The 52,839-nt window shown below is 38.9% G+C and overlaps 3 protein-coding genes and 1 long non-coding RNA gene across 8 annotated transcripts; 3 read left to right on the plus strand and 1 right to left on the minus strand.

The window, feature by feature from the left end:
* The first annotated feature begins 19 nt into the window (after window positions 1-19).
* On the plus strand, window positions 20-11,625 carry LOC130550812 (uncharacterized). The gene is made up of 3 exons (XR_008962496.1): window positions 20-1,412; window positions 2,189-2,262; window positions 6,103-11,625. It is a non-coding gene; the product is annotated as an uncharacterized LOC130550812 (long non-coding RNA).
* Window positions 11,626-11,723: 98 nt separating this feature from the next.
* LOC130550810 (NACHT, LRR and PYD domains-containing protein 12-like) lies at window positions 11,724-28,416 on the minus strand. 4 transcript variants are annotated; one of them, XM_057328303.1, is made up of 14 exons: window positions 28,331-28,416; window positions 24,525-24,643; window positions 23,726-23,830; window positions 23,381-23,488; window positions 22,472-22,576; window positions 18,284-18,321; window positions 16,356-18,144; window positions 15,692-15,865; window positions 15,415-15,588; window positions 14,889-15,062; window positions 14,602-14,763; window positions 13,885-14,058; window positions 13,490-13,663; window positions 11,724-12,896 (listed from the first exon to the last, which is right to left on the minus strand). In XM_057328303.1, the coding sequence occupies exons 2-14, from the start codon at window positions 24,596-24,598 to the stop codon at window positions 12,854-12,856; spliced, it is 3,294 nt and encodes a 1,097-aa protein (XP_057184286.1). In that variant the 5' UTR covers window positions 24,599-24,643; window positions 28,331-28,416; the 3' UTR covers window positions 11,724-12,853. The 4 variants fall into 4 exon arrangements, with proteins under 4 accessions (XP_057184286.1, XP_057184285.1, XP_057184284.1 ...); XM_057328302.1 differs by lacking the exon at window positions 28,331-28,416 and adding an exon at window positions 25,904-26,016; XM_057328301.1 differs by lacking the exon at window positions 28,331-28,416 and adding an exon at window positions 25,184-25,503.
* Window positions 28,405-30,873, plus strand: LOC130550811 (structural maintenance of chromosomes protein 5-like). Its single transcript, XM_057328305.1, has 7 exons — window positions 28,405-28,586; window positions 29,327-29,387; window positions 29,675-29,725; window positions 29,799-29,843; window positions 29,922-29,986; window positions 30,087-30,231; window positions 30,394-30,873. The coding sequence occupies exons 3-7, from the start codon at window positions 29,717-29,719 to the stop codon at window positions 30,682-30,684; spliced, it is 555 nt and encodes a 184-aa protein (XP_057184288.1). The 5' UTR covers window positions 28,405-28,586; window positions 29,327-29,387; window positions 29,675-29,716; the 3' UTR covers window positions 30,685-30,873.
* A 1,615-nt stretch (window positions 30,874-32,488) lies between these two features.
* Window positions 32,489-48,057, plus strand: lsm14aa (LSM14A mRNA processing body assembly factor a). 2 transcript variants are annotated; one of them, XM_057328310.1, is made up of 10 exons: window positions 32,489-32,725; window positions 33,464-33,627; window positions 33,816-33,960; window positions 40,398-40,577; window positions 40,956-41,036; window positions 43,648-43,827; window positions 43,951-44,113; window positions 46,366-46,404; window positions 46,551-46,776; window positions 46,920-48,057. In XM_057328310.1, the coding sequence occupies exons 1-10, from the start codon at window positions 32,605-32,607 to the stop codon at window positions 46,941-46,943; spliced, it is 1,323 nt and encodes a 440-aa protein (XP_057184293.1). In that variant the 5' UTR covers window positions 32,489-32,604; the 3' UTR covers window positions 46,944-48,057. The 2 variants fall into 2 exon arrangements, with proteins under 2 accessions (XP_057184293.1, XP_057184294.1); XM_057328311.1 differs by lacking the exon at window positions 40,956-41,036.
* Window positions 48,058-52,839: the final 4,782 nt, after the last annotated feature.

Here is a 52,839-nt window from a genome sequence, read left to right on the forward strand (position 1 = left end):
GCTCCTTCTTGGTTCGGTTTTTCACGCAGCTCTTGCTGTTTGCCTTTTGGGTCTTTGCTTGTGTTGACTTTTGTGAATAAATATTGTTTTGAGGAGTACCCCGGCATTTGAGTCTTTCTATTGCCTGACAGTGACAGGGTTGAGTAGTTGAAAAATTGATTGAATTGAATGAATTAATTTGCTAAGTATCAATTAAAAAAAGTTACGTTTGTTTCAATGAAATCATGCAGGGTGAGAACGGTCATAAGAGTAGCCTACAGTTTTTGAAATTGAGATTTTCACATCATCTGAAAGCTGAATAAATAAGCTTTCCATTGATGTCTGGTTTGTTAGGCTAGGACAGTATTTGGAGATACAAGTATTTAAAACTCTGGAATCTGAGGGTGCAAAAAATCTAAATATTGAGAAAATGGCCTTTAAAGTTGAAAATCAGAGGTGCTGTAGGCCGTTGCTAAGAAACAGGTTTGTTTTAACGCTCTCTATTGGCTTACTGTAATGATGTTGTGGAGAGTAGATGAAGCCGAAAAGCTGAAATTCTTATCTTTACATAGATAAATAACTTAAGTAGGTAATTCCCAAAGAGCGGGCAGCAGCGAGCAAAGTTTGTAGGCGTGTTTATGGCTATTTTTTGAAAATGAAGTTTTTATATATTTACGGTAGGAAATTTACCAGATATCCTCATGGAAAATGATCTTTACTTAATATCCTAATGATCTTTGGCATAAAAGAAAAATCAATAATTTTGACCCACAAATATTCCCGTGCTATGGTTTTGTGCTCCATGGTAACAATTTAAGATTTTTTATTTTATACACTGAAAAAAATACCCATAAAAATAGTAATATTTCAGCAGCTGGGGTGCCAGAAAAAATACAACAAAATAAAATTTTTATGAAGTAAAATGACATGTTTTTCCTGTTATTTTACACCCAACTTGTAAATTTGCAGTCTATTTCTTTTTCAAAAATAAAACAGTAAAATTCCTGTTTTTACAGCGTACAATTACTTTTCTGACACGGTTGAATGCTTGAAAAAATAATTTACTTGCGAAGGATTAATTTTAATTAATTAATCCATTTTATTTAAAAGAAATGTAAAACGTCTTACACAGCCACGTAAACCACAAAAAAAATGTAATAATTATTTTTTCCTTAATAACCAGCTCCATATTAATCAACAGATTATAGCAAAATGTCAGCAGTGAATCATGTTTATTTGGATGTTTGCAACTGAGAAGGTTAAGACCACTGAGGTCAGAAGGGAAAAAGCACCATTTTTGTCTTGTGTTGACTAATACGAGAATTGTATTCTTGAGGGTTTGTTTTAATGAGTGAATTGTTTCTTTCTGTTTAAGGCCTCTAGTCTTCCCATGTCAATTATAATCGTTGGAGTGGGGCCGGCTGAGTTTGATGGTACGTAAGATAAGAGATGTGAGATGGGTTTCTGTGTGGTGTTGAGCAGACCCAGATCAAGAGAAAAAACATGTTGTATCCATCTACCCATGAGACCATCGGATGATTTCTGGAGTGTCATTAGCATCTCATGTGCTCAAAGAGCTTTGAAATTTCCTTCGGTTGATCAATTCCTTAACAAAAATTGTACCTTTCCTTTCATCTGTGAAGAGTGTTTACTTTCACCATTTTCCACTGCCATTATTTTTTAAGTTCATTCTTAAATTTGTGATATTTATAAAAGTATATTATATACTTTTTAATATGGATTTTTCCAAGGAGCTGGACTCTTGCTCTGGGTCTTGTCACATGGTCTGGATTCAACCACTTCTGACTATGTTCCATGTGTCATGTTTTGTTTTGTGCATGTTTTGTCCTTTTTTTCTCATGAATCATTAAATCATTATTTCACTCCCTGATTACCCTCCAGATCTGGTTTTGTTTTGTGAAAGGTAGGGTAAGACAGTCCATCAGACATATACAATCCAAACAAAAGATGAAAATTCAGACATGTTAAGACTTAGACAGTGAACAGTATAAATGTCATTCACATGAAATCGTATTTAATATACGATTAAACCTCATTTATATGCAGGTTTAGTTATCTCAAACCAGTCTGTATTTGCTCTCTGAACTCTTTTCATATCTGCTACATTGTATTAGACTTCATGTGAAATCCAGAAAAAGTTTCAGCTCTAAATTATGGTTTTACTGTGTCATTTTCTTCCATATCACAGAGATGATTGAACTGGACGGAGATGAAGTCAGGATATCATCCAGGGGACACTTTGCAGAGAGAGACATTGTACAGGTGTGATATTCTGTTCCCTAATGTGTCCTATCTGTGGAAATGAAATATTACAGTAATATAAGGTTCCTTTCAACTTAACGTCTATGTACCGTATCTGTGATATATTATAGATTACCAAAGAAGATAGTTTTGTCTCGTCCTTTGGCGTTTATAAACGTAACAGTAAAAACATTAAAAACAGTTATGCTTATAGGCAATGTTCCAGCACTAAATAAAATGTATATGGATTTCTAAATCATCACACTTAAACATTACTCATGTAATATGTGATAGAACCATTAAAGGAGTAGTTCACTATAAAATTGAAATTTCATGAAATTCTGTCAAACAAATTGAGGCTTATGAGGAAAGCTTTCCAGGGTTCTTCTCAATGTAATGGACTTCACCATATGCACGGCATTTCACCCCAAATGCATGGCATTATGACTATACCAGTGGTTCTCAAACTTTTCAGATGAAGTGCCACCTTTAATAAAATTAGTTGTTCCACCTAAGAATTAACCTAAAATACCAACTGATGAAAATCATATGAATAAACACTCAAATTAATAGTAAAGCTGTGAATCTACTCTTGCCTCATGATTAGATACACCTTGTCCGCCAATTCCAATGTATTATTAATAATACAAACACTTTTTGTAAACTAAAGAACATGTTTTTTCATGTTTTTCAAGTTAGTCAGCAGTAATAGTGGCCACAAAACACTTTACTGTAGTGCACTGTAAACAGGGCTCGGTAAATTACTCTTATGGGGGATTTATTAGCTTTGTGGGGACTTGCAGAAAGACTACAATGCTATAATAATGACAGACAATGTGGAAAGAACATTTAACACCGAAAATAAATTAATACATAACCATCAAGAGAGCAGCAGCTGTATTTAACAAACAGTTCCCTTTCTGTCGGTCTCTCGACGTTGTGTCGAACCGACAGGTGGGGTTCGTCCTTGAGAACCTATCGCTTCCGACTACTTTAGAAAAGGCCAATGAAATTGGCGAATGAAATTTGCATGCCGGACTTCGCCCCCGGATATCCGGGTATAAAAGGGAGACGGCGTGCTGCATTCAATCACCTTTTGTTCTTCGGAGTCTTCGCTCATGATTTACAGACTTCGCTACAAGATAGCAACTAAAGACTGCCGGTTTCTACGACGTGGTGCAGCGGACTGTCCCTTCCTGTGGCGACTTCCCCTGGGCGTCTCGGCGGTTCCAGAGGTGTTTGAGACTAAAAGAGCAAATTTCTCCAGCGTGGCATGTCCCACTGTTCACGTGGGTGCGATACCCTCATCGAGGAGGGGGACGGACACGATGTCTGCCTCAGGTGTTTGGGTCTCCAGCACGCTGAGGCAGCCTTCATGGACACATCTTGCCCACACTGTTGCGATCATGGGTGGCTGCCTTCTCTCGAGAACCAGCCACCACCTCGCATGCTTCCCGGGCCGTGACGAGAATGGCTAAGGCCATACCGTCCGCCAAGGCGAGCAGCGAGGGTGATATGGGGGCCACTGCGAGCGTAAATCCGTCAGCCAAGCGCTCGCAGACCGCTCGCACCCCATCTCGCTCGTCTGACTGTTCCCAAGAAGGCGGTGCCACACCGTCTGGATCCTCATTCACGCACTCGGAAACGATGCGTGAAGATGATGAGATGTCGATCGCAGCATCGGAGGGCGATTTGCTGGAATCCGATCCCGACGATTCCTTGCAGCTCCCCCCCAAGGGGGGTCGAGCTCAGGAAGAAGCGGATTTCGAGATGTCAGCCATGCTTTCCCGGGCCGCCGTGAGCATTGGGCTGCAGTGCACTGAAGAACTGACGAAGACGTGGAACGCCCCCTTTTCGGCTCGTACACGTCAAACCAGTTCCATCTCCCTTTCTTCCCTCGATGGTGGAGCAGCTAGAGGCTTCGTTGACGTACCCCAGGTGGAATGTGCAGTCGCGGTGCACCTGTGCCCGCAGACGGCGGCCACCTGGAGAGGTCGACCGAAACTCCCGTCCAAGGCGTGTAGGACTTCGGCATCTCTGGTGTCGAAGGCCTACACTGCTGTGGGCCAAGCTGCCTCCTCTCTCCACGCCATGGCCATCCTGCAGGTCCACCAGGCCAAGGCATTGAAAGAGATCCACGAGGGTAAGACTGAACCAGGGTTAATGTAGGAACTCTGCACCGCCACCGACCTCGCCCTACGGGTGACCAAGGTGACCGCGCGGGCACTGGGTCTGGCGATGTCCACACTTGTGGTCCAGGAGAGGCATCTCTGGCTCAACCTGGCGCAGATGAGCGACGCCGAAAAGTCCGCTTTCTCGACGCGCCCATCGCGCAAGGTGGGCTGTTTGGCGACACTGTCGTCCTCGTCCTTTGGCGACACTGTCGTACATTTCAGTCCTCAGCACTCTCAAATCGACGGTGCGTGGAGCTGCATTGCCAGGCAGGCAAACCAGCAGAGCCAGTCTCTTCCCCGGGGGTCCTCCCTCGGCGAGAGATCCGCACTGCCAGCCATCGAACCACCCCCCGTGGGGTCGATGAAGCAGATCGTACCCCTACTCCCCCTGTCTTGGTCCCTGGGAGCTTGGCTCGAGCTTCCCATACTGTCACGGTGGCTTCGGGAAACGATCCGGGCGGCTTCTCGCTGTTAGAGAAACGAGGCCACCGCCTGTGAGGGCAGAAGGCAGGGGTCTTCCCACCTTTCAAGAAAAGCTCTGGGACCCCCTACATACCCACTGGAGGTTACAATTTTGCGGCAGCGCTCACGGCTGACACGCCCAGGCCAGTCACCATCGCTTCGCTAGAGATTGTGACACGGCACAGCATCGTGGCGTTTTCCATAGGAACCCTATCTGTCGGTTCGACACAACGTCGAGAGACCGACAGAAAGGGAACGTCTTGGTTACGGATGTAACCTCAGTTCCCTGATGGAGGGAACGAGATGTTGTGTCCCTCATGCCACAACGCGTGCTGCCCACTGCAGCAGACGTGAGAGGTTCTCAGGCTCCTCAAAACAAAGGTGAATGAATGCAGCACGCCGTCTCCCTTTTGTACCCGGATATCCGTGGGAGTCCGGCATGCAAATTTCATTCGCCAATTTCATTGGCCTTTTCTAAAATAGTCGGAAGCGAAAGGTTCTCAAGGATGAACCCCATCTGTCGGTTTGACACAACTTCTCGTTCCCTCCATCAGTGAACTGAGGTTACATCCATAACCAAGACGATATCTAGAGACTCACACTTTACTGCAGTGGCTCTTGACAAGGCGGGGCATCAAAACTAAATCGCAACACGCGCTTTATTGATTTAATCTCGAGTAGATGCAGTTGCGTGTTGAATTAGTGCTTTACAGCATTAAAGTCACTATGCAATTAAAAATGATAATACTAATTTTCTTACACATAAAATTGCACATAGGCTATATGAGATGCATTCATTATTTATCGATGATGTTTTAAAATTTTAAAATTGTATTTAAAACACTAAGCCCCGGTTTCACAGACAAGGCTTAAGATTAGTCCCAGACTAAAATTAATTTTGAGATGTCTTAACTGAAAATAACTGGCCCTGACGTATCTTAAAATATGTCAGTGCCATTGTTTTGTTTCAAGATGGACATCAGTAATGTTCTTTTCTACGGCATTTTAATAAAAGCGACTTAAATAACCTAAATTAACGAAGGCATAGTCCTGGTTTACGCTAAGCCTTGTCTATGAAACCGGGACTAAATGAATATATAAAGTTTTTAATTTTCTGTCATGTCACGTACCACCAGGGGTCTTGTCGAGCGCACCACTGCTCTGTACACATTGAAAGTGTCCTGTCCTGTAATGTTGTAACATTCCTTCTTCCTCTTTTTTATAGTTTGTACCTTTCCGAGACTACATCGATCGCAGGGGTAATCACATTCTCAGCATGGCCCGCCTGGCGAAGGACGTCCTGGCAGAAATCCCAGATCAGTTTCTGCAGTACGTGAGGAGCAGAGGCATCAAACCGCAGGCAGCGCCCAACTGCACCACCTCCAAACCTCCGTCGACACTCGTTCCCTCCGTCCACTCGCTCCAAACGCAGATCTGAGCAATCGCACAATGCGTCCTCCATTCGTGTCACTGCCGTTCTCAGGATCACACACGGTTTTTCCGAGAGAATCCTACAGGGTGTCTCTCTGGTATCCTTTGAGAAGTCTTCACCAGGTACCATCTTTCTTCAGCCGTGCTGAGCTTTCAGAAGGTGTTTCGGACTGTTTTAAACTATCGAGTGGCCTCTTCAGTCAAACAAGACTTCAGTGTCTCACATACTGTACATGATGTTGTTTTGTCTGGCGACCTTCAAGCAAACGTTTACAATCGTACCATTTTTTACATGGATGGATGTTTTTGTATCTCATGAGAACATAAGCAACCTAAACGCTGAGCTGCTTAACATTGGAATTATCGCTCATTTTCTTACATGATGTAAATAGTGTGAGATTCTATGGAGCGCATGAATACATTCTGGGTGCGAAAGTGGGAGAGGAATGCGTTTCTATAAACGCTGTGGTGCGAGGCCTTGGTTTACATCTTGTTGTAAAGTGTTCACTTCATGTTACTTTTCAAGTATTCTTGGTTGCTCGACTGCCTCAAATTGTAAAGAATTTGTGCTCAGCTTTCACATAACAAGCACAACACAGAGACTTGACAGAAAAAGCCTTTACAACGAATAATTCACACAAAGTAAACATTTGGCCATCATTTTCTCACCTCGGTGTCTTTGACAACCCATATGATTTATGAATTTTTGACTTATATATTGTTATATTAGGATTTTGTTGAGCAACTTATGTTGTTTTTCTACGGATAAAAGAACGTCATATGGGTTTGAAATGATGTAAGGGGGAGTAAATACGACCAAATTGTTATTTTTGTGTAAGCTATTCCTTTAAACACAGAACTGTAGCTGCTCTCAGTAGCCTATCTGTATCTAAGCACAGAAATGCAAGCACAGACGTAGCACATGATGTAAGCATGCTGGGTACCACACGATTTGTTTGTGTTTGTCATTGTTAATCTTGCATGCAGTTGGAGCCAGATTTGTTAATTGGGTCATTCTACAAATGTGGTGACAAAAGTTATTACTCGCACTTAGGTGACAAGACATCAAACTGCATGTTAACAATTTCGATAGAAAATAATATATTTAACAATATATATGGTTAACATGCTAAATAATCTATTTAAATAAAGGAATGTTTGTTAATATTTTAGTAAACAATGTGTAATAGTATGAACGATCTATAATATTTACAATTATTATGATTTTATAAGTCGCTTGCATGAAAATATGCATGTCACTCATAATGCGTTTTATAATTTCAAAAAGTTGTTATAAAACTCGAAATAGGTCGAAATGATTTTCAACAATATTTTATGATGATGGTACTACTGCAGTACAAAACATGAAAATACAAAAATGACTCATAATTTAATTTAACACTAATAATATAATAACATTTGATACTAATACAATTTAATACTAATTTGTTTCTTAAAATTTAAGAAAAGAAAAGGATTTTATTTTTTAGATTATTTATACAATTATTTGTAGAATGACCTAATTAAATGGCATCAAAGGATATTTTGTGTGAGACCAAACAAAAATATATATAATAAATAAATATATTTTTTACAATTCAACTCATTGGGTCGCATTCATGAAACATTCGTAAATATACGAGTAAACGTTTTTATGATTTGTGCGTAAAACGGACCTTCCCGAAAACTGTCCTCCGGATTCACAAATACTTCGTAAACGATTTGATAGTAAAACATGTGTATGTTAATGAATTCCAATCATTCGTAAATAAGGCGTGCATGCACGCTCATTCATAATCCCCGTCTATGATTTACAGTTACGCAAATTACGTATCTAGGAATGCTGTGGAATCCTTCGAATTCCATTCTCTGGTTTGGCACATTATATTGCGTAAATGCATAAAAGAATAATAAGCTATGTACAGGTTTGTTAAAATCGCCATACGGAGGCTCGGAGATGAAGTATTTTGTATGCAAAACCCGGAAACGAGTTAGCATTTTAGGACTTCCGGTTCCATCGCTCCTAATTCTATGGGTTTTTTTAATGGGTTTTTGGTAAATCGTCCGAAATAAGGTCGGTTAACAAAACCTCTAAATATTTTCACATTTTATTTCTATGACATAAAACACACCAACTATAACCCACTTGTGATTTTTTAAAGCCTTATTGTGTATTAAAAATGGCGGTTGCTAACAAGTTGCTAAAAGCAACTACTTTCTTTGGCGGGGACGTCATCGTGCATATAAAGTTCACAAATAATGCAACATGGACACAAATCTCTTAAAACGTAGATGCGGATTCATTCACGGAGTAATTACTTACCAGGGAACACATTTTTAATAAAGTTTGAAAGAGTTGTTGGAGGCTTGGTGTTGGGGACAATGATATCGAGCGACCTTAAGTAGTCTGTTTATCATCGTGTTAGCTTTGCACTTCTGCCGATTGTATTCAAAAGTAACAAATGTGGTGTTAATTTGTAAAGATTATCTTGATAGAAAAAACGCGTAAACATCATAAACCTTTGTTAATCACAGAGCTTATTTTTTGCGATCTTCCAAAAGTCTATGGGGAAAATGCATAGGCTTACGGTCGAGGGAACCAGCTTACTTAGCGCTTACTTCCGGGTTAGCCTACAAAAATACTCATCTAGTCATCTCTGAGGTACTGGATTGACGAGGTCTGCTAAAAATGGAAAAAAAAAAGACAGGGCAAAGGAACTCGTGAAATATCATTATGATACAAAATGCATTTTTATGCATCTGAAAATTTACGTCAGAACGACGTTATGTATGATTTACACAAAAATGTGTCCTTCTCGTGTTTCATGAATGAGGCCCATTTTCTGTTGATAGTTCAGATGTCCTGAACCAAACATATACTGTCCATCATTTAAACGCAAATATAACGTACAGACAGCACTCAACATGATCCACGAGTGTTATGAGCACACATCAGAAGCCTTCAGATATTTCAGCAAGAAAACATTGGAGTGAACCCTCAGTCTTGCAGCCCTCAGAGTGCCGACTTCATTTATTTAACATGACAGCGTATCAACCTCCAACTTACACCCACACTCGCTCACATCCATACCGAATTATCTTTATAAATCATGCAGAAAACATGCATCAAATTTTAACCTCGCATGGGATAGAAATGTTTCTCGAGTCTTTCCATATGTGATGAGTGAATACTGCAGTCTTCCTCACTTATGCCCAAATCAAACACAAACTATTACAAAGGTAGAATATTACTTTTGTAGAATATTTTAAGAAAATTCATATCTTGACCTTGTGCTAGTGACATTTAAATTTCATCTTATACATTTTTCAATGAAACACGTGCAGCTAATATAGATTATAATATATAATTATAATAATACTGTAAATTGTTATATTATATTATGTTATGTTATATTATATATTTATGTTTCATGTTGACCTAAAAGGGAAAGTTCCCCCACCCCAAAAAAATCTATCATCAATTACGCATCCTTATGTCATTCCAAACCTGTATGACTTTCTGTTTAGTGTTGTGCAGGCTTTTAACAACATGAGGTTCAATAAATGATGACAGATTTATTGTTTGGGTTGAACTAAAGAATGAAGTTTTAAGTCCAATAAAGTCCAGTTTTTGTTTTTTAGATAGAAGATTTACATACTATTTGACTGCATGGCTACTAAATTGTTTACAAGTAACAGATATTGTGCATTTTAGCTCAGGTGTGACACCTCATATGTAAATTAACTGGTGACAGGTGACAATGTTGCTTAGTAGTCATTCTTAGGGCCAGTTTACGTGCACTATATAACTCATTACGCGTCTCAGAAGTTTGTTAAACTGTGATTAAAGGAGCCATGACATGACTTTTCATTTTATTTTGTCTCCTGTGGTAAAATTATAATATTACTAAAGTTTTTGTGCCGAAGAAACAGGTTAGTTTTAATCCTGTTTAAATACAGTCCGATTTCTGTTTCCCCTTTAAGAGTACGTTTACAAGACAACAATGGAGTAGAAAATGGAAAGGCTTTTCCTTTGCATTTTATAAAAGTTTCACGTACACACGACACTGCTGTCAAAAGGATCTGTGTTTACTTGGGTCCGCAGAAACGAGTAAAAATACTGAATTGCGCATGCCAGCCCAGTGGATGGAGATGTCACTTTGTAAAGAAACACTACGTGCCTGCGCACATACGAAAATGCACAAGTTTGTAACCGCCCACTTCTATGATTGACAGCTGTTGCTGAGACATGCTGGTGGATAACCGCAGTTTCTCTTGTACATACAGCTATTCAAACTTTCTTTTTAAGCACGTTATGTGTTAATTCATGTCACAGACACTTCAACAAATACACAGGTACAACGTTTTTACGATGAAGGAAAACATAAATTTGAATTTGAAAAAAAAATACTTCAAAAACCACAGTTAGCACAGATTATTATGTATAATATCATTAGGTAAAAAGAAGGTGTTGTTATCTTGCTGTAGGCAGGTTATATAAAAAACGAACCTACCTTGTATCCAGCCATTTTGCTTTTCTTTTTTTTTCAAGGGAACAATTACATAAATGCTTGTGTTATTGAAGAGGAGGATGTTTTAAGATTTTAAACTTGCAGGATGTATTTATGATACCAAGACCTCTTATATGTCAAAAGATTAAAGAAAATTTGATCCCTCATGTCATGACCGTTTTAAGATGTTTTATACTGTAATCTCACAGGTACTGCGAATGGAAAGTTTACTTCTCAAAATGTTGGCCAACTTTGTGCAAAACTGCTCAAGTAAACTAGCAGTTTACAAACATTCATATAGCATGAACACGGATATTGTTTACCTTTGTTAATGATGAATTCACAGTTTAACTGCATCATGTTTGCCTGCAGCATGTGCAGTATTTTGAAAAGAATTTGTTGTTTGTTTGCTTATAAAGTATACACTTTGCCTTATATTATTTACTTCAAATTTACTATATTGAATTGTAGCATTATACATCTTTTTAAAGCACTTTTTGTGTGCATTATGTCTAAAATGATTATAATGTTTGTGAAGTGAATGGCCTGTTATCATGCATGCAGGTGCTGTTATATCAGTGTAGTTTGGCATTGAATGCATTCAAATAACCTGTAGCACTTTTTTAATTCATGGGAATTAAACATTTACAAGTTTATTATGTTTCTTGAGATCAATCACTGACTTTGAGGCACATCAAAATGACCCGACAAAGTTTAAGTGTAATTTCATATTTGTTTATCACAGAAACTAGTATTTATGCTATATTTATAATATGATTACCTACCAGGTTAAATCAACAACGATTTGCATTCTATGAAGCGTGCTGTAATGACAATTTATGACATGATGCCTCTTTCATTTTATTAATAAACATTAAAATGAAACACTTGCTAACACAAAGTCTTTGTTTTTGAGTGCAGTTTATTGATTTGGTGAATCTGAGATTATGTAGCGTGTCACAAGGAACACATTACTTATATGTAACATATATGTTACACTACATTAAGTGACGTAATGAACCCTTTTCAAAGAAGGAAAACTATGTCAGTAGTGTAACATCATTGTATAATAATGTTTTTAGTGTTACTGATAACATCCAACATTTATATATATTAGTTTTCTTATATTTTTACATTATATTTTTTATACTTTTATTCACTTTTCTTTTTTCGTATTTTGGTACTTTGTTCCTTTGAGGCAACACAAATGCAGATATTAATATAATACATATTATTATATGTTCTAATAAAAAAGAATTACCTTTACACAGTAAAAGCCCAACGGTATCATAATACATAGAAAGTTAAAACACCAAACTACATTGTGAAACAACTTTTCATTACAGCTCAGAGAAAACATCATGACAAAACTGATAAAATACTGTAATATCTTTGCACTGACAGCATTGAACTATACTGTACCGCCCTCTGCTGTTTACAGTGAGATTTACATCATTTTTATTGAATCATACAACACTGGTCTGAAAGCGAAAATATCAATAAATCAGTATGGGAAAGAAAAGTACAGCATTTGACTCGACAAAGCCTTGTCTGGAGGTTTAAAACACATTTTAATGTAGTTTAATATTATTTTGAAAGTTTACTTATGCAGTTTAATACTTGCACGGTATAAATAGAGATGTCATGTTTGTGTGTTTGAATGGATGTATGTTGCTACGTTTTTTAAATGTGGTTGCTAGGCAGTTACTACAGAGTGTTCAGACTAATTGATTGGTTGTAGCAACTTCTCTCAAAACTCACATGTCTGACTAATTCAGCAAACCTGTTATTCCTCATTTTTCACACGTGAATAGCAGCTCATAACTCATGTTGGGAAACTTTCGATTCAATCTAGCTCACAAGTCACGCACATAATTACGTAGGCTACACCATGACAAATGTTCCAAACCTTTTACCAAACTCCAGTTTCCGTGATGGCTGTTCCATGCATGTTTGAATAATTTATATGATGAAAAACATCACGATGGGGTGCTAGGAGAATATCAGTCCATTTTTTTCTGTTATTCGCCTATATTAACTCTCATCATCATCATCACAGTGGATGTCTGGATACAATCTGTGAGGTAGAGAGTAACTTTTGCAAGCATTTATTCATATATTAAATGGAAAAACAATGTCAAGATTTCATTTTGCTAAGAAAATAAATAATATACTTATTTTATAATAAAGAAAATAAGGGCCATTTTAAGGTCAGTGTAGATTTTAAAGATATATTATATTATATTTTATCTTTTGGTTGTTGTAATGAGAGAAAAAAACATTATCATTGCTGTAACAGTGAAGAAGAAGAAAATATTTATACAGTCATTTATACATTCTTTGTATTTTTATAACATGGTAACAATGTTACTTAATTCATGCTGATCATTAGTTAAAAAGTCTGTGTCCGGACGAAATTATATTTGTGCTAAATAATTTCCCCCATTTCAGAGATTAATATTATACAGCATTTTTTTCGAGCGAGCAGTCATAAAATATAACAATCTCATTCTGTCTGAATGATAGTTGAAAACAACGTTCAGAATTGACATGTGTACAAACAAACCAGCAATTATTATTCTTTTTCATATTATCATCTGTCTTTAAGGCATGTTTACAGTGCAGGTTTGATACGTTTACTGGCAATTGAGTCAAACATAATGTACTTACGCCAGAGTTTCTAGTTTACACTTCGGATCTTCTAGCAGATCTGTTAGTAGTTTAGCCCCTGAATCGGATAGTTTGTTTCCTCTGAGATCCAGTTCTCTTAGCTGTGAGTAGTTTGATCTTATAGCTGATGCCAGGAAAGCACAGCCCTGTTCCGTAACACTACAGTATGTTAAACTGCAAGAGATGCCATTATTAAATGAAGAAAAGAACTGTATGCATGGTTTCAGTTAGTCTGTATACTGTATAGAATTGATCAATACGTTATAAATAACTTCTAAATAAGTATCAATGACTCATCTGTCAAAATGGTTATTTATAAATAATTATATTATATAATTATTACATTAATTCTAAATATATTTTTATTCACTATGCCTTCAAGGAAACAATATTACCTTAGTGACTGGAGACTTGATAGAAGATTACATAATCCCACGGCAAAATGCTTCAATCCAAAATCCATTATCGCATTAGCATTTAGGTTCAATTCCCTCAGTTTAGAGCATTTGGAAGGGTCTGCATAAGCCATCGTATGACAGCTCCTTTCTGTGAGATTGCAATTATTCAGCCTTAACCAAGCACAAAAGACAAATCTTTTAAAATATCATCGTCATCAGTTAAACATTCAAATTGAATTTTTGTCATATGTGACCCTGGATAACAAAACCAGTCTTTATTATTAGTCACATTTTTAGAAAAAGCCAAAAAAACACTGTATGGGTCAAAATTATCGATTTTTCTTTTATGACAAAAATCATTAGGATATTAAGTAAAGATCACGTTCCATGAAGATATTTTGTAAATTTCAAACCGTAAATATATAACAACTTTATTTTTGGGAATGGATGGCCTGCAACAGTGCCTCTGATTAACAACTTCAAAGGCAATTTTCTCAATTATTTTATTTTTTGCACCCTCAGTTTCCAGAGTTTTAAACGGTTGTATCTCCGCCAGATATTGTCCTATCCTAACAACCCATACATCAATAGAAACCTTAATTTTTCAGATTTCAGAAGATGTAAAAATCTCAATTTCGAAAAATTGACCCATAAGACTAGTTTTGTTGTCCAGGGTCACATATGACATGCATAAAGAAACTGGAGGCCTGTTACCATAGTTTATCTAGATTAACAAACACTGGAAGCAGGTCTGTCACTCCTGTGTCTGTAAGGTCATTCAGACTAAGGTCCAGCACTCTCAAATGTGATGGGTTCGACTCTAAAGCAGATGCCAGTTTTGAACATCCGGCGGCTGTAATTTCACAATCTGAGAGGCTGAGAAATGTAAAGCCATACAAATGTGAACTACTGACCCTTCAGCGTCATGATATTGGCAGGTAAATTGTGTGTTCTTCATCACACAGCTCTGTAGTGTGTGTTTATTTGTCTACTTCTGTTACCTCAGTGTCTCGAGCTTACAGAGAGGGTTCTTCAGACCAGCACAAAGCAGTTTTACTCCTGAATCCTCAAGACAATTCAAGCTCAAGTCCAGATGTTTCAAGCTAGAACAGGTTGACTGAAGTGCTTCGGCCAATGCTGCACAGCTTTTCCTGGTCAGTTCACAACCCATAAACCTACAAAGTTGTTTCAGTTTATGAACACGTAATAATAGTACAGTTTTAAACAAACTCTGAGGACATTATTTATTCCAAAATCTTTTTTTCACAAATGTATTAATATTAATATGATATTCATGTTTTAAACTGCATACATAGTTATACTAAGTAATTTAATTTAAAAAATCAATATAAAATCATAATTAGTATTATAGTTAGGTGGTGGATTAACAAAAAGTAATGAAAATGTAATGAAAGAATTACAAAGATTATTTTATATCTTGAATAAATTAAGACGAAAACTACATAGAATATTATTTAGCACTTGACATCATTGTAAAGAAGGCCTTACTGTTTAGAGCCCACCTACCTGAGTGTTTCCAGTTTACAGCTTACGTTTGCCAGCACATCAGAAAGCATTTTTACACCTGTATCATGAGGCTGGTTGTGTGTTAAATCAAGTTCTTTTAAGTGAGATGGGTTTGACCTCAGAGCTGAGGCTAGAGAGGCACAGCCGTCCTCACCTATGCTACAATTAAAAAGTCTACATGCACAGAGAAGAAAAATGACAAGTGAATTTACGGAAAGCAAATGCAATAGTTACTTCTACCCCGTGGTCCAATGGCATGAATTTGAGATGTTCCTACCTCAAAACCTCTAGTTTACACTGAGGATTCCCCAGTCCAACAACAAGATGGTATATTCCTGTATCATTAAGATTGCTGGAACTTAAATCGAGCTCTCTCATACATGAGCCACTTAAGCTGAGAACAGAGCTCAGCCCTTTCCAGACTTTCTCTGTCACATTACACAATCTCAGCCTGATGGAGAAAAGCCACACAAAATGTTTAATACTTGTTCAACATTGAGTGACACTCAAAACTCTAAGGTTCATTGAATGGCTGAAACATACTCTACGCAGGTTCATGAATGAATTGCAATGCAAGCCTAATTTTATGCGTTGTTGCATTTAAAGATGTAAGGATACATATTACATGCTTAGCTTTGTTATGATGGGAACTATTCTAGTGTGAACTTCAACAATCAATTTTTACATTCAGGTCAACTGCCTTCATGGGATTATCTAGCTCTCTGCCTGAATAATAACACTAGGTTTAATTGCAAAGACAAATCAAAGTAACTTTATTGCTCCCTTGAGCAGTCCATCATCACCTTAGCTATGGAAGATTGCATGCTAGGTTGAGAGAACCGGACCACGCACTTGCAATGTGTCAGCCAAGCTTTCACATCAACATCTGCATACCTGCGTTAAGTGTTTTTTGGTTCCAAACAACTCCGTGAGATACTTACAGAGTTAATCGGGATGCTTTGATCACTGGCAGGAGTCTCAACAGTCCCTCATCTGAGATCCATCTCGGATCAATACATTTAGTCAAGTTAAACACATCCAGTTCCTCAGCAGATATCAGCAGAGTGTAGGCCAAAGCAGAGCAGTGTGATGGAGAGAGCTTTTCACCTCTAAAGCCACCCGACTTTAGGTATTCCTGCACTTCCTCTACCAGGGAATCATCCTTTAGTTCACTGAGAAAGTGAAAGAGACTTATTGCTTTTTCTGCCGAAAGTTGGAACCTGATTTTTTCCTTGATGTACCGAAGAGTTTTTTTGCTGCCCTCGGGGTCACTCCATGTCTCAGTTAGCAGTGGTTGTAGAAGAGTCTGATTGGACACAAGGGAAAGTCCCAGCAAAAAACGGAGTAAAAGGTCTAAGTGTCCATTATCACTTGCTAGAGCCTTATCCACAGCAAACTTCAAGAACTCATGCATTGAAGGTTTTTTAAAAGCACTTTCGAATTTTGCATTTGTCTTATGACTGAGGACATTTTGCTGACTGTTGACGAACATAAGGAAGGCGTAAAAGGCAGCTAAAAACTCCTGGATACTAGCGTGGAAGAAGCTGAACATCCTCTCCTGGTGTAGTCCTGCCTCTTCTCGGAAGATCTGTGTGCAAAGTCCAGAAAACACTGAGGCGAGGTTGGGATCAACACCACATTCCCTAAGATCATCCTCGTAGAACAATAAATTACCCTTTTCAAGCTGTTGAAAGGCCAGTTTGCCAAGCAACAAAGTGCTCTGGCTATCCCAGTTGAAATCTGCCTTGCAATTCACATCGTATTTGTGACTCATTTGCTTGGTCTGGAAAATCAGGAAGTGTGCGTACATTTGCGTGAGTGTCTTGGGCATTTCTCTACTCTTGAACTCACCAAATATCCCTTCAAGAACTGTAGCTGATATCCAACAGAACACCGGGATGTGGCACATGACGTGAAGGATTCTTGATGACTTCAAGTGCAAGATGATCCTATGGCACATGTCTGGATCGCTTATCCTTTTGGCAAAGTACTCCTCCTTTTGGGAGTCATTGAAGCCTCTTACCTCGGTCAGTTGGTCAATAAGGTCAGGTGGTATTTGACCGATCGCAGCTGGTCGTGAGGTTATCCATAGCTGAGAAGAAGGAAGCAAGTTCTTGCAGATGAGGTTTGTCAGTAGAGCACCAATTGAGACCGCTTCTGTCACACTGGAGCAACTCTTGTTCTTCTGGAAATCCAGAGGAAATCGACATTCGTCAAGTCCATCGAAGATGAAAACTGACCTGTATTTGCCTGAGTTCAACACGTTTGCTTCTATTTTGAGATCGTAGAAATGCTGGAGAATCTGGATCAGAGTAACTTTCTCTTTCTTAAATCTATTCAGCTCACGAAATGGAAGTGGAAATATCATGTGAATGTCCTGGTTGGCTTTATCCTCAGCCCAGTCCAGGGTGAACTTCTGCACGGACACAGTTTTCCCAATGCCAGCGATTCCCTTTGTTAGCACAGTTTGTATTGGTTTAGACCCAGCAGAACCTTTAAAGACACCATTCACTGGGATTGGTGTGTCCCATGTGCTCGGATGATTAGATACTGTCTCAATCTGTCTGATTTCATGTTCTGCGTTGACACTACTTCCAGCGTCGGTGATGTAGAGCTCAGTGTAGATGTTGTTGAGCAGAGCAGGGCTCCTGTGCTCTTCATTTCCCTCAAATATACATTGATATCTGTTCTTCAATGTCTGCTTAAATGAAATAATCCAGATCAAGTCCTCTGTAAAGTTCAATATTGGGCAGAGGTTTTTAGAATGAAGGTAGATATAATTAAAAATATTAAATTCTGTTTTTTGGGTTATGCGATAATGCTGCTGTAGATATAAATCTATATAAATATGTTAATTTTGCAGACTTACCATTTGAAATCTTTGAACTCAGTTCCTTTTGCTGAGTTCTGAAAGATAAATACAGATGAGAATATAAACTTTGTATGAAAAAGTTCAAAGAATATTTTCAATAATCTTCACAGAACAACAGTTCACAGTGATAATGGGCCGTCAGACACCAAAAAGCACTAATACAGCACTCCGTACAACTTGTGAACTTTATTCCAAGTCCCCAGAAATCATATAAAAACCTGATATGTGAGGAGTGGACACGCAAAGAAACCTGATGCATGGTGCAATATTTGAATTTTGTCCATTCTGAAGCTTGACAGTCTTTGTCCCTACTAATTTTTATTAGCCTACATGAACTGAATAGTGGTACTGTTATATATATCGTATAACATTCTGTCACGATCCCCATCCGTGTTTCCCCTTTGTTTGTGAACTTTTCTGTTACTTCCTGTCTATGTCATGTGTTTTGTTGTTCGTTGTAGTTTTTGGTGTTAATTAGTCTTCCCCAGGTGTGCCTTGTCATCTTGTTAAGTTCTCTGTATTTAAGCCCTTGTGTTTCAGTTGTCTAGTGTCAGTCGTTGTTTGATGTTGCTTTCGTGTTCCTGTGGTTTGAGTACGTTGGTTCCTTGTTTCTTTATTCTTTCATTGTTTTGTACTTTGTGGTTTTTTTTACTTTTAGTAAACAAAAACACAACGAACTACAAAACACATGACATAGACAGGAAGTAACAGAAAAGTTCACAAACACGGACTGGGATAGTGACACATTCTATGCATACCTTATACCATCAAGATGTGGTTCACAGCTAAAGCTGATCGGCACAGAATTTCTCACAGGGTGATTTTTGCATAGATGTCTGGACACTAATAGAAATATGCGAATCAGTCAAATCAGTTTTTGGACTAGTAATACAATCCTACTTGCATTTCATGTATTTTATCACGGCATTATGATTACACTGTTAAAGCTGCAATCCCATTTTGGTTAAAAATAAACAGATTCACAATGGTAAATTTATAAAAATGATATATAGCCTAATTTGGGCTGTCTGATTGTATTTATCAGAAAATGTAAAGATAAGTATGTGTAACCCGTGTAACTTTCACACTAAGGTTTGTCTAAGTGCTCCCTTTGACGAACTTAGACAATTCTCGATTTAGAGTTTGATCGTACAGCCCTGACGTTTATCATAAAGCCGGGGTTACACCAAATAAAGTGGCGAGCCAGCCAGGAGAGTTTGGGTTAATCATTATCTGTATTGATAACTACTCTAGTGAACGTTTTTTTCCTGAATCAGGTTTCCTTTATTGTTCTAACAGTGAGATACATTTGTCTAAAATTCATTGTTTGCCCCAAGACTAAATATGGATCTTTGTAACCGGTTTGATATTTGTGGGCAAAACTGTCTGTATGTTACAGGGGTAGAAAAAACTTGTAGCACTGAGGATATCATAGGTCTTTTTGAAGTGCATGGGGAAATTGCAAAAGTAGTTAGAGTCCCTGATGAGCCAGAGCAGCCTACTGGTAGAGCTCTCATTCAGTATGCATCTGAGAGTTCAATTCTGAAAATCAAACCTGATAGTATAGAAGACGTGCCAAGTCCAAATGACCCTGATGTGACATGGCATGTGAGAACAGTTTGTAATGTATGCCAAGAGGGATTAGGCAGGGAACTGGCACTAAGATATTTAGATGAACTGAACGCTATCCCGGAAGGTGGCAGAGCAGTATTCCTACTTGCTCTGCAGGAAGAGCTTCAGCATGTCCAGCTTCATTCAAGTGACTTGCCAGCTGCTAAGGCAGGTCCACATACTACTGTTCACAGTCCTACCTCAAGTCCTGAACTCAACCCCACTGAGTCGATTCAAACTACAGTTCAAAATGTTTTTCCCTTATCTGCATCACCGAGCCCTGTGCACATTGACGGAAGCATGCTTAATCCCCTTCAGATTCGAAAGGTTGTTGTGGAGCATGTCATCCGAAGTGAGTCTGCTCATTCACCTGTGAGGCAGAGCCGTAGCACATTCTCGGGCAGGATCCCCAAGCCAAATGGGGAGGTTGATTATGAGACTCGGCGTACTCAAGTTGATCTCCTTCTTTCTGACCCTTCCTCATCAGATTCTCAGAAAGTGAGGGTAATCTTGGAGTCTGCTTAGCCCAGCAGCCAACATTGCCAAACCCTTGGGTGTTAATTCTTCACCTAGTTCTTACCTTAACCAAATTGAATCCGCCTTTGGTGGTAGTAGAAGATGGAGAAGAGCTCTTTGCAACCTTCCTTAACTTAAATAAAAATTCTGGAGAAAAAACATCCACATACCTGCAAAGCCTACACACTCTTCTTACCCGAGCAATTTCTAGAGGCCCCTCGAAAGTGGACCGTAGAGACGGCCAATGTCGAGGGAGGAAAGTACGCGTCCTTCAGGTCGATTGCCATGAACCAGTCCTGACATCTGACAGACGTCAGGATGCGCTTCTGTGTGATCCTCCTGAACAGCAGCTTGTGTAGGTGCTTGTTCAGGGCATGCAAATCTCGGATGGGGTACAGCCCCATGAAATACGGGCTGTAAAACCCGTTGAACATCTCAGCTGGTAGGACGGGCTCGATCACTCCCTTTGCCAGAAGGGTGGCAACCTCGGCCCAAAGCACGGGCGCATCTCCACCTCTGACTGAGGTAGAGAGGATGCCCCGAAACTTGGGAGGGCGTCTGGGGAACTGGATCGTGTAGTCGAGACGGATCGTCCTCTCTAGCCAGCCTGACGGCCTGGGAAGCTGCCAAGCTCCCAGGAACTGAGACAGGGGGACTAGGGGTTTGATCTGCTTCATCGCCTTCACAGGGGTGGTTCGATGGCCAGCAATACGGATCCCTTGCCGGGGGAGGGCCCCCGGGGAGGAGATCGGCTCTGCTGTTTTTCCTGCCTGGCGATTGCGCAGCTCAATGCACTGTCTGACTGAGAGTGCTGAGGGCTGGTGTTTATACTCAACGTTGTGCTTCACCATGGCGCAACGTCGAGTTGCCGATCGACGTATCCTCTAGCTGCCTCACCCTCAAGGGAAGAGAGGGTGACAGAACTTTGTTTGACGTGAACGTGCCGGAAAGGGGCGTTGAAGGTCTTACTAAGTTCCTCATGCACTTCCGGTAAATACGGCCCTGGGGGCAGGCGCGGCTTGGAGCCGCTCTCAACCCAGAGGCGCCGTGTAGCCAGCCGCAAGTGCTAGGAGAGGCAGTGCGGGCACTGCAACCCATCGCTCATGGCTGCCTGGGAAAGCATGGCTGACATTTCAACGTCCGCTTCTTCCTGGACTCGACCCCCCGAGGGAGAGAGCCCGAGGAATCGTCGGAGTCGGATGGCAGTACGTCACTCCCCGATGCTGCAACATCTCATCATCACGCATCGTGTCCGAATACGTGGTTGAGGAACAAGATGGTGGGACCGTCTCCTGGGGAACGGTCAGACGAGCGAGACAAGGTGCGAACAGTCCGTGAGCCAGTGGCTGGCGGATAAGCGCTCACAGTGATCCTCATATAACCCTTGCTGCTTGCTGTAGCGGGCGGCAGGGCCGTAGTCCTGCCGTCACGGAACGGGGAGCAGACGAGGTGGTGGCTGAGTCCCGTGGGAACACAGCCGCCTGTGACGCAACATCTGAATCGTCAACCGCCCGCAGTGCGAGCAGGACGTATCCACAAAGACTGCACCAGCGTACTGGAAGCAGACATCGTGACCGTCCCCCTCCTCGATGAGTGTGTTGCACCCATGAGAACAGCGGGACATGCCACGCTGGAGAAATTTGCTCTTTTAGAAAAAAACTCGAACACTTCTGGAACTGCCGAGATGCCCAGGGGAAAGTCGCTGCAAGAAGGGACCGTCCGATGCACCACGTCATAAGATTCCAGCAGTAAATCGGTGTAGAGATTGAAGTCTCAAAGTCGATCAGTGTGAAGGCTCCGAAGAACAAAAGGTGAATGAATGCAGCATGCCGTCTCCCTTTTATACCCGGATATCCCCTCCGGAGTCCGGCATGCAAATTTCATTCGCCAATTTCATTGGCCTTTTCTAAACTAGTCAGAAGTTGATAGGTTCTCAAGAGCGAACCCCATCTGTCGGCTCGACACAACGTCGAGAGACCGACAGAAAGGGAAGTTTACATACTCAAGCCAAACACTTAACATGACAAAAAAAAATACTTTAGCCTGCAGTTAACATACCTGACTTCTGTATCATTGCTTAAGTTGTAAGGATGTCCCATCGATTGATTACTTTTCATTGACACAGCACGAGGCACAAAGTCAGAGTCCTCCCGCTGAACCAATCTGTCACGGTTGTGAAGGAAGAACCCAAGCGCAGGCAACCAGAGGTGAAGGGGTTAACACAGGGATTTATTAAATGACAAAATAAAACACCCACGATGGGGAAAAACTAACAAAGGCAAAATACAATAAAACAAAGACTTCCCACGAGGGGACGAGACAAACAACGTCCAAATAATAATTAGAATAATATTAACAAAGAGTTCACACACTTGACGGGAGCAGGAACAGGAACAAGGCAAGAGACTAGGCCACACATCAAACATCCACGAGGCACAAGGCAAACAGGTAAGCACATACGTACAACGAAGGAGCACAGGACAATGAACATGAGGGCATTTTAAAGGGAGACAGACAAAGGAAGATAACGAGGGACAGGTGAGGAACATGAGACACGGCAGGAAAGCAATACGGGAAACGAGAGGGGCGGGGCCAATGACGAGACACGAGAAAGCACATGGCATGTCAATGTTAAACAAACCATGACTTTCTCACACTAAACACAAGGGATCTGTCACGATCCTGACACAAGACTAGAAAATCATGAACAAGGCAGGACCATGACGCAATCTAAAATATAGATGTTTAACGTTTAAATGAAGACCAAATTTCATAATGTTCCGCACATTTTAAGTGTTAAAAGATGACTTTTCTCAAATACCAACTGAGTAGACGGAGCCTTGTGCGACACATGACTTGTTCCATGTGAAGGTCTGTTTGGCTTGTCCAGCTTTAAAAAAAAGTTTACGTACTCAAGCCAAACACTTAACATGACAAAAAAAAAACTTTAGCCTGCTGTTAACATACCTGACTTCTGTATCATTGCTTAAGTTGTAAGGATGTCCCATCGATTGATTACTTTTCATTGACACAGCATGAGGCACAAAGACGTCAGAGTCCTCCTGCTGAACCAATCTAAAATATAGATGTTTAATGTTTAAATGAAGACCAAATTTCATAATGTCCGCACATTTTAAGTGTTAAAAGATTACTTTTCTCAAATATCAACTGATGAGACGGAGCCTTGTGCGACACATGACTTGCTCCAAGTGAAGCAGGTCTGTTTGGCTTGTTCAGCTTTAAAAAGTTTACATACTCAAGCCAAACACTTAAAATGACAAAAAAAATTACTTTAGCCTGCAGTTAACATACCTGACTTCTGTATCATTGCTTAAGTTGTAAGGATGTCCCATCGATTGATTACTTTTCATTGACACATGAGGCACAAAGATGTCAGAGTCCTCCCGCTGAACCAAACTAAAATAAAGACATGATTAAGGACAAAATGTTAGAAGACTAAATTGTTCAGCACATTTGTTTGTCTCTGTGTTGAGAAGTTTCTTGTCACATTTCTCGGGTGAGGTGAGAGACAGAGGACCCAAATGCAGACGGGAGGTAAGGGGTTAAACAAGACTTTAATAAAACAAAACAAAAACCCACGATGGGGAACATGACAAAACATGGAAACAGGAACAAGACTAACTAAACTAACAGGACTAGACTAATAACACATCACCTAACTATAAAATAAACTAGGACAGGACACAGTACAATGATCCAGCACAAGACAGAGGACACAGGGGCATTAAATAAGGTGACAAATCAAGAGGGACAGGTGCAGGGCATGAACTAATTAACGAAGCAACTAAGGAGACGAAAGGGCAGGAACAGAGACGCGACACCAGAGAGAAAGAGAATGTGGAAGGCCGAGTGGGCCAAAACTTCTCTCTCCACGTAAAACAAGAGGTCCTGTCATGGTTCTGCCACTAGCTCAAGAAAAGCAAGACAAGATGGGGCAGAACCATGACATTTCTTTTATGAGAAAACTTCCACGTGAGACAGGTTAAACATGGCTGTTTGGGTTATTCAAGATTGAAAAATGAAGTCAAATAAATTGGGTTCATCTGGACAGATACTGTACAACATTTTCTAAACAGGTAACATTACAAACCTGAAAATACTCAGTTCAATGCTAGTGACTGTATCCTCATTCTCACTCCTTTGGGTGTTATTATTACTGGCCATGGCTCTCCAAGTGTATAAGATTTACTTCATCAGGCTTCATTGAAACTGCAATGAAGATAGTTACATTCAGACGATTCAGGTGTAAATAAGCACTAAAATGTCAAGTGAAAGAAACAGTGTCATCTGCATCCTGACTGCTTGAGGGTGAGTAAATGATAGTTTGTAAAAAATCCCTTGAGGAACAGGGATATCAATTTTGGATTACAAAATTAGCAAAACTGCTAGATGATAATAATCCTTTTACAAATTGTGTTTATTTTCTCTAAATTGAACACATTGAAAATTATTCACCATTTGTGACCCAGTCTATGAAAACCCAGCAAAAGTCATGTTGTAATTTGCTTTTCTACATAAAATCATCCTACATAACATAAGGAACAAATATAACTAAGAAATATAACCTTCATATATTTCATGTTGACTGAGTCAATAGTCAATGTTGAAGAAGCCAACTTCTGGTATTTTTTTGTGTGAAATAAAACATTAATACAGTTATTAATTGCAGTATTATTAAAGAAAACTGAATCTTGACTATATTTCGATCTGTCATAGAATCTACCATTTACAGCAATAAGCACACAATACCTTTTTTTGCAGCCAAGTATATAAAGTAGGAGGAGTTGGATCCAGATGTCTGCAGTGAGAACTCTCTCTCAATTTTTATGACTATACCTGTGATCCTCATCTCATAATTAAATTATGCGACTTTATCCTGGATTTCACAGACAGGGTTACATTTGTCTTTAACAGAAACAGCAGTATCTTAGCATTAATTAAGTATTGCAAATTATCTTGTCTCTTTGGAAACATGCCAAAATTGTGGGTAGTGTTATGCAGTGCAAAAAAACTCTTACTACAGTTCAGAACCAAGTTCAAGTTTAATAAAAAATTTAATATGATCAGGTGAAAATATTGTAAACTATTTTTAAGGCTGTATTTATACTACATTAACAAGGAATCACAAATGTAAATTAGATTAAAATATGATGTTCATTGATTCACTGAAAGATCAGCTGAAATCTATTCTATTCAATTCTATTGAAAAATCAAATGCATGTTAACAGTTTTGTTTCCAATAAACAACCATTGGTACAACAAAATATAATATTTATCAAAATCAATGTATTAAGTTAGAAATAGTTTTAAAAGCTAAAAAAACATGTTTATAATAAAACAAAATCACATTGATATTTAGGTTATGAATCACAGATCAGCAAGAGTTAAAAGATCTTTAAGAAAAAGGTAAAGCAAGTTTTTGAAATTAAATGATCAATGATTAAATTATCATCAAAATGTATTACTTACCTTTTTAAAAGATGGATCTCTAATATTACCAAATAAAAACATGATGTGGCATACGCTGGTAAACATTTCACTGCTTTTTGTTTCCTTGTCACTTCTGTTGCTCTAACAGGAATGCTGCTTTACTAGATTTACTGCTTACAGTACAACAATCAGTGCATAATTCAGCTGTTCTTAAAGCTACAGTCCTACTTTACCTTTAACTTTACACTATGTCCCAAAAACACAATTAAGATACTGGGTAGGGTTGCACCAGCCATTCATAAGTTCTTTCTTAAATTTGAACGTAAAGTCCACACTACAGGCTTAGTAACTATTAGCTGTCACGGCTGCGTGGAAGGAACCCAAATGCACCGGACTGGATTCCGGCCGCACCGGACTGGGTACCGGACTGGACGCCGGCCTGGTTGCCGGCTGGGACGCCGGCCTGGTTGCCGGCTGGGACGCCGGCCTGGATTCCGGCCGCACCGGACTGGACGCCGGCTGCCACACCGGCGTGGACGCTCCTCCGCTGCGCCTCTCCCTCCTTCTCCGCACCACCGGATCCATAGCCGACCTTGGCGAATCCGTGGGGACCAGAGGGAGTTCCGCAGCGGAGGAGTCCGCCGACGTCATCCCCGGATCCCCCCTCTCCCGCCCGCTACCGGCGCCGTTAGAGTGAACGGGGACCGTGGAGCTCAAGCCGGAGGGTACTGAGCCCCCCCGGGTAGCGGCAGCCAGGTCGAGGCCCTGTTGAACGCAGTCGCCTCTGCCACCGCTGAGAAGAGCCCCGGCGAACTCCTGGCTCCCGTAGTCCCCCTGACAGAACCCCAGCAGCAAGCGGGCTAGGGTGGACCGTGAGGACGACGCCGTGCCGTCCATCTTGCTGCCTGCTGGGTTCTGTAGGGCTCTTGGATTCCGTCACGGCTGCGTGGAAGGAACCCAAATGCAGGCAGCGGGGATGAAGGGGTTAACACAAATATACTTTTATTAAATAAACAAAACAAAAACCCACGAGGGGGTGTAAAACAGGAACAGAACTGAGATACAAAACATGAAACAAAAGACTTCCCACGAGGGGGCAAACAAGAAAACAAGAACAGCAAAAACCAACCTAAGGAACTCGACCAAACGTCTTAACCAAAACCACGGCAGGATACAACACAAAACTCACAGGCCAACGGACAAGGTAAGGAGCAGGACATCTGCAACATGCAGGACGCACAAGGTACACATACAATCCAAGAGCACAGGACAAAGAGACATGAGGGCATTTTATAGGAAAGACAAACGAGGGATAATAACACAGGGCAGGTGAGGGTAATGAAACATAGCAGGGAATCAATGAAACGAGAGGGGCGGGGCCAATGACAAGACACGAGAAAGCACATGAGCTGTAAAAACGTAAACAACTCATGGCTTTCTCACATTAAACCTAAGGGCTCCGTCCCGATCCTGCCACACGACTAGAAATACAGAACCAAGAATTGTCACAATACAGTGACAATTAGCTATAGTTTGTAACTAAATCTCTATGTTATTCAGTTGCACAATTTGGTCTTAAGACAGAAGGTACAACGTCTCAAAATGACGTTTACCTTTAATAGTCCAATAGCAGCCTTTAAGTTCGTGAGAAAAAAAGTTGTGAATTTCAAAACATTCTTGATTTAAAACTTATTTTACCTCACATAATAACGGTAAAAAATTTAAATAGAATCATGAATAACATATTTCAAATTAGATTAATAAACAAATGCTGAGTAAAAACAATGCAGCCTTATTAACGCAATAATAAGGACATGCAGTTTGGGTGATTTCATTTTACTGCCAACCGCCAATGAAACAAAAATATTTTATTTTGACATGCACAACACAAGCAGATACACACCCGTCAAAAATGGAATGTCATCACATAGCTAATGTTCTCTATTTTATAAGGTTAGTGACTGTAAATGTCAGCATTAGCATGTGTGTGAATCATTGAAGAATGTCGAGTTAAACAATAGCTTATTCAGTTAGTTCAGTGAGTCTGCTATTTTATTCCAACAGTTACTCCTGACGGGAGGCTTACGTAAATATTTAGTTTATACATAACATTACGCGTCAACTACTGTAAGTTGAATGGTGCAACTCAAAAATATTTAGTTACGTTAAGTTTAAATCGTGAATGTTTTGAAATTCACAACATTTCAACACAACGTTTTCTCATGAATTTAAAGGCTGCTATTAGACTATTAAAAGGTAAACGTCATATTTTGCGACTAAGCATTACTTTACGGAGAGCTTACGAGCTACTAATTACGTTCTGCCTTAACACCAAATGGTGCAACCAAATAACATCTGTGTCCGAAATCGCATACTTCCATACTATATAGTAGGCGAAAATGAGTATGAGTCATGAATAGTATGTCCGAAACATCAGTATGCAAAAAACAGTAGGATACTGTTTACCCGGATGGTCTACTACTTCCGCCAAGATTCGGGAGTGTGGATCAGATGGACACTTCTCTATCCCATGATGCCTGTGGCTACCCGATCCGTCCCGGAAACACGATTTGTTCCGCGCATGCGCGAAACTGACGTCACTTCCTGTTATCGCCGACGTTTTACGACAGTCTTCTCGACCTGGGACCAGCTCGGAATCTGGCAGGGGTGCATTTCTCGGCATTACACCTGTTCCGGGCGTCTTCGAATTTTATCATCAAAGGTAATTAAATTGCGTTAAGCGATTTTATAATTAAAAGGAGAACTGACAATCTGTTACAACCTGGGTCATGTGCTTAATTTACAAAGTTATGTTTAAAATATCGAGCTACATTAACTGTACTTGTTAAATTCCCGTATAGAATAAGAAAACGATAGAACCCTTCACAGAGATGCTAATGGTTTACATTAAAATACTACTATGAACCATTAGCTTTTACCATTAAAACCATTACAAATTTCTTTCTTTGTAGTGTGATTTGTGCATTATTTTATATATTAATTATAAAATCAATTTATATATAAAATTGGTTAAATTTATGTGATGTTTTTATTGACCTTTATGGAGTTTAATTTTAGTCAGATATCAGATAATATGATATTTCTTTTAACTGCAACTTTTTCATGCTTTTTTTCTTCTTCAAACAGGCGACAGACTCTTCTACACCGGCCCAATTAAACAGTACATGCGGCTAGTTGTCCTGTCCGAGGAAGACAACCTGATGGTTTTGGAGATAAGACTTACAGAACCATATTTAGGTTTAGACTTAAGATAATTTACTGGCCTTGTTCCAGGCATGTTATTTGGTTACAGTTTCCAAAAGGAGCCTCGTTCTCAGGCTTCAAGTTTGTATAGAGCCTCGTTCACAGGCTTCAAGTTCATCAAAGAGCCTAGTTCTCAGGCTGCACACCTGATAATTTAATTGCACGTTATGTAATTTTGTGTTCTCTTTGGAATCCCAGACACATTGCAAGCTTCATTGACCCAGGATCCTGGACTGAAAAAACAGGAAGAGACCTTGAGGTATGTTTTAAATGATGGAATTGTGTCAAGCAAATGTATGTATATAACTAAACATGTTTATTCGACTGTGCTCTGGAATACTTGATTCTGATTGGCCAGTTGCAACATTCCAAGGTTTGATATTCCCAGATAACAAGCACACAAAACTAATAACACATGGTAACCCAGTCTTTATCACACTGTCAGGCTTTATTCTGCGATAACAACCTGCTGCCTGTACATCATCCCTTACCTAAAAATTGCAGTTGTTTTTTAAACTAACTGTGGATGCACTTTTCCTTTTCCAGTTTTTTCCTCAACAGTCCAGTGGGGATTCTTGTGGTGTCTACATGCTGATGGTAAGAATGTTTAATTTATCAAAGCTGTTAGATAATAAAACCAAAGTCTTACAGTGTTATTTGTGTTTCACAGTATGCTCTCAGCATCTGCACATCATGTCCCTTAACATTCACAGAGGTAAGCTGGATTTTCACACAAGTATGTCATTGAACTACTGGTATGTGTGCATTTTTTTTGTGTGTTTGTGTGTTTTAGGAGGAGGTGCCATTGATTCGCCAGTGGTGGTGCATTAACCTCATGGAAAGATTTTGCCTAGAAGGGTATGATAGATTCTACAGATATAATTTCAGTATCTTGGCTGTATTAAGTTAGCTAAAGCTATTACATAGAGTTCATATACATTTACATATATTTTCAAAGGCATGGACAGAGGTTTGCATACTGGACCGAAGAAGCATCCCAACTCCTTCAGGGGATCGTTGAGCCTGTGTTTAGGGTGTCGAAATTCACCACCACCAAACTGTCACCCAGCAGAAGAGTTGTGGATGACAAGGACATTGATAAGGTTAATGATTATACAGTAGTGGTTATACATGAAGCATTTGCATGATTGCTGAATAAATAGTATAACTGTTGTGCCATTTTACTATGTAAGGAATAAATGACTATAGGCCATTTAATTAGTCAACCAATTAGAATGAAGCATAAACTTCATTTACTTCAATAGGTGCAGCAGCCAACCATTGTCCGAGACCTAAATACAGCGTGGTACTGGGTACAGAATCACAGACACTTATTCCGTGGGGAGGTGACAGAGCCTGCCTTTTTGCAGATGAACAGGGGTGATCAACAAAATGCCATCAAGAACCTCTTGGGGGGTCAATTCTCTGAGGCGAAGGATGCCTTTTTGTTTATATTTCATTACCAAGAAGACATGGAAACATTTTTGTCGTACTGTGTTGATGACCAAGGCCTAAAGGTCAATGCTATGTTCTACAAAGAGAAATGTAGTGTGTGAGTGTGTGTGCGCGTGTGTGAGTGAGTGAGTGTGCGTGAGAGAGAGAGCGTGAGAGAGAGTGTGCGTGTGCGTGCGCGTGTGCGTGTGTGTGTGTGTGTGTGCGAGAGTGTGCGTGAGTGAGTGAGCGAGCGAGCGTGTGTGAGGAATGGAACAAATGTATAAATAAATTGAAAGAATATATATATATAACTGTATTCTGTGTGTTTCTTAAATGCAGTTAAATATCTAGAACAGTTATGTAGAACCTATCTTTAGAAAATGAATAGAAAGAAAACACATCTGTATGAACATCTGTATTTTCCAAATTGTGCTAGCAAATTAAAACAATTCAGTTTAATTTGACCATTTATTTAATTCAATGAAGTTAATTTGTGCCACATATTAACCAAATTTTAACCGAAATGAATCGGGTAGTTATTTTTTATGACCACCTTAAAACAAACATGCATTATAATTCAGCAACAATTTAACAAGCCAGGAAATATCTCAAAGCATTGTAAGAAACAAATTAAGAAAAAAGAAACTTATACAGATATAATAAATACATTTATTAATAAATGTAATAAAAAATATATCTATTAAACTCCGAGTGTAAAACAACAGCAGTAACGGTATAGCTTACAACCCGAAACTGCCGTAAAGTGTTCGATTTATTTCAGACAGGACGTGGCGTCAGTTTCGCGCATGCGCGGAACAAATCGTGTTTCCGGGACGGATCGGGTAGCCACAATGCCACGGGAGCTGAACAACGGTCAAATTTCAAAAGTAAATCAAATAAATATAGCGGAAAACTTTAAGGCGGACGTCCGTTTTTAATTTAAGTGCCAATAAATTAATTTCTTGTGACTAAATTATGTTTTTATCAACTCTCACGTGTAGGTTGTTGTTAATACGTCATAGGTCAAAGAGCATATGGGTCACATGACCATAAAACATGGCGGACGCAGTATGTCTGAAATGTATTCATACTACTCCCACTCATACTATATAGAACTTACTGTTTTGACGGCCGATAGGTAGGTACTTATTCAAATTCAGTACGTACTGTCACAGTATGCGATTTCGGACGCAGCCATACAGATTTAGTTTCAAACTAGCTAGTAGTTACTAAGCCTCTAGTGTGGACTTTACGTTCACATTTTGAAAAATAACTTACGAATGGCTGGTGCAACAAGACCCAGGTGTACATTTCTTTCATACCAACTAACATTTTGAAAATACGAACATTTTCATGAATCCGAAAATTAATGTTCGTAAAGTAATTACTTTAAGAACGATTTACAAAAATGTGTGTGGATGTCTAAAGCTACTTTTTGTAAAGTACTGTATGATTTAAAGTAGGGCGTACTTAGTTATCACGATACTGTTATGAAAATAATCTTTATTTTGGGTTTTCTATCATTTTGAATAATTGTAATTATTTGTAATTAACTTCATTTAACTTACATACACAATACATTTGATTAGGTAATTAGAGTATTATGTAATTATTTTGCAAGTAAATTGTTTTTGTTTGTTTTACCTAAAATGAGAGTTATCAAAATTAGTTATTAGCCCATGGAGACAGAAAAAAACGTATTAAACAAACTTACAGTATAATAGTCTTTCGAAGGTTGTTAACGATATCATTTAAAAATAAAAACTGTAGAGAAGGGACATTTTTATGAATAAAAAATATGAGGGGTTTATGCTTTGATTAACTTAATTGAAAAAAACATTAAAACGTTACAGCAGAACGTTTGCTTTGTCACAGACGCGCTACCGCCAAGTGTCGTCTGTAATAACGTCACTTCCGACCATTGGACTGAAAATGCGTGCGGCCATATTGCTTTAGCAAAAATTCGTGGCTGTTTGTTTACGCTGTGAAGTGAAGTGCACATTTGTCTTTCTCTCAGTTTGTGTCGAAGTTTAATCGTGAGAATGAGCGGAGGCACGCCGTATATCGGCAGTAAGATCAGTTTGACCAGTAAAGCGGAGATCAGATATGAAGGCATCCTATACACTATCGACACCGAGAACTCAACTGTCGCGCTCGCCAAAGGTCTGAAAATGCACTTACACGCACCATCACTGAGCTTTAAATATCAGTATCAGTTATAGCCATTCCTACTTTATTTGTTGTTATTACTTTGTCATTTATTGCTGTTACGTACGCACCTAATCCCCTAAAACAGTGTTGGGCATCGTGTGCGCCTGCGGCGGTCAGTCACGTCCAAGAATATTGTTCAAACCGTGAAATCAGTTTCATTGACTCTTTTAATGTGAAAGTATGTTGTATGGTTTTTATCCAGCTGTTTGCGCCCGCAATAGTGATGTATTTTACTGAATCAGTCAAAAATATATATATAATAAAATGGCCGTCGTATTTAACACAGATGCTACACAAAGCTTCTGCCAACACAACATGTTTTTGTTACTGTAAAATTATAAAACGATTTAACCGTGGTAAAGTAAAACGAGATCTCCAAATTATTTGTAAGAGGTTGTCATGTATTATGTATTATATATATATTATACTTACTACTATATACACAACTTATAATANNNTATATATATATATATATATATATATTGTGCTAATCGGTTTTACAATAAATATTAGCATTTTAGTATAAAAGCGCTTTTAGTTTGTTTAGTGTGTATTTTTTACTTAGCAAAATGTTATGTACATTTTTTAATTTAGCTGTTTTTTTGGCTAACCACAACTGAACGTTGAAAAGTAAGTTGGGACATGTTAGAATCTTGTTAGATGTTTTATTTGTGTCCTTAAACCTTGTAGTACGCTCCTTTGGCACGGAGGACCGCCCCACAGAGCGACCCATCGCACCCAGGGATGAGATTTTTGAGTACATTATTTTCAGAGGTAGTGACATCAAAGATCTGACTGTGTGTGAACCGCCCAAACCACCATGCTCTCTGCCCCAGGACCCTGCCATCGTTCAGGTACACAAAACTACAGCTAGGTACACTTTTTGGGTGCTTTTGAGCATATGCCAGACTTAAAAAGCAGACCAATTGCATATAGGGCATGTTTAAAAAAAATTGAAGACCACATCTTGTTTGGTGGTGCTTGATAGATTCAGCAGGTTATAAATGACATGGTCACGACCTTTGATTTTCTGCTCTCTCAGTCTTCCATGGGATCTTCCACTGCTCTGCCATCATCCTTCCAGTCGGGAAACTCATACGGGCTCTTCAACCAGCCACCTGTCACTGCCTACAGTCGGTTTGACCCCAATCCATTGGTCTCACCACAGTTTGGGGCTGTAGGAGTCGGTAAGTGTCCCTTTAGACATGATCTCATCTCACTTAGCTTTTCGAGCACTCTAGTTGCAAGCAATAGTTTGCGGGCCTCAGCGTCTAGGTCACACTAGTCATATCACTGTGAACTGTCATGCACAATGTGTACTATTTTACATGTCTATTATTGTAGTCATTTTACATTAAGACTGAAGACAATTATTTTAATAGTCTCTTTATTTTGTTCCATCAGTTTATCGTTGCTTACTATGCATTTCGTAAACCAACTATGTAGGGTTGAGTCCATCTCGCATTATTCTTTGTGGAGGTGCCAGATAAGACGGGCTTTTGAAGCCCATACAGGGCTCCAGACTGCGACTAAAAAGTTTTCGAGACAGCACAAGCATTTTTTTACAAGTACTCGTAGTAGTGCATGTGCGACCTGCAAATTTGGAATTTCTTCTAGTTGTCATTTCATGTGGAATGACGAGTAGAACGCGACCCTTCACCGGGGCAGGCTGTGTGTGATAGTCAACTGCACGGGTCACTCGCGTCACTGATGTTTCACGCCGCTGCGGACGCGCACAATCCAGGTCGTCATTGACAAGTTTACACACACACACAACGGGAGCGCATTGCTAAGAGTCGCTGTTTGCTGTGACGGATTTCTTGAGCCTGAGGATAAACGATTTGATATACGAGACGTTTAAAACAAAACTAACCACGAAGGAGTGCAGGAAACGTCACTTATCTGTTGATTACTTGAGACAGCGCTGGATCATTTAAAATCCGTTCACAGTAAGAACGAACGATAGGCGAATGCTCTTATGTTTTATTTGACGTTATATTTACGTGTTGTGTGAACATGAGGTAAAGTGTCCTTAATACACAATAAAATCATTGTAAGAACGTAATAATGCAAGACCTTTCATTTTGCTTTAATGGGTAATGATGGATTCATACGGTACGGTGTGAGCAGAGGAATTGCCGCGTGGCAGCCGCCTTTAACACTGGGTTCACACCAAACGTAAATTAAGCGTTTTGCGCGAGTAAATTACAAACAAGTCAATGCAAAGACCAGGCACGTGCAGAGGGGGGGGGCTTTGGGGGCTTGAGCCCAGGCCCTTTTTCTTCCTTGAGATTAAGTGCCCTTTTTTCTGGGATTTTTTAAAATAAATGAATATATGTGTGTGTGCGCGTGTGTGTATCTGTTCGCGCACAGCTTTCCCTGTCAAACAATTAGAACATCTCAGGTCAGGTCGGGAAATGTTGAGAGTTCCGATGCCTTTCTTCCATCCGTGTCTCCACGCAGGCGCGCAGTAGCGCATAGCGGGCACGCGCAGCACACTGAGCCCAACTGTGTGCAGCACGTTTGGCACATCAGGCAGAGAGCCGCAGAAGTGAAGCCCTCCCTCCTTTCCAGTAGCGTTTGTCTTGGTGTGGAGGTGAGTGGTGATGAACAGACTAGCTACATGTGCCTCGAATTCACAGCTAATTATCCAAAAGACAAACCGCAAATATTGTTTCGCTAACATCCATCACTTATCCATCCATCACTTAGAAGCGTTCTCTATCAACTGCAAACCTTTTTATTCGCCACGCGAGTTTTCCTCATTTATTCTCGTGAATGTTTACATTCCTCCACATGCTTGTGCGAGCGCGGCGCTGCAACAGCTGGCGGATTACATCACTGACACGGAGCAGCAACACCCGGATTCTCTTATTATATAATACTGTGGATACTGTGGAGTCATTCAGGTTCCTGGGCTCCACCATCTCTCAGGACCTGAAGTGGGAGTCCCACATAGACTCCATTGTAAAGAAGGCCCAGCAGAGGTTATACTTCCTCCGTCAATTGAGGAAGTTCAACCTACCACAGGAGCTACTGACCCAGTTCTACTCAGTGGTCATCGAATCTGTTCTGTGCACTTCAATTACTGTTTGGTATGGCTCGGCCACCAAATCAGACCTACGAAGACTACAACGGACAGTTCGTAGTGCTGAGAAAATTATTGGTGCTCCTCTGCCCACACTTCAGGACCTGTACGATTCCAGAGTGAAAAACAGGGCAAGAAAAATCATCATTGACTCCACACACCCAGCACACAAACTCTTTGATCTGCTGCCCTCTGGCCGGCGCTTTTAGAGCACCAAACACCACGGACTTCCAGACACAGAAGCAGCTTCTTCCCCCAGGCAATCTCCCTCCTAAACAGATAACTGCTCTTAAGAGCAATATTCCACTTCCACTACTCCTATAGTGTGCACTATAGTGCCTTATTATATCTACATCTTATGTATACATGTATATAACACTACCTCTACTTACTAAAGTACAATGTCTCTTATATGTTATTATCCCCCATTTTCTGTAAAATAGTCTTTATTTTATATATGCACAATTTAGAATCTTTTAGACTGTAAATCGTATTATATTGTATTGTCATTGTGTTGAATGTCTGTACTAGAAGCTTCCAACACCAAAGAAAATTCCTTGTGTGTGCAAGCACACTTGGCAATAAAGCTCTTCTGATCTGATCTGATCTGATCTTATGAGCTGAGTTAGCTAAAGTTTCGCTAAGGCAGTATATCATTAACTTACATGCTAACTAAATGAAGTAACGACAGCTGAATACAGTATAATTAATAACGTCATCAGAATCGCCTCATTGATATGTAGGTATTAAGTAATTAAAATGTGCTAACTTGCAGGCAATGCAGATGAATAGGATAAAAAAACTAAAGCATATCACCAGGTATTAGTTAATATGACTTACATCAAGAGTATTTTCCCTTGAAATGTTATGTTTAAATAGTCAGATATACAGTATATGCAGCTTGTTTTTGATAATTTAGAAGAAATCTACAGAAGCAAACAGTCAAGGGGTATAGAAGGCTTAAAACAAACACCTGGGATTATAAATATCCTAAATACACCTGGGTGTATTTTGGATATTTCCTTTCCATTAGAGCAAAAGTAGACATGAAAGCAAAATAGACCAACATCTCAAAATTGAACAGTACATTAAGTGTCCCGCCTTAAACAATAACTTGATAAGTTTGATGTCAGACTCCTCATCTAATAACTATCCATTTTATGGATAGTTGTTTTTAATATATTTAACATTTTGTTTGGAAAAAATTAAAACAAATATGAGAAGTGCCCTTTTTTTCCACTTGAGCCCATGCCCCTCAAAATGTCTGTGCACGTCCCTGGCAAAGACACATATAGAAGTGAACTCGTGCGTCAATCTAGTCTTCTGCGAAGGTTGAAAATATTTGTCAGATCGCGTCACTAATAATATTGGCGTATGTGGCGGCCGTTCACAAAAAGAAAAAATATTTTTATCTTCAGCTGCGCCTGCCGCAAAGAGCTGTGCCTGTGGAAGTTACCGGATTTTGGATGCACGAGCACCACCTCCACTCCACCAACGAAGCGCCCTGCGTTTTGCTGCATACCGCATGTTTCCCTTGGAAAATGAGCTGGACAAACGCAACTGCCACGTATCATGTGAATCCACCATAACACTGTTAACAATTAAATATATACTTTTTGACAAACACAATTTTTGTTGGTTCAAATGAATTCAGATTACACAGTCTCTCTATTTAGCACCAATCAATAACAACGCTTCTCTGTAGACTCTCCCTCTCTTTAAATAAGCAGAACCAAATCTGCGGTCATCAAGTAACTTGTCAGTATCAGTAATACAGTTATTTGGGGGAAATAATTGAATAATTGCAATGCAGGCTGATTTAAGGTGTGCCCCTAAATTTTTTGCTTGCGCTCCTAAAAATTCCAGTTGGGGGCTACACTGTAAAAAATAAAAAGTTGACTTAACTTAAAATTTCAAGGCAACTTGCTGCACAGCTTTTTTGAGTTTACTCAACTTTGGACCAAGTGGTTCACTCAACTCAAATCACCGAGTAAAGTCACAGGTCACTTTTTTGTTCAGCGAACATAGTTTTGTTAATTGAAAAGACTTCTAATTCTTTTCCAATGTGTCTCAATAAATTATGTCAAGTGAACTTTTTTCTGTGAGTTTTTGGACAAAGATGTTATGTTCTTGTGTTCAATGTTATAAAATAAAACTATAACTGCAGGTTTCAAGTTTTGTTTATTATCCTTAATGTTGAAAGAAATATAAATAAGGTCAAATAAAAGCCATACTTCCTAACAGAAAAAAATGTTGAAAGAAATATAAACAAGGTCAAATAAAAACCATACTTCCTAACAGAATCAAAATGACAAAAAAAAAAATCCTGGAAATTTTTCAAAATCAATTTAAAACTAAAGGAGGATAAATTAAGATTCACATTTAACGTTTTAACATGCTTAGGCTTTGACTCTATTTCTTTGAATGCATAAAACATTAAAACACCAATAAACATGTGAAATAAACAGTTTTTAGAACTGCAACTTTAAAACAAACCATTTCAACACTGGATGGTCTGCCCACCTTTCAGCAATGTAATATTGTCAACAATGTGATCGTTTATAATCAGCATTAACATCTTCAAACAAACAATTAACTAAATCAAAAAAAAAAAAAGATTAAAAATACAAATTAAATTCAAATAAATTAACAAATAAAATGGCACAAAAAAGATTCTGAAAAAAAAAGAAAAATAAATGCACTATCAACAACAAAACAAAATTTTTATTAAAGTGACATTGTGAATTTGCATTTCAACAACAACAAATTTCCGATAACTGGTAAATATAGCCAGGATTGCAAAACATGAAGTTAGATTGCATGTCGCAAACAATATGCTTAATGGTCACACTGATGTTTTACAAACATTTTAACAATCTAATAAATATAACAAAATGAATAAATATACTTACTTTAAACGATGAAGTTTGAAAAGATTAAGTTTGTCGTGATCTCGTGCCACATGGCGCTATCATTTCATATGAACTCCAACGGCTTTTTCTGTGATGTAATAAACAACACAATTATATTTTGAGTTAAGTCTAACTTATAAGACAAATCGCACACTATGTCTGATAACTGTGATACATTTAGCCAGCATTGTAAAACATGAAGTTAGATTTACAAGATACAGGCCTAAACCCCGGATTGCGACATTTTCTCCTTGATGAGAACGTTCATGCAAACTTACTCTAAAATAAGCTTGCCCGGTGACACTACATTACTTATGAATTTAGTTTCAAACCCAGGTCAAAACACACAACGTACATTTTACTGGCATTCTAAACTCTAAAGGTAACGTTACATATTTGCATGTTGCGAACAATATGCTTAATGATCACAATGTGTAATGTTTTACAAACATTTTAACAATATAATAAATATAATAAAATGAATAACGATACTTACTTTAAACGATGACGTTTGAAAAGATGAAGTCTGTCGTGATCTCGTGCTGCACGTTTGACTGAGGATCAAAATGGCATATCATGTTACAGCGCGCATGCTCCAACCACCAAACCAACATGTGTGCTTGTAAACTTGCATGTGCACATCCAGTCAACAGTTTAAATTAAGTTGGTCAGACAATTTTTTAACCAACTTATTTCCACTTGTTAAGTCAACTTTTTATAGTTTTATTGTTCAGTTAACTAATAGATAATAGTTTTTACAACTTTTTGCAAGTTGGATTTTTTACAGTGTACAGTGCTCTTAGTAAAAAAATTGAGTCTGGAGCCCTGCCATATTGATGGATGATATGGCTGATATGGCACCTCTGATGTGTGCGACTACTCTTCCTCTCCTCACAGGAAGTTCAGTGGGCTTATTTGGTAGTGACATGAGCATGATGGCAGCTCTATCTCAGGGCACTGCTTTCACCAGTGCATTCGGAAGGGAAGGTAAACGCCTACCTGAGGCTGAAAACAAATGATGATTTGGGGTTTATCTCACCAGCTATCGATCATAAAATGAATCATGTTACACTTAATATTTTAACTTCACAAGTAGGGCTGTGCGATTTGGGGAAAATATCTAATTGCGATATTTTTGACAGACATTGCGATTGCACTTCAAACATTTCTCACTCTTACTTTAAATGCTGTCGTTTCTTATTACTACATCTAACTTATTGGCCACGTTCACACTGTTTTTGGAGTGCATGAGTGAAGTTATTGTGGATTTCATCTTTAATGAAAATTCTGGTGTCATTCTCTGTATTAATCGTGAATGAATTGAGCTGTAGAATGCGGTTGTCGCTCCTTTACCAACTGCGATTACACAATACACCAAACGTGGAGTTCATGTGCAGTGTGAACATGGACTGAATGGGTTTTACATGTGATGAATTTCTGCATGTGTTCACCGTTTATGAGGGTTTTTAAAGATCTTCAGTCATAATCGAGTTGAACCCGTGATTTTGTCTTCTAACAGCACTGATTTTCTCACTTCAGGGTGTCTGCATTTCTCTGTGCACGGTCAGATTACATCGCTGGCAATCTCGCAGGTTTTTAATCGTTCACCGTTGCGTTTGTGCAGGTCACACCAGCCCAGATGTGGACCTGCTGCGAAAGACCCCTCCAGTGGAACCTGCCGCCCCATCAGCCCCTGCAGCCACCACCACTGCACCCTCACCAGTGGGCCGCAAGAGCCCCGTGTCCACTCGCCCAGCTTCCACCAACACGCAGAAACCTGTTGACCTCTTGGAGCAAAGGAGGGGTGAGAATCTGACGGGAGACCGCAAACACTCACTGCACATTCAATGTTTTTAGGGTTTATTAAAGGTCTTTAGATGTGGTAGTAAATGCATCTCCTGTGATCACTTGTGGCGAGGTCTCACATAATGGGATGTCACACAACACTTTATATTCAAAGATGATTTGACATTTACTCTACAAATGCAATGTGGCCACCTCACTTGACAGACACTATCAATTATGGACTTTTCAGGAATTTTAGACCTCTATCCTCTTTCTCAGAAATAATACTGCCAATTTATACATCTAACACCATTCGCTACTATTAGAGCTGGCAAAACAGGTCAAGAAAGGTTCAATGAAGTACAATCGAAGGCCCTAAAGTGCTGTACTCTCTTAGGCACCGATGGCCCGAAACCAAGCACTCCAGAGTCCAGTCAGCCCAGATGTGGAAACAGAGACACGTCTAAGCGTCCCGCAGGTTTAATCACATCTGCTGTAGTCAATGCGCGGCTGCAGTTCTGCTCTGCTGTTAGATGCTAAAACTGCATGATTCCATCTGTGTTTCTCACATGTACAGTGACCGTTAGAAGAACAGTTCACCCCAAAAATTATTTTACTACATTCTCATGTCATCCCAGATGTATGACAAAAGAAAAGATTTCCATTCAGGATGGCTTGAGGGTCGTGAGTAAATAATGAATTTGTGTTTATTTATGAGCAGTTCCTTTAAGAGCCTGAGCCCCTTTTAGAAAGTGGAACTTTTAAAAGGGTGAAAAATTGTGTAAAACCGAAGAACATATTTCATTCCAAAACAACACATTTGTAATAAATTTGAATAGGTTTATAATTATAAAATCAAGGTTGTGACTTGTTTATTTATGGTCAGGATAATCTTTTTGGTCGAAAGTGTAAGAAATCTTTATTTTCAACAACCCGTGTTGTTGTCATAAAAAGAATGCAACAGTGCAGTTTTTTTTCCTAATTTTTGGGAAGAAATGTTATCTAGGAATGGAATGACCTGAAAAGTGTTTCATTGTTTTTAGGAATGTGCTGTTTTAACATTATTATTTCAGAATGCCATTTATATATTTTAGAGTGCAATATTACTTTAGTTTTGTAAATCTATACGTCTCAATTTACAATATCATAATTTTAGCAAAGGGTAGTTTAGAATTTAGTGCATACAGATCCACTCTGATGAATGATATCATTGCTCTGTATGCAGAAGGCATTGTGTTTATAGACGCCTTTACTGTTAGTAAACATTGTGATGCGTTGTTGTGGGCGGAGCTTAGGTGGAGGCAGAATGACCCCCCTGACCGCATTACTACGCTAGGTAGCACGTTATGTTTGTTTGCTTAGAAAAAAATCAGATTAAATTTTAACATGTAAGGACTTTCTAGAACAGAGATTGTTTTTGAAAAAGTTAACTTTAACGCCAAGAACCTGGCCGACCTGTACACGCTCACTCAATGGATCCAGAGACGAACTGACAGGATTACATCCAGTTAAGTGGCCTGACATCTACACCTACCAGACAGAGAAACCGAGCGTGTATAGTGAAGATAAACTGAGAGCGTATACATCTATAGATGCCTGCGTGTACTAACAGTGACGAACATTATTGACGTTAAATGCATTTACTTGAACACAAACCTGATACATAACAAGAACCTTCTTACTGTTCCCTCTCCCTTTATACTAATGCACTTGCGACAAACAGTTTCCTTTGTTTAGTTTCTGGCCGATAGTTAACTGCTAGTTGTATAACTAACAATGTTAGCTAGCATATCCTATGCATTCAAAAGTTAACGCCACGTGAAAAACAACCTAACTTGTTGTTACCCAGTTTTTGATTAGGCGTTAACCGATAGTTTTGACGTTAAATGCTACTAAACGTGAGATAGTTCTAGACACATACCCAAATCATCACCAACAGAAGACAGTCATTTTTTATCTTCAGTGTTATGAAGTGAAACGCGAGCATTTTTGATGATCGTTTCTGTTCAGTCCGCTCGTTGTATTGTTTAACTACGGCTGTCGTCAGTGTTTTTGCTTGGGAATGGCAGCAGGTATGTGTTAAAATATCAAATTGGAGACTGTATTCTGTTGATCGTGGCACTAAATGACACAACAAGATGCTATTTTAAATTCCTTATGTAGCCGAATCTGTGCTGGTTTGTATTGGCCGCCTCCAGTTTTCCTTTTGTTTTGCCTCCATCTAATGCCGTGACGCAAGCGTGATGTCGCCGCGAAAGGGGTCTATTAAAGGAATAGTTTTCCCAAAAATGATCTTTCGTGGTCTTTCTCTCACGCTGGCATGTGGGCGTGGTCTTTCGCTCCATGGATGACGTGTGGGCGTGCTTTTCTGGGAGAATGGCCAATTAAAGGAATAGAGGATCACTGTTACGAAACAGGGATCCAGACTTATAAAAAAAACTTTCCGAAACAATTTGGAGTGCTGGGGGAGTGTATCAAGTACAGAAATACTACGTCATACGTCCAACTCGTTTTTTAACCGGTTGACCATGTTAAGCATGAGAAGCCAGCATGTTCAACAGTGTAAAGAAGTCAGAATGCATGAAATGGCATGTTACCCCATCTTTAAGACTGTTAAAAGCATCATCAAATGTTTTTACCACAAGTGAATTTTTGAAAAATATCCTGGACATGCATATAATGTAAGGGAATAGTGACTGGGGAGGTCAAGCTTTAAAATGATAAATGCACCTTTAGTAGGGTTGTCCTGATCGTGTGCTGTGTCTTACTATTAGTTTCTGAATGTGTATGGAAAAATAACTATATTTTTCAAAAATTCGCAGTTTTTACAAGAATGTCATGTTTGGGAAAAATGAACTATCAAGTTCAATGATGCTTATCTGAACTGAGTGTTCACATAAGATGGGCTTGTCGCTTAAAGCAATACTAAAAAGTTGAGAAGCATGCTTGCTTGAAATTCAGAACTAAACAGATCTACGCATCACTCATTTTCTTCTTTAAATGCCACTCATATTGCAAGTATTATGTTTTTGACTATTATAATTCTAATTATGTATCAATGGATCATTTTTTGTCATCGTTCTCTTTAGCCGCTGGTCCTCCTGCCTCTCGGCGAGGTCATGCCGGAGGTCATCGCGGTAGAGGACGCTACCCCATCAGGAGAGAAGAACCAATGAAGTTTGAGAAAGACTTTGACTTTGAGAGCGCTAATGCTCAGTTTAATAAAGAGGATATTGACAAGGAGTTCCAGAGTAAACTCAAACTGAAAGGTACAATCAGGTTATTAAATAATCACATGTTTGTCAGGATTTGAAAGCTGTTCTATATATCAACTGTCCAGGTTGGAGGACCGGAAATGACTCTTGGGTAAAGTTTTATACATGTGTGTGCAGATGAGAGGTCTGATAAAGCGTTGAACGGCGAGGATAAGGGCGATTCAGGAGTGGACACTCAGAACAGTGAAGGGAACGTGGATGAAGAAGATCCTCTCAGACCAAACTGTTACTACGACAAATCCAAATCCTTCTTTGACAACATCTCCTGTGATGACATGAGGTCAGATCACATTCAGATGATCTGGGTTCAATACATATTTATCTCAATGGATGGCTTTTGTAGAATAACGGTGACAGGGCTCTAGACTAACTTTTTGCACTGGTGCGCCTAACTTTTTTTCTTAGGTGCACCAGCACAAAAGTTAGGTGCACCCAAATTTTCGACCGCATCGCATTTAACACAGTTTTACCAGTTCACTTTTTTTAAAATCGCTGTCCATATAGGCAATATTGACTTGTAAATGATTAACTAACAATCTGGTCAACATAAAGTTCTTTATTTGAAGCACAATTCTACAAGAAAGCAGGGCTCTAGACTAACACTTGAGAGAGGTGGCACTGGTGCTACCAAGTTATTCAGTTGGTGGCACCAGCCCTTAATTTGATAGCACCAGAGTCGTGGGGTGAGGTAAGAAAAAAGAATCACTAAAACTTCATTAAAATGTGTTTAATACATTAATAAATCAATTAGAAATTAATACAAATCATTGTTTATGATTGAATTATTTTTATTGTATATGTAAACTCTCTTTCAACACTTTACCATATTTAAAGCACATCTTTCTTAGCTACTTTCTTCCTTTATTTGTTGTGAACAACTCCTATAAGAGAACACAATTCCTTTAATATCAGTGAGTGTTTTTGGGCCCGTCCGTTGTTGTTTGATGAACATTATAAACAGAGATCTTTATTATGCTGCCGCCCCTTTAAGAGCTCGCGCAATATACTGGAACATGTGTTTTGTTTCCCAACTGTTTGGTCACGAAACAAACTGAATACCTTTACAAGGTTTCTTGTTAATATGGGAATTTTTAGGTTATTTTGTGTTAATATGTCCGTTTCAGAGTAAGAAGGCGTGAAAGAGAACTCCGTTTAGTATTTTGTGCTCTGACTCTCTGGGCGCGCGCATATCTCAAACAACCCACGAGACCTGAAGGCTTTTAGTGATTATTCTTCCTGAAAGCTGCATTGATACACGTTTGGCTTCTATCAATAGCGACTCACAAATAAATAGTATTTAGCGTGATGTATACCGTTTTGTATGCTTTACAGTATTGTTAGAGATCTTTATACAATAGTTCAGTGCTTAAAGTTTAAACGCGTGTTTCCTGGATTAGCTTCACATGCATACAATACTTGCAACACATTTCGTTATCTTTGCTGTTTTGTACCTTAGCAGGGGAAATTCTTGTATTCTGCATATTTGTTTAAGTTGCAAGATTGAGCGCTTCACTCGTCTGCTCTTTCGGTCCTTCGCCTCTTACCCATAACCCGCGAATTATGTCTTTGGGGGCGGGGCCACTGATAGATAAGGAATGGTTGAAGGAGGGGAGACGAAAATGAGTGACTGAATGCGCAGCTTGCGCAATATAACATTTCTGCGCATTAAATTTATAATACGCAAAAATTATATATTGATTAGTTTGACAGTCGCACCGGTGTGACCATTAAGAAAAACTTGTCTCACTGGCAGGAAAATTTGTCGCAAAATGAGACCATTTAGTCGCAGTCTCGCATGTCAGAGCATTGGTTATGATTTTCGGACGGATCAGGCCTTATCTTAACATTCTTAACGAAAAAGTTGTCAATCGTTCTTTTCATCTTCTCTCATCATCCGCGGCTACATCCACTCACTCTGTTTATCTGACGGGCCTAGGCTACTCACCTCTCTGTCCGACTGCAGCACAGCATTTTCAAACGTACACACATGTACAGGAATATCTGGACCACGGCCAATCAGAGGGGGGTCCGCCCTTCACTATCTCTGATTGGTTTAGACCACGATATGGGCCTAATGTGTCTGTTGTTGAACCACAGGGAGACTTTCGCAGAGACTTTTTTTCCCTCCAACGGCTGGTCGCACCGGTGCGACCTCAGAATTTTTTTAGTCGCACCATTGAGAAATTAGGTTGCATGTGCGACCAAATTGGTCGCACTCTAGAGCCCTGGGTGACTATCACTGAAAATGATAATAATGCAACGTAACATAAACATTAAAGTTATATTAGTATTATATTGCTGTTGTAGCCCGAACTCTTACACTTTAGACCAGCTACATGTGCATAAGGTGTGGTTAAAAGTATTTCATATTGATATTTCTACATCCATAATGTCATACTTAAACCTTTATGCAACTATTACATTTATTTATAATTAACTTAAACATATTTGCAAAGCACACTTAGAAATTAGATGCTACATAAATGACGTTTTTCATAAATAAATTCTTCTTTTTTTTTTGGTTTTAAACAGGAAGGCAGCTGAAAGGTCTGGAGGGTCAGGTTTTCCCCGGTGAGTACAATACAATACAGCTGAGCAAACTACTGTACAGCAATACATTTGTTGTGACACTTGGTTGCTGTGCATATACTGTATATACATGAATTCAACTCCTTAATTATGTTCATAATTGTGATGTTTTCGTCTGTGTATCTCAGTGAGAGGAGGCAGACATGGGCAGAGGAGCGGCGAATGAACTCTGAGACATTCGGTATCCCGTTTCGACGGGGTCGGGGTGGCTACAGAGGTCGCGGAGGCATGGGATTCAGAGGGGGCCGGGGTCGCGGGGCAGGCCGGGGGTCGTACGGGTCTTACGGTGGCGGGTTCAGAGGAGCATTCAGAGGAAGTCAAGGAGGAAGAGAATTTGCAGATTTTGACTACCGGGTAATGAATGAGTCATAGAGGGTTGATTCTTATGACTTAAATCAATAGTAAAAAAATATGTGGCACTGTTTATGAATAGAATTTGCATTAGTATTGCGTTTCTTTTTCACAAAATTCCCTTTTTCCCTTTTTGTTTTTTTTAGAAGGATAACAAAGTAGCTGCGTAGTGATGACCGCAGGTGGATTCCGAAGACCTGGTTTGTTTGGAAAATACATTATGGATGACACGTTTCAACGAGAATGAGGAGATTGTGTGTGTATAAATCTGTCACCAGCACTGGGGTTCAGCTGCTTGAAACCTGGATGTAAATCTCTTAAGAAGTGAAACGAATGCAATTTTTTCATTGTTTACTTGAGGAGTATATTTCTCGCTAGTTTCAATTATGTTATGATTTCTCAGTTTTTCCCCATGCTTATCATGTACAGTTCACGTGTTATTTTGATCACTTAAGGAATTTAAATAGTATCTTGCAGCGTATTCACAGAACAGCAAAAGGCTACTTTGATGGCAGTTAACATCAGTACAGTTCGATCATTTTCTACGCAAATTTATTTTCAGATTTCATGTTTCGTTCATTTTCCCCAGCAGTTTTGGTACGTGAATGTTATAATTTCTTGTGCGAGGTCTGAAGTTTATCTTAAGATTTGTCAAGCTGTTATTACAGATAGTTGTAGGCAAGTGTCAGTATTGCAAAACATTTCCTGAAAGATTTTTTTACATAAAAGTGTAAAATGTTATGCTACGTTTGAAGGAAAATTAAAACTTTTCAAGTTTGGGAGAGCACAAATTAAACTTAAATAGCATGAAAGGGTCCCACCTATGCAAAGTGACCTCAGTGATCAGGTTTATGAACTTTGCAACTCTGCTAGGTTTTATGTATTTGTACGAGATGTTAAAGAACCTGATCAGCGGCACTGCTTCTCCAGTGAATAAGACCGAATGTGTTGTGCACTATAATACAGACGGCTTGTCCATCTTATCCAGCTGCTGTGTTTATGATCTTAAGTTTCCAGTGTAGATCTTAGGTAAAGGCATGTGAGATCACTGACTGCAATAGCATGTTCCTGTGATGACCTCATGCTCCTATGTGTCTATATGTTGGGTTTCATCTTTTTTTTGTCATTTTTCTCCTTAGTTATAGGTTTAAGAAAGGTGGAGTTTTTAAGTGGCCAGTATGTCTTGGATGTGGTTGTCGTGGGGATCTCAACAATGTGTTTTGCTTCATAACTGTTGGTAAATTTGGGAAGGTTGATTATACAATAAACTTTGATTCAAAATTATTATACGTATGAAAGTGCTTGATATCTAAAACACCTGTGAAAATAGCCTTTTAGCTGAAATATTTTGTGCTTTACCAACTCTTCTATTCAGATTTAATAGATGCTATGTTTCAGTAATACCCATTTTGCATTATTTAAATCTGACTAAATTAAATCTGGGGACACAGAACGTGAAGTGGAATTTGAAAACTGGGGGAATTTCCATTGTGTGTCCATTGTGTTGTAAAACATTCAGTTATGCTCATAAGCAGGAATTGTATGGTACAATGGCAAAACGAAGCCCAAACTGTTTTTTTTTTCACAAACTATAGTTGTATTTGTTAACATTATTAAATGCATTAACTAACAATGAACAATATATATTTTTAGCATTTTAGCAATATTTTTTTTAGTTAATGTCAGTATAATTATTAATGTCAGTGCATAGTGCATTAATGTGGAAAGATACAACATTTGATTTTTAAAATGTAAATGATGAAATTAACATAAATTAATAAATGCTGTAGAAGTATTGTTCATTACTAGTTCATGTTGGCTAATGCATTAACCTATTGTTTACAAATACAACCTTATTGTAAAAGTGTTTTACCATTTGTACTTTAATGTCTGAATTTTATTAACACCTTTTGATTTAACAGTAAAAATGCAGGTCTTGGCGGAAATCATTACACCTGTTCGTGGGTCAAATATAGTTTGACAGAAGTGACATTCACATTTCTTTTGAATCCCAGCATGGTATCTGCTTGCATCTACATGTAGAGGTTTTTAGGTGTAAAAATAAACTTTGTACTATCTCTGTGTGTTTGTTTACTGCTTTTAAATTGATGATGTTACGTATTAATGGAGTTGTTGTAAAATAATCCTGGTGTTAAGTCACCCGATTAAAATTACATTAAAACAGTTTGGTTCTACAGTGACATTATCTGTACAGAGCCCCTCCCAGATAATCTTATTAAATATTGGTTCTTACTATAAGACAGGTTGGATTGTATTGTAAATATATATATATTTTAATAATTTATCTTATAAATATAAATGATGAAATTCAGGTTTTATTATATAGGCCTACAGCCACAGAAAAAATTAAAAGACCACTTCAATTGTTCATTTAATCAGCATTTCTAGAAGTATTGTGGCCATTTCACTTTAGTATCTGTTGTATTTAAACAAAGTCAAACCTCAGGAGTGACAAGTCATCCAACAGTATGTGAAGAACTGACAGCATGACGAGACTCATGAAAACTGATCAAATCCATGTAATCACGTTTAAAAAAATCATTTTTTACCTTTTCCTAAATATGTACAAATATTACTGTTGTATTGCTTAAAAGTGAATATGAACTTGTGTTCTTTGCAGTCTTTGAGGTCTGAAAAATACAAAGCATCTTTGCATTGTTATTTTCACCCCCAGTTTTAATTTTCTGCAAATAAATGCAAATGGAAACCATATATTTATTAAATTTGGTAGAAATATTTTTATTTGTTCACAGAATGAAACTTTTTTTTTTTTTTACCAAAACACAGACCTATAAATAGTCATTTTTAAATTTAGAAAAATGATCAAATGTATGTGATAAAATGTATGTTGCATGTGAGGTTTCTTCAGCCTTTTGGAGCGAGTTGGGTGATTATTGTTTCTGTAATTAGTGATGCTTTGAAAAAGCATAACTATTGTTATTCGAACATACATACTTCTTATAATTATTCTTGTTCCGCCAAAAGTTTGGCACGCTACTTGTCCCGCAGCTTTTGACGTAGACCCATGAATGAATACATCACATCGACGGAATGGTGTGCTATGACTTTTATAAGCGATCGGGTGGGGGGGGTAGGTGCGATGGGGGGCGAAAAACCACCCGAAAAATCCCATTGACTTAACATTGCGCCCAACTTTGAGGGATCGTGAAACATGAAAATAATACATGATTTGAAGGGGTTATCAGGCTCTATAAGAACATCACTCACAATGGGGTGTAAATTGCACCCCTGGGGTGTGAGAGCCTCCCAAAATTTCCGTATACTTATAATGGCACCCATGGACTCCCATTCAAAACCTAGATACCTATATATTCACTCATTATTTTTTTGCTTTGGACCCATGAATGACTACATCAAATCGAGCGGCCCATTGAGGAATGGTGTGTGATGACTTTTGGAAGCGATCGGGTGGAGGGGGTGCGATAGGGCGGCGAATAAAAACCTGAAAAATCCCATTGACTTAACATTGCACCCAACTTTGACAGGTCGTAGCTCCGAGTGAGGATATCGTAGAAACATGAAAATAATACACGATTTGAAGAGGCTATCATGCTCTGTAAGAACATCACTCACAATGGGGTGTAAGTTGTACCCCTGGGGTGTAAGAGCCTCCCAAAATTTCCCAATCACAGGAAGCATGCCCATATAAGGCGTAAAACGTCCCGTGTTGAATATCTTAGCAGTACAACCACTTAGAGACAAGGGGGTGGGCTCATTTGACTCAGACAACCAATCAGTGTCACATGATCATTATGAAGATATTAAGCCACGCCCATAGCAACCATTTACAGCAACCTAGCAACCGATCCCATAGACTACCATTATAAAAAGTCCATATGGATATCTTTGCAGAACAGTGTCGTAGAGACGAGGGGGTGGGCTCATTTCACTCAGACAACCAATCAGTGTCAAAGGATCATCTTAAAACTATTAAACCACGCCCATAGCAACCATTTACAGCAACCTAGCAACCGATCCCATTGACTCCCATTATCAAAAGTTCATATGGATATCTTTGCAGTACAGCGTCGTAGAGACGAAGGGGTGGGCACGTATTACTCAGGCAACCAATCAGTGGCCCAGGAAGTTCATTAAGCCATGAAGCCACGGCCATAGCAACAAAACATCTTAACTTAGCAACCGATTAACAACACCTACATCTCTTCATCAGAACATCATAGAGCGATGGGGGTTGGTTTGTTTCACTTGTGGGTTGAAGCATCATCAGTTGGCATATGCTAAGCCACGCCCATAGCAACCAAACAGGTTAGCCTAGCAACCATTTAGCAACACCTATATATGCATAAGAACATCGTAGAGACATGGGAGTTGGTTTGTTTCACTTGTGGCCACGCCCATAGCAACCAAACACATTAGCCTAGCAACCGTTTAGCAAGACCTATATCTCTGTATCAGAACATCTTAGAGTCATGGGGGTTGGTTAGATTCATTAGTACTTAAAGTGTCATCACCCTAGTGCCGAGTTCCGCGGTCATCACCCTAGTGCTGAGCTGCCACGAAAGCATCACTCACAGTTTCTTTAGAAAATGTACTATCTAGTTTATTACTACTATTAATACTAACGTTGTATGTTGTTATCAGCCTTTGGAACAAGGTTTTAAATATGTTACACCTGAATTCCTTGGTTTTGTAGAATAAGAAAATAAAAAGTTGGATGTATTTTATTTGTTTTATCTTCCTGGCTAAGTATTTTAAGCTTAAGTTTGAATTTATTAAGAGAAAGCCCTGCTTTCATGCTTATTTTAGTAGTAAAATGTTACATACATTTTCTCTTCTAGCCGGAAAAAAACTATTAACCTATTCCATACAATAATTTTCTCAACAATTGCATAATGACGCTAACTGTCATTCATTTTATGTATGATTTATTGTTTCCATCTAGTGGTCAATTATGTAGGACTAAACCTGCAAAAATTATAAATAAATGAATGTATAAATAAATAAATATATAAACAAATAAATGTAATAATATGAAAATAAATACAGGAATGAATGGTTTGATAAAACAAAATAATTCGTTTTAGCTATTATTGATCTTAGCTTTAACTTTTCTTTTCATTTTTTAAATTGATTTATTATTTTTTGTGTCCATTTTTAATTATTTTTAATTATTATTATTTTTTATTTTTAGATTATTTTATTTATCCTTTCCTTTTATTTTTACATTTATTTATTTATACGTTTATTTATTTTTATATTTATTTATTATCGCATGTATTTATTTCCACTTTTATTTATTTATTCTTGTATTTATTCTTACTTTTCTGTGTCTTGTATGATAATTAGATGGGTTGGTCTTGCCTACTATTGGTTCAGCGTAGATTGAAGCGTTTGATCGATTACTCTTGACTTGTTTTGGACTAACGTCACGTCACTCACTGATCGTTTGCTTCGTGTATAACGTTAAGTAACTATGGCGGGCGCACAATTAGCTAGAGAGTTACAGCATTTAGCCAATGAAGTCGATAACCATGCATCAAATGACTATGTGTCATTCAGATTAGATGCATTTATTGATGATTTATTACAGATTGACGGCGAGATAAATGACAAAGTTCTCCCTCGGTTGTTAGCCTCTTTGCAGCACATTCAAAGTCTGTGCGAGTCAGAGGGTGCTATGGTGGTGTTACAGTTCAACTGGTGAAAATCATAAAGCACAAAATGTAATAAGGTTTAACTACACAGATGAGCTTGTAAACCGAAGTCGCAAGCTAACGCTTTGTCAAAGTGATAGTTATAAGCAGCCTTTCGGTTAGAAAAAGCGTAAAGATTTAATGTAACATGATGTAACATAATGTAAATGAATTGAGACATAGTGAACTTAAGTCACAAGTTAACACGGTAGTAATGAGCATCGTTCTTTCACTACAGGGGCCATCAAATGGAAACCATTCCTTCTAAAAAGACGTGGTTACTAAACGGTACTCGTAAACTACATTCCATAAGAGATAAATAACACAGAGGTCACAAGTTAAAACGGGCATATTCCCTTGATTCATCCAG

Source organism: Triplophysa rosa, unplaced genomic scaffold (genome assembly GCF_024868665.1).
Source record: "Triplophysa rosa unplaced genomic scaffold, Trosa_1v2 scaffold433, whole genome shotgun sequence".
In the NCBI taxonomy this organism is placed as follows: domain Eukaryota; kingdom Metazoa; phylum Chordata; class Actinopteri; order Cypriniformes; family Nemacheilidae; genus Triplophysa; species Triplophysa rosa.

Coding starts and splice junctions, on each gene's coding strand:
- LOC130550811 (XM_057328305.1), top strand. Junction 29,987..30,086: donor GAAAGATTTTGCCTAGAAGG/GTATGATAGATT, acceptor ATATTTTCAAAG/GCATGGACAGAGGTTTGCAT. Junction 30,232..30,393: donor ATGACAAGGACATTGATAAG/GTTAATGATTAT, acceptor TTACTTCAATAG/GTGCAGCAGCCAACCATTGT.
- lsm14aa (XM_057328310.1), top strand. CDS start 32,605: ATGAGCGGAGGCACGCCGTATATCGGCAGTAAGATCAGTTTGACCAGT. Junction 32,726..33,463: donor AACTGTCGCGCTCGCCAAAG/GTCTGAAAATGC, acceptor TAAACCTTGTAG/TACGCTCCTTTGGCACGGAG. Junction 44,114..46,365: donor ATCTCCTGTGATGACATGAG/GTCAGATCACAT, acceptor GGTTTTAAACAG/GAAGGCAGCTGAAAGGTCTG.
- LOC130550810 (XM_057328303.1), bottom strand. CDS start 24,598: ATGGCCAGTAATAATAACACCCAAAGGAGTGAGAATGAGGATACAGTC. Junction 23,489..23,725: donor AGCAATGATACAGAAGTCAG/GTATGTTAACTG, acceptor TCTATATTTTAG/ATTGGTTCAGCAGGAGGACT. Junction 14,764..14,888: donor TGTAAGCTCGAGACACTGAG/GTAACAGAAGTA, acceptor TACATTTCTCAG/CCTCTCAGATTGTGAAATTA.